Source organism: Equus caballus, chromosome X, assembly GCF_041296265.1.
Source record: "Equus caballus isolate H_3958 breed thoroughbred chromosome X, TB-T2T, whole genome shotgun sequence".
Taxonomy (NCBI): domain Eukaryota; kingdom Metazoa; phylum Chordata; class Mammalia; order Perissodactyla; family Equidae; genus Equus; species Equus caballus.
Window position 1 is genome coordinate 22,026,934 of NC_091715.1, and position 72,089 is coordinate 22,099,022.

General features: G+C 39.1%; 3 protein-coding genes across 4 annotated transcripts; all 3 read left to right on the forward strand.

The window, feature by feature from the left end:
* Nucleotides 1-15,537: 15,537 nt before the first annotated feature.
* Nucleotides 15,538-19,462, forward strand: LOC100062040 (melanoma-associated antigen B10-like). 2 transcript variants are annotated; one of them, XM_070257340.1, is made up of 2 exons: nt 15,538-15,755; nt 17,825-19,462. In XM_070257340.1, exons 1-2 carry the CDS (start codon nt 15,646-15,648, stop codon nt 18,930-18,932), a joined length of 1,218 nt encoding a protein of 405 aa, XP_070113441.1. In that variant the 5' UTR covers nt 15,538-15,645; the 3' UTR covers nt 18,933-19,462. The 2 variants fall into 2 exon arrangements, with proteins under 2 accessions (XP_070113441.1, XP_014584357.3); XM_014728871.3 differs by having other exon boundaries at nt 15,611-15,750.
* A 6,072-nt stretch (nt 19,463-25,534) lies between these two features.
* On the forward strand, nt 25,535-29,218 carry LOC111771567 (melanoma-associated antigen B10-like). Its single transcript, XM_023633903.2, has 3 exons — nt 25,535-25,578; nt 27,468-27,591; nt 27,706-29,218. The coding sequence occupies exons 2-3, from the start codon at nt 27,517-27,519 to the stop codon at nt 28,576-28,578; spliced, it is 948 nt and encodes a 315-aa protein (XP_023489671.2). The 5' UTR covers nt 25,535-25,578; nt 27,468-27,516; the 3' UTR covers nt 28,579-29,218.
* Nucleotides 29,219-44,573: 15,355 nt separating this feature from the next.
* On the forward strand, nt 44,574-46,579 carry LOC100062107 (melanoma-associated antigen B10). The gene is made up of 2 exons (XM_023633975.2): nt 44,574-44,711; nt 45,427-46,579. The coding sequence occupies exon 2, from the start codon at nt 45,477-45,479 to the stop codon at nt 46,554-46,556; it is 1,080 nt and encodes a 359-aa protein (XP_023489743.1). The 5' UTR covers nt 44,574-44,711; nt 45,427-45,476; the 3' UTR covers nt 46,557-46,579.
* The last annotated feature ends 25,510 nt before the right edge of the window (nt 46,580-72,089 follow it).

The window sequence follows — 72,089 nt, forward strand, 5'->3', positions numbered from 1 at the left end:
TATTTGACAAAAGTTAACAGTCATTATTGATAAAAACTACCAATCTAGAAAAGGAAGAAATTTCCTGAATCAAATAAAGAGGATCCAAATTCCTAGAGCAAACTATCTAGTTAGTAGTGAAATACTGAAGGTTTTCCCCTTGAGATCAGAAACAAGACAAATATGCCTATTAATAACACTGTCATCACTTCTAATTAACATTTTAAAGGCCATCTCAGGTAAGAATACATATATATACATACATTAAGACATAAGGATTTAAAAGAAAGAATTAAATGGTTATTAATTACCATTAATAACCATATAAAGTTTTATATACAATTTTAAAAGAATCTACAGACAAAATATTTAGAATTAATAAGTAAAATTATCAACATTGTGGGATACGAGCTGAATATAGACAAATTAGTTGTATCTCCATATTATCATTTAAGTAAATAAAAATGAGATTAATAAAAGCATTTACAAAGTCATCTAATACACATAAAATACCCAGAAATAAATTTGAGAAATATGTACTTAATGTCCTTACAAAATACAGCTGAGAGAAATTAAAGAACTAAATAATCACTAACTGATTGGAGAACGGAATATTTTAAAGATGTCAAGTCTCCTCCAACTGGATATGAGATTCACTTCACTCTCAATCAATATTTCTGCAGTTTTTTAAAATGGAAATTGACAAGCTGATTCTAAATATGTATAGAAACACGAAGGGCCAAGTATAGCAAAGGCAGTCTTGAAGAACAGCAAAACTTGGTCACTTACACTACCAGATATCAAAAATGGTTACAAAACTACAGTAATTAAGACAACACGGTATTTGCAAAAGAATAGTAAAACAGGTCAACAGAAAAGAACAGACTTCTGAAATAGACCCACATATATACAGTCACTTGATTTATGACAACTGAATGCAGTAGGGAAAGAAGTGTCTATTTGTAAAAGGCCCTAAATCAAATTGATATTTATGAGGGAAAAAAATAAAACACGATTTCTAACTCACATAATAAAAAAACCAGTTTTAAATGAATTGCATATCTGTGTAGTTAAAACAATATAGTGTCTAGAAGAAAATGTGGTAGAATATCTTCATAACCATGAAAAGGCAACAATTTCTTAAACAGGACATAAAAAACAATAATCAAAAATGAGAAAAACTGATAAAAGAGAGTACATTAAGATTGATACGCTTTTGGTATCAATACAAACTATTAAGAGAATGAAAAAGCAAGCCACGAAGTGGGAAAAGACAAGCTCAGCACAAACTTCCAACAAAGTTCTTATGTCCAAAATATGTAGAGAACTTATATGAAATGAGAAAAAGGGAGACAATCCAATAGAAAAATAGACAAAAACTTGAATAAGCACTTTACAAAAGACGATATCCAAATGGTCAATAATCATATGAAAAGCAGTCATTTTCATTGCATCAATTTATATAAAGTTTAAAAACTAGCAAATTTAGCTCTCAGAATTTTTAAAAGTTAGGATAATAGCTACTTTGGAAGGCGTTGTAACTGAAACGAGGTATGTTGGGGGCTTCTGAGTTTGAGAAACAGACGGCATGTCTGCACCATTTTTTTTCACAGCACTGTCTCTGCTGTGGTTCTTTTTCTTGATCTGGATGACAGTTACATGGATTTGTTCAGTTTGTGAAAACACACTGAGCTGTATCTATGATTAGTTCACTTTTTTGTTTTTATGTACGTTATACTTCAATAATAAGCTTATAAACACACACACACTAACAAACTAAAGCAACAACGAGAAACACTTCACCGTGTGAATAAGAAAATAATTCCAGGCAAAATTCAAACTATAGACCAGCTGTTTATGATTTTGCTTGGTTAATTTTACCATAAATTTAAGGGTTAAAAAAATTGGAAGAATATTAAACATCAAAGAACAATCTATATACTATGACTCCAAATTCAGAAATCATACATAAATGACAAATATGATAGACAACTACAAAAAATTAAAAATCCGTATGTAAAATAAAAATAAAGTAAAAATATTGATGAGGAAAGTGGCTGCAATAAATATTATAAAAAATTTTAAATACTGCAAATAAACTTTAAAAAACATATCTACATAGGCTATCTCTTGATAGGAAATTGTGGGTGAATTTTATTTCTTCCTTAGATAATCCCTTACTTTAAAAAATAAGCATGCTCAGTTTTAACATCTAAATAACATATAATGAATATTTTAAAAGTATAAATATCCATAAATCAAGAAATCTCAGCTCCCCCTCAAATGTATTCTTATTTCCTAATGCCAGTTGATTTTTATTTCACAAATTAGCATTTTAGTTCATCAATTATCATCACCCATTACTGTACGTTACCCAGACTCATTCTGGGTGAGCATCTCTCTCAATATTCATACTGTTGCTTTCTCAAATACTGTGCGTACCCTTAAAATCTTAAACACATATGCATCTAACATTTTACTAAAAATACTACTTCTCATAGTCAACAAATGAGCAGTAGACTTTCTTGCTGTAAAAAGCATGTTTTACTTTATTTTTTTAAAGATTGGCACCTGAGCTAACATCCGTTGCCAATCCTTTTTTTCCCATCTTTTCCTTAAAGCCCCCCAGTGCATAGCTGTATATTCTAGTTGTAGGTCTTTCCGGCGTTGCTATGTGGGATGCTAGGTCCGCGCCGAGGATCTGAACCAGGGAAAACCTGGGCCGCGGAAGCGGAGCACACGAACTTAACCACTCGGCCACAGGGCTGGTTCCAAAAAACATATTTTAAAGTGATAAAAATCAGTTACTTTAATCACATGCCATAGTAAACAATAAAAAAGGTGTGCACCTCTGGAAAATTGTCTTTTTTGATTGATTTTATGAAATATGTGAAACAAATTAAACTAAAAAACGTTTAATCTTTCTTAAACATTAATATCATAGAGGGATAATAAATGTTATATCTTAGAGTCTCTTCCAATCTTGTGAGCTTTGCTCCACTGTAACTGTCATTGACTGAAGTATTGACACTTCTGATTCCAGTATTTAATTGTCCCATCATTCAAATACTAAGCCATGAGCTCTCACTATCTGTGTCTATATCAACTTAAAGATTTTGTTTCCTCGAATATCGTTCAAGTTACTTTCATAATATACCTTTATTGACTATGATTGTTATATTCCATGAACCAACACCAGCTATGTATTCATACCAGAGTTTGTAGGCTTCTTCCAATGTCTCTTGAGACATAATCACCTACACACCAATTGTGTTTACCATTTTTAAATAAGGAAATCATTACCAATCTGAAATTCTTTAATGTGGAGTTCTAAGTCTCTGAAATAAAAAATTAACATCTTTGTCTTGGAATTGATATGGAGGGGAACCAGATAGATCACCAGTTTAAACTAGGCATTCATATATCAAATGAACCATGAAAAGCACGGAGGATAAGCATTTTAGAAATAGATGGTATGTCTGCAACATTTTTCTTACGGAACTGTATCTGCTGTAGTTTCTTTCTCAGTTATTAATGTCACCATGACACTCAGCTGACATTTTAAAGTTATTAATGACAGAGCCACATGTCCATGAACGTCTTTCTGTCAGGGTATCAACCAAAACATACAAATGTGAATGACTGGATTCAAACCTGGCTTTTTTCGTCTCCATTTTGGTTTCCACCTTTTCCAGGATCTTAAAATTAAGTACTCTGATTTGCTGAATGAGAGCTAGGCCATTCAGTTTTGTCTTTCAGTTGACTCTAGTCCCCAATATACAAACAACTCAAAAAGGAAAATTAACATGAGAGTAAAATATTGGAATTTCATAAGCTAATAAACATCATTCAAGTATGCAGTCTACGTAATGGATGAGGATTATTCCCCAATGTATTCCAGAAGTTTGAAATAAAGACTCAAGGGTCTGCCAGTGGCATTTATAATTCACTTTTTTCTAAGAGTGTTCTATTCAGAAAATATTTACTACATGCTTACTATGTGCAAGACACAGAGTTAGATATTGCAAAGAATATAAAGGTGAGTCAAGTACAATTCTTGCACTCTAAGAATGCAAGTGTGCATATTGATTTGATTCTTACATGAAGTATCTCTTCTAATTATTTTCTTCTTCTAAATTAATGGTGAAGTGCCTTCAACGTATTCATATTTTTGGAACCTCTAGTTGAAATGAGAACCAGCTCCCTTATCACATTCCTATCATCCAATTAATGTATTATTTAAACAATATCTTTAATTAACGAATGAATATTGTGTATGTCCACATTACATCAAATATTTTGTCATTTCCAAAATTTTAATTCTTAATCAGTGAGTTGTTAACTTGTTTCCAAACTACAAGCTGTTAAGAAATGTAAGTACTTAGAGGATAAAAGGACAGATTATTAATGTAATGTTCCTGCAATAGTTGACACCCTACTTAGCATGACCATTATGTACTACAGCCTACAAAATTATTCTTCATGCTCCCACAGCAGAGCTAGAGTGCCATATGGCCATGCTTGTTTTTCGTCAAATAATTTTTACATAAACAGCTGGTGAACTGTTTTTATTGTAACAGTGCACACATTTTTTGAGATAGTTGGGAAGGATTGATGCAACTCTAGTCACTGCCTGTTTTTATGTCAGTGTTAAAAAGAAATTCAAATTCATATTTTTAAAATGTGGACTTTTGTATTCTCGTCACCATGGTCAGTTTAGAGGAAAGATTTTTTAATGTAGCGCAGGAATTATTGGCATGTTTATAAACTTGTAGCAAGAAATAGAAATTAATCATAAGGAATCTTCAACTTAACATGGCATATTCAGTGTTTTTATTTTTACACTCTCATGAAATTTTAGAGGCAGAGCTGACATGTTTTGGACTATTTTATAGGCAGTTTTAATATGACTATATTTGGTTTTGAAACATAGCTTCAACACATTCTGATAAGTGATATAATAACCAGAAGATTTTTAGCAGTTTTGCGTGTATCTGTGATTTGAGTTGATTTAAAGACTATTTGATCCAAGAGCACCCCCTCATCCTCCTTGACAAGAAATTTCATCTGTTAAAACACCACTAGTTTTAAAAGTGCCAGTAGAGACATTTTCTTTTGGATTCTAAGGTAATGATGACCACTCTTGAGGTTTTTGTAAGTAGATTACCACCACTGCTTAGAATGTTAAATGTTAAATCTTTAAATCTAATTTGATATTTCATACTTTAAAAATCTCCCTGTAACCAGCAGCTACTCCCATTAGAACACTGGTGAGGATTCATGTATTATTATATCCTTATTCACAGGATATTAGAGACTATAAAATATGTTTCATTAGAGAAGGGAAGGGCTGCTTATTATTGTGTCATTGAAAAGCTTACGACCTTGGGGTCAGATCAAGAACATCTACCTGTCTCATAGTAATGGTAAGTGTGTGTGAAATGTAAGAGGAAGATTTCTCCCAATCCTACAGCTTTTGTCATATTCACCTATCTGTACTTTATATCTTCAATTAATCCCATTTAAGGGCACAGAGACATAGTCACAGAATATTTTATTTTGATATACAAAATGGAAAAACAAAAGATCTTTTTTCACTTTGCTTAAGCTTTAATTTCCTATTGAAGAAACTCATCTGGAATAAGCTTTACAATAGTGAGTAAATTGCCACTTAAACATATAATATCTGAAACCAATTTGATTATGTGGATTTTAATTTATGTCCTACTATTTATTTTCTCCCAATAAAATATACATCAGATGGATGTTAAGAAAATGGATTGAGTGAGACAACATATTTCTGTGAAGGTGTTTTTTTCCCCAAGAAAATCCATTCATATTACTTCACCAAAGTTTAGGGCTAAGAAGGAGAATATCAACTATACAAATGATTTGAACTATTAAATAGAATATGTAATGGTTAAGGGACAATTCTCCATGGGTCTCTTGCATTTCTGTATATCTGTGAGGCACTGGTTGCCCTTTGCTCCAAACGATCTTTTCAAGAAAGTCTGTGCAGCAAACAGCCTTGCAAGATACATATAACGTCTCCAGAGCAGGGGCAAGGCATGTCTACCGCCGATTATACAAGGTTCGAGTTTCCTAAGCACAGGGTTCCTCTCCTGCAATGCAACTCACTGCATGTTCAGGTGTCACCTGGCCCTCTTCATGTCACTCTGTGGTTACTGGGGCTTCCATAACCAGTGTAAGAAAATGCAAATACTCTAGCTACTACCATTGCTATGAGTAGTAAAGTTCTTTGTCTCTTACCCAAGAGCCTCGTGTCTTCAGTCAGCATCCATGAAAGTGTGACAGTCTAACTTGTTAGCTTGCAAGAAGGATAAAAATCTTAACCTTTTCACAGTTCTTGACAGCAACCACCATTTTTCCTATTTGCAAACAAAAAGCAAACAAAATTAGCCTTTAAAAGGTATAAAAGTGGAGAGCATTTAAATTTTTCATTTTGTTATTTTGTTTTATAATAAATTTCAATATGTATCACCAGTTTGAACTTCTTCAAATTATTTAACTAGCTTCAGATATATTATTAAAACGTGAGAGATGTAATATGGTAAGGAGTGCAAGTATATCAAGGAATATACTTTTGATGTTAGTTATTTATCAAAGTGACTCTACAACCATTTTAACTTTACTTGTAGCACTGCATTCATTTTTTAACAGAACATCAAACTCACTGAGGTTGTGTAATGATAAAAGTAAACTCTATGTTGTTATATTTACATTATTTTTACTTGTTTAGGTTCATAGTTTTCACTTTAACTGTTGTCAGAGCTGTAAGAATAACATATGTGTATATATTTTTATATAATTTATATATAAATATAAATTTGCATAAGTTTCAATATTATTTATGTTATATACAAATTTATATATATTTTATTCACATATATTTGAGGAATACATGTGAATATTTAAGCCACATAAATATAAGTTCCTTTGCTAATTACTTATCCGAATTTCTTCTGTGTTTAAGCAGTATGAACAACTTAAAAATATAGGAAATAAACTCATTATATTCATAATTTGCATTGATTATCTTATATAATTATCTACAATAGTTGCACACAATGTTTTTATGGGATTTTGTGTGAGAATATAGGAGGAAACAAAGGTATTTAACTACTGAAAATTTTCATGAGTTTCTGCCATAGGCTCTTGTTCTATCCCCACCCTGACGTCTTTTTTTCTTTTTAATTTTAGGTACTACACAATTTAAAACATGTACTCCTATGGAGGAGGGGCATGCAGTTTTACACCCAGTTGTCATGCTGAAATTGTCACTGAGTTCTGCATACACGTGGGCAGCAGTATTACTAATTTCACATCATAGTTATCTATAGTACTACAGTGTTGCTAGAGGAGGGAATATCTTCTTCCTGGATTTTCTCAGCATCAGGATTAATTTGCTGGCCCCAGTGTTGACCAAAATACTGGTGCTGGTGGGGTTAGAGCTCTGGACAACATTACGAAGTTATTTTTATCACCAAAGAACAAGGACTAGCCTGAAGAATAGGCAGAGTTTCAGTCAATCATTTCTTTGCAGTTGCACTTGATGTCATTACGGGAAACTCGGAAGCTAGAACTGGAGTCCAGTTTTGATCCTTGAAGAAACTTTAAATGTCCTTTAGATATAATGTCTGCATGACTCCATGCTTAGGATTGGGCCCTAAAAACCAAGATATAAGTAGACATAACATAGAGATTTTGGACATTCACCACGGTACTATAATTAGTTTGAGGATGTCTGAAGTCTGTGCTTCCTCTTCTATTATTCCTGTTTTTGGATCTAGAAACTGGAAAAAGGCAAAGCTAATTGCCCCTAATTGCTACACAGTATGCTAAAAAATAGAGAAAAGTAAAAAAATTAAAGTAAAAATGTTTGCTATATTTAAGTTATATGATGATTTGCTATATTTAAGTTATATGATGATAAAGTATTTACTCGTTCCTTAAAACTAATCCTATATTGCCAAAAATCTCAACTCATCCTTGAGCCTAATCGTTGGAGACAGATACGGAAACAGAGTCAGTAATTGGTTAAGGCTTAAAGAATGGGGTGAAGATTAAGGAAGTGGTGAATATTAGTGCATGAGATATTGTCAGTGAAGTAGTAACCATAAGGCGTTGGGTTGTGGCTGATGAGTGGAGGATCACTGATTCAATATGGAGTTTAGGGATGACAGAGGTAGTAGAGATGGAGTAAGGATGACTGCTGCATGAATTACTTGCTGAAATAATAAGTTAGATCTCAACAGTTGGTTTTTGGTTAAAAAAAACAATGTGAATATCAAAAAATGATCTGCATGAGAATGACCATATCAAATGCATAGGTAAAGCACAGAGACCAACATGGTGACCAATCTCAAAGAGGAGTAGCCTATTTTAAGCAAAGTACCATCTACCTGCGAGATGAAAAGTCAAAAAGCTTATCCTTTGAAACAGGGTCTAGGCAATATACAAATTTCTCACACACTAGATCTTATGCTCTTCTTTGGGGCTTTTGCTTTTGGGTCACACAAATAGATGGTAAGCTAGTTTATTATTCCCTTTTGTTTAAAATAACTTATTGCAGGGCCAGCCCGGTGGCATGGTGGTTAGGTTCACGTGCTCTGCTTTGGCAGCCCGGGATTTGTGGGTTTGGATCCCGGGTCTGGACCTACATACCTCTTATCAAGCCATGCTGTGGCAGCATCCTGCATACAAAAAAAGGAGGAAGATGGGCACAGATGTTAGCTCAGGGTCAATCTTCCTCACAAAAAAAATAAATAAATAAAAAATAAAATAACACTGAATATTTCCTGTATTTTATGGTAATGATACTGTAATGTGCTTCCATTATGGTAATAATGAATGTTTATTAGCAACACCGTACATGTTTAAACTACCTACATGTTTTTTTTTTCAATAGTTCTGGCTTCAAAAATTACTCATCTAGAACTTATTTATCCTTAATTACAAAGTACTCTTACCTTGTTCTTTTTGTTATTATGATATTTGGGATTGAGTTAATTATGACCAACAAATATTAGGAATTGATTCTAGATAAAGGAGTAAGATGAGCCCTAAAATGTCAAACACACAGAAAGAACAGTTGAAGAATATATATACAATGCCATAACAGCCATGTGAAAAGTGAAAATACATGTAAAATTACTCAAATATTTGCTGCAAATGAAACTAAGAAGGATTGAGTAATATTTGACTTATGTTTTATCAATGGATTAAATAAAGTGGATAATTTAGCACTATAAATAAAAATTGGGTGTTCATGTTTCCTTAAAGCTCATTTTGTTCTATTCTGAATCATATTTGTATTCTTCTTCTATAATATTCATAGAGCATATTTAAAAACCTAAGTGTATGAATGCATACACATGTGTAACCCATCCCTTATCAAGATATAGTATTATTCCACCACCTCACAAAGATCAGTTGTGCCTTTCCCAGCCAATTCCAATAGACCACCTCCACATCACTCCTCTTCCACAGTCCTGATTTTAACCATAGATTAGATTCGCTTCTAGAATTTTTAACAGCTTTATTAAGGTGTACCTGACATAGAATAAACTGCATATATATATACTTTTTTTTTGGGGGGGGGGAGATTAGCCCTGAGCTAACATCTGCCACCAATCCTCCTCTTTTTGCTGAGGAAGACTGGCCCTGAGCTAACATCCGTGCCCATCTTCCTCTACTTTATATGTGGGACGCCTGCCACAGCATGGCTTGTCAAGCGGTGCCATGTCCACAGCCGGGATCCGAACCGGCAGACCCTGGGCCACTGAAGTGGCACGTGCACATTTAACCGATACGCCACCAGGCTGGCCCCTGCATATATTTAAAGCTCACAATTTGATAAGTTTTGGCATATGTATACATTCACGTAACCACCATGACAATCATCATTATGAATATATCTATCACCTCTAAAAGGTTCCTCAGGCTCCTTTGTAACTTCTTTCACATCCCTCCCACAGGCAACCAGTGAATGATATCCTTTATGTCACTATACATTAGTTTTCATTTCCTGGAATTTTATATAAGTGGAGTCATACAGTGTGTGTTATTTTGTCTGGCTGCTTTCATGCAAAATAATTATTTAGAGATTCATGCATGTTACAGCATGTATCAATAGTTCAGTCTTTTTACTGCTGAATAATAGTCCATTGCATGTATATACCACAGTTTATTCACGTGTTGGCAGACATTTGAGTTATTTCCAGTTTTTCACTACTACAAATAAAGATGCTATGAACCTTCATCTATACATCTTTGCAAGAGTATAAGCTTTCATTTCTCTCAGGTAAATATCTGGTAGTATAATAGCTAGGCCATATTGCAGATGTATAGTTAACTTTTTAAGAAACTGCCAAACTGTTTTCTAAAGTGGATGTACCAGTTTACATCCCCACCAGCAATGCATGAAAGTTCCTTCACACTCTTGGCAATACTTGGTATGACCAGTCTTTTGAGGAACAGGTATTTTTAATTTTAGTGAAATCCAACTTATCAATTTATTCTTTTATGAATTGTCCTTTTGGAGTTGTAGCTAAGAAATCTTTGCCTAGCCCAAGAACCCAAATTTTTCTCCTATGTTTCCTTCTAGCAGTTTTACAGTTTTGGATTTTACAATTACATCTGTGAGCCATTTTATGTGAATTTTCTATACATTGAAAGGAATGGATCAAAGTGTGTGTGTGTGTGTGTGTGTGTACGTATGTACGTGTATTTCCCAATTGTTCAAGTATTATTTTTTGAAAAGACTATCTTTTCTTCACTGAACTACCTTTGCACCACTGTTGACAATCAGTTGCCCATACGTATTCGGGTCTATTGCTGGTCTTTCTATTCTGTTCCATTGATCTATTTGCCCATCTTAACAAAAATAGCACACTGTCTTCATTATTGTAGTTTATAATAAGTCTTGAAATCAGGTAGTGTTAGTCCTCCAAATTCCCTTTTTCTTTTTCAAAGTTATTTTGACTTCTCTTGGTCCCTTGTATTGACATATAAATTTTACAGTGTATCAGTTTATTTTTTAAAAAGGCTGCTAAGATTTTCAAGAAGATTTTGTTGAACTTAGATATCATTTTATGGAGAATTGACAACTAAAGCATCTTATTTTCCAATCCTTAACTCTTTTATTTCATTTGTTTCCTTTTACTGTGCTGGCAGGTACCTTTATTACAATGTGGAATAAAAATAAAAATCTCTTTTTATCATGAGTTAATATTGATTTTTTATAAAACACTTTTATTTATCAACTTAGATATTTTTCTCATTTAATCTGTCAATGTAGTATGCCAGTTCAATACTTATTTGCCCTCAGATCCATTCCTTACTTTCCTTGCTCTGCTCGCTAGTATTCAGGAGATTACTCCTGCAGTCTGCATTTCCTAGGTTCTACAATATATGGCTGCTATCATGGTTCAGGCAGCAAGAACGCCAGCAGATTATAGCCCAGGAGGACAGAAACAGCCAGAAATTTTCTCCTTCTCTATCTCTCCATCAGGTGGCTGCTCTTTCAATGGCTAAATCTTCTCCAAGGCTTTAGCCTCCGACATATTGGTTAACCATGGTTTTAGATCTTTTGACCCCCAACTCGCAGTCTCCAGTAACATTACCTCTTCTCTTTGTCCCTCTACCCTAGAGATGGGAGTGATTTCCTTAAGTTGCTAAGTATTGGTTTGCCTGACTCTACCCTGTTTGGCTTCTCCATCACTTGGGTAACTAATTTCTTGCATTAAATTCTGAGTTATACATTTACAATAATTTCTATTTTCCTGAATAATCTGTGACAGTTGCATTTAGCTAATTATATTATTTGATTTTCTAATGTGAAACCCTCTTTTAATTCCTAGGAAAAATTCAACTCAGTCACAAGCAGTTAAATGTGGTCAAGTCTCTTATATCAAATATAACCCAAACAAAACAAAGCAAAACACCCCGGTACCCTAAAACCTCCTGTAAATAATTCTCTCCTTTTCACATCCTCCCACAAATAATTTTCTGCACTCACTAGTTTTTGTGTATGTGTGTATATATGTGTGTGTGTGTGTGTGTGTATTCAAAACATTCTAAGAGCATAAGGAATACATAAACATATTCAGCTTGTAAAAAACTCCAGCACTGCACATAAAGCTCTACAGTGTTACTTGTGGGAAATAGCCCAAGTGGTACTCAGAGGGATATTTATAGCCTTAAATAGATTTACTTAAAAACTAGTGCAACCATTATGAAAAGCAGTATAGGGTTCCTCAAAAAATTAAAAATAGAACTACCATAGGATGCAGCAATTCCACTGCTGGGTAGCTGGAAGAAAATTAAAACACTAACTTGAAAAGATATATGCACCATCCTGTTCACTGCAGCATTATTTACAATAGCCAAGATATGTAAACAACCTAAGTGTCCTTTGATGGGTGAATGGATAAAGAAAATGTGGTGTGTATATTTACAATATTATTCAGCTGTAAAAAAGAATGAAATCTTGCCATTTGTGACAACATGGATGGGCCTTGAGGACATTATGCTAAGTGAAATAAGTCAGACAGAGACAGACAATACTGTATGATCTCACTTATATGTGGAATCTAAAAAAAGAACTCATAGATATAGAAAACTGATTGGTGGTTGCCAGAAGCAGGTGGTGGATGGTGGGTGAAGTTTGTCAAAAGGTATACAAAATTCCAGTTATAAAATAAATAAGTCCTGGGGATATAATATACAGCATGGTGACTATAGTTAAAAGTACTATTTTGTAAATTTGAAAGTTGCTAAGAGGATAGATCTTAAAAGTTCTCATCACAAGAAAAAAAATTGTAACTATATGTGGTGATAGATGTTAACTAGATTTATCATGGTGATCATTTCACAATATATACATATATAAGATTATTATGTTGTACATCTGAAACTAACATGTTACATGTCAATTACACCTCAATAAAAAAAATCTATTAAAGAGAAAAGAAAGCATAGAGATGAGAAGAATGAGAAATTGGGAAAAAGAACAGGCTAATTTGAAAAAGAACTGAAACAATATCTAGAAATAAAAATATAGTTATTGAAATTAAAATCCCAATGGACAAAAAAATAGAAATATTTAAAGTATGGAAACATTTCAAGAAACTAGAGAAAGAATACCATATTAAACCCAAGGAAATAGAACATAGGAAATAATGAAGAAAAATTCAGAAATGATGGATTAGAAAGTAATGGAGCCAACTAACAAAAGGCTGTTCTTTGAAAAGATTGATTTAATTGACAGTTTTATAGGTATCATCAATTACCAAAAAAAACAGAAGTAAGTGATATTAGTTAATATTGTACAAAATATAGATTCAGAAGAAATTTAAATATTATGAGAGAATACTATAAATATCATTAGCAAATGGTGGACAAGGATAGGTTTCTACATAAAGATATATTTCATCTAATAAACTCAGAGGGAATGATAGAAATAGAAAATTAACATTGTGTAACCCTTAATTAATTAATGGATAAATATGCTAATCTTCAAAGACTGCAAATATCAACATGAAGGGAGACAGACATTAGGTTCCTCATAATGAAAGTTCACAGGATCACCTATGGAGTGGTCTTTTCAAACAAAAAATGAGACAGAAAAAGTTAAATCTTAATCTGATCAAACTTCTACTGATTAAAGAAATATAGGGGGAGAAGGACACCAGCATTGCAATCAGCAAAATCCTGGCCATATGAAACTGGACAGAACATAAGATGTGCTTTTTTTCCGACAAAAAAATGACAGGGAAAAAGAGGTAACGTGTGGTGGTGGGGGGAGGAGGATAGATAATGAAAATAAAAAGCAATGACAATGAATAGATTTTATTTGATCCTAATTCAAGGAAAAAACATTAAAAAATATGTCAGTCAGGTAAATGTGAAAAATAATTGGACATTAATGATATTAAGAAGTAATTTTTTAAGATAGGATATGCGTAATTGGTTTATGCTTCATAAAGGATACCTATCTTTTAGAAACAGATACTGAAATATTTAAAGAGGAGATGGTATGATATCTAAAATTTGTTTCTCATTATTTCTGTGGCAGAGATGGGTGTAGGTATGGGTATAAATGGAACCGGATTAGCCATGTATTGACGATTGTTGCTTCTGGTGTCAGGTATATTGGTTTTATAATACTATTGTCTCTACTGTTGTTTATGCTTGAGAATTGCTACAATAAATAGAATATAGACGTAGCCATTCAGTTTGAAACCCCAACTGAACTAGACTTTACTTAGAAAAATCTTAGTTGTTACTCAACTGGTCCAAACAGAAATAGAAAACTGTAATTGAGAAATACAAACTGAAACAGTCCTTGAAGCTCTAGCGACCTTCAAATGTTCCAGGACAAGGCAGCTGGAGGCCAGCTCTACCAAATAATAAGCAAAAAATTAACCACAGTCTTGTCTAAACGCATCTAAAGCATACAAAAAGATGGGAAATTTTTCAACTCATTTTCCCAGGCTAGCTCTCCTTGATAAGAAAACCAGCTGAGGACACTCTGAAGCGAGAACACCTGAGCCAAGGTCACCCACATACAGGCAAAGATCATAAATAAATTCTTGGAAGGTTCAATATAGCATTGAATTAAATAGGAAAAAAAAGGCTGAATCCAAGAAATGTAAAGATGATATAACATTAGAAAGAAAACTGCCTAAAATATTACCACATTAACAGACAAGATTAAAATAGGCATTTGATCAGCTTTTGAAAAAAAATTCAAGACCAATACATAATAGCATTTAGCAAACAAACATTAGAAGAATTCCATTTCCTAAAATCTATAGCAAACAAACTTAAATGTAAAATGTGAAATGTTAATAGCATTCCCATTAATGTAAGGAACAAGACATAGCAGTAGGTTATCATCTCTGTTGTTCAAAAGTGGACCAGAATGCATATCCAGAGGATAAGAATACAAAAACAAATAAAGGTTAGGAATATTAAAAAGAAATAGAAATTATTTGTTGTAAATGTGATCATCATTTTAGAAAATTCAAAGGAAAAGGCCATGGATTATCCAAATAACTAAGTGACTTCATAAAGCTGGTGTATAGAGAACTATAGTACAATCAAGAGCTTTACTATCCAAAGCAGTAATTATTAGAACATGTATATAATATATTTGTTGTAAATGAGAGTCAAAATTAAAAAGAATTTCACTACACTGTGCAGTATTAGATAAGATCAAAAGACCTGGGTCTCACAAAATTATGCAGATCTGCCTCTTCCTTGTAGAAAGTAGATCTTCTCAAACAGAAAGTTCCCCAAAGTTGAAGTTTGACTAGTGGAGAGATCCCATCATCACCATGCATTTTCTCTGACAGCTCAGAACCTGTCCTGGCCCCGATACCTTGTGCTGCAGCTTCTGGATCTCACATCACGCCCGGGATGCGGATCCATTGTTCGCCAGGGTTTAAGCTGAGAAACCACCCGGAAGTTACAGGGAGGTGACAGTCCTCAAAGAGCCTTTAATCAATGAACCAGGAGCCAAAATGAGGACCCACCTCCAAGGACAGGACTTTAAATACCACTCACACTACGACAGAGTCACGACCTTTGTCGTCCCACCCCTGCTGTCAGCCCTGGGAGGCCCCAGGCAGAGGTAGCTGGATGTGTCGCACACTGACTTCCGTCTTTGGAGTCTGTAGGAGATGCGACTGTCGTGAGAGGGTCGGCATTCGGCGAGCAGAGGGAGGAATCCAGGCTCTGCCAGAGGTGAGGTAAGGATATTGAGTAAGGTTAGGATATTGAGTAAGGTTTGAGAGAATCCCCTATCCCAAAAGACAGAAGGCCTCACAGTCCTGCCCCTGCCGTTAACCAAAGAAGGTTCTAGGCAGGTGTCGCGGAATGTATTGTCCTCCGAATTCTCCTTCTGGGAACTCAGAGAAGTAATAGCCTTAGACCAGGGTATTGGCATAAAGCCAGCAGAGGGAGGAATCCAGGCCCTGTCAGGAGTAAATGAAGGATCCTATGTGAGTTCGGTGGAACATCCCCTCCCCCATAACAGAGGAGTCACAGAGTCCGGCCCCTGCTATCAGCCCAGGGAGACCCCAAGCAGGGGTGGCTGGAAGTGGCTTACCTGACTTCCGTGTCTGGCCGCTCCAGAAGGTGAGGATATTTGACCAGGGTGTCTGCCTCAGGCCAGCAGAGGAAGGAGTCCCAGGGTCTGCGGGGAGTTAATGGATGCCCCTATTTGCATTCTGGGGGAAACTGCCTCCCCCGAACATTGGAGGCCTACAGAGCCCCACCCCTGGCATTGCCGTAAGGCCCAGGTGCCCCCTCACTTTACCTTATGGTGGTCGTGGGGGGGAGAGGTGCATAAGAGCCTTTGTCTAAGATTAGGCGATTCAAATTAGCAGAAGGAAGAGTCCTAGGGCTGGCTTGGAGTTAGGTTCAGAACCTTGAGCAAAAAACCAAGGGGAATTCCTCAGGACAAGAGGGGCCCACAGAGCACTACCCATACTATAAGCCCTCAGCCGGGCTGTCGGGCTAAGAGTTCCCTCACTTTATCCTCAGTGGTCAGAGGGAAATGTGGGCCCTATTAGAAGGAGGTGACTTAGGCCCTTCTAGAAGTCAAAGGAGGACTGAGGGGGATACACAGAATCAGGTTCTTCCTCTGTGGTCAGCCTTGGGCAGCCCTGGGGAGATCTGTCATTATGAGTGTCCCCCAAATCTCCCTGCATATTCCAGGATATCAGGTGGAGGAGAGCCTTGGTCTCATTGTTGTAGGCCTCAACTCTGCAGAAGGGAGGATACCAGGCAAAGGGAGGAGCCATGATAAGGAACCTAAGTATTGAGGGAACCCTCATCACAGAACAGAGGGTGTTTCTTTTTTTTTTTTTTTGAGGAAGATTAGCCCTGAGCTAACTGCTGCCAATCCTCCTCTTTTTACTGAGGAAGACTGGCCCTGAGCTAACATCCATGCCCATCTTCCTCTATTTTATATGTGGGACGCCTACCACAGCCTGGCTTTTGCCAAGCAGTGCCATGTCCACACCCGGGATTCGAAACGGTGAACCCTGGGCAGCCGAGAAGCAGAACGTGTAAACTTAACTGCTGTGCCACCAGCTGGCCCCCAGAGGGTGTTTCACAGAGCCCTACATGTGATGTCATCCCTGGCAGGGGTCCCCGGAAAAGATGTTAGACTGAGACCTCCCTAAACTCCTCCTTAGGACTTTCAGGGATGTGAGGGCCCCGCTTCAAGGCGATACGTCTAAGCTCAGCTGAGGGAGGAGTCCCAGGCCTTGCAAGAAGCCAAGGTGAAGACTCTGAGTGAGGAGTGAGAACCCTAATTATCCCAGGATGGAGAGGGTCCCACATAGCTCTGCCATTGTTGTCATCCCAGGGTGTCCCTGCGCAGGCGTGTTCAGATAAGATTCCTCTTCAGTTCCTCCTCCAGTATGTCAGAGAGGTGGGGGCTTTGGAATGAGAGGTCGGCATCAGAGCACCTGAGCAGAGGACCTCAGGTCCTGCCAGAAGTCAAGGTAATGGTCCTGAATGTGAACTCAAAGACCTGCTATTCCAGAACTGGGGAGGCTCCACAGGGCCTGGACTTGCCAGACCTGTACCAGTTCCAGTAAGACCCAGGTAGGGTTGAAGAGCTGTAGCCTAAGGCAAACTCTAGTTACTTCCACAAAGTCCTCAGGGGACAGGCTGATCAGAGAAGAGAAGCCGTGTGGGTTCCTAGAGCAGTGCCCTCAAGGAAACCTGCAGAGATGGCTGTCGATAAAGCCCAAGGTGGTATCTCCCTGCTAAAGGGTATCACGCCATTTCATCCTCTTTCCTACAGGTCACCAAATCATCTACCCTCTTTCCCACACCCCTGCCTGCTGTCCCTGATCACAGTCATCATGCCTCGGGGCCAGAAGAGTAAGCTTCGTGCCCGTGAGAAACGCCGCCAGGCTCGAGAAGAGCTCAAGGAGCTGGCAGGTGCTCAGGCCACTGCACCAGAAGAAGAAGAGTCCCCTTCTTCGCCATCTCCTAGTTTCAAAGATGTTCCCCAGAGCTCATCTGCCACTGAAACACCCAGCAATCCTCAAGTGCCTGAGAGAGTCCGCTCCACCACTACTACTGCTGCAGCTGTTTCAAACACAAGATTTGATGAAGGTGCCAACAATCAAGTGGAGGAAAGACCAAATGCATCACAGGCCCAGGATACCCCTAAGAACTGGCACAAAAGCCATATAGAAGAGAAAGTTACTATGTTGGTGCATTACCTTCTGCACAAGTATCAAATGAAAGAGCCCATTACAAAGGCAGACATGCTGAAAAATGTAATCCAAGTATATAAGAATCACTTCCATGAGATCCTCAAGAAAGCCTCCGATCACATAGAGCTGGTCTTTGGCCTTGATGTGAAGGAAGTGGATCCCAACAGGAACATCTACGTTCTTGTCAACAAACTGGAGCTAGATTACGATTCAAGAGTGAATGATAACAGAGGCATGCCCAAGACTGGCCTGCTGATGACTGTCCTGGGTGTGATCTTCACGAAGGGCAACCGTGCCGCTGAAGAGGAAGTTTGGAAAGTGCTGAATATGATGGGGATATATGCTGGGGAGAACAACTTCATCTACGGGGAGCCCAGGAAGCTCATCACCCAAGATTTGGTGAAAGAAAATTACCTGGAGTACCGGCAGGTGCCCAATAGTGATCCTCCACGATATGAATTCCTCCGGGGTCCAAGAGCCCATGCTGAAACCAGCAAGATGAAAATCCTAGAGTTTGTGGCCAAGATCCATGATACCGTGTTCAGTGCCTTCCCAACCTGGTATGAAGAGGCTTTGCGAGATGAGGAAGAGAGAGCCCTAGCCCGAGCTGCAGCCAGGGCTGCCACTACTGCCAAGGCCAGTGTGCAATCCAGGGCCATGGCCAGTAGCTCTTCCCGCCCCAAGTGAAGGCTGAGGAAGATTATTTCCTATGTGTTTGAAGAGAACAGCTAATGTTCTCATCAGTGGAAGATAAGGGTGGGGCTGAAGAAAACGTAGTATAGAACATGTTTGTGTTGCTGTTCTATGTAGTAACTTGGATATTTGTTTAAATGTTGCTCCTTTTAATAGAAGGTTTAACTAGCTTCAGAATATGAGTTTATGAATGATATAAGTCACACATTTATCTATGTTTATGAGATTTAAGAGTAAGAGTTCTACTATTTTATAGAAGAAATTGAGAAATGTCCCATCTTATTTTGTTATTTGGAACAAGATAGCATAGTAGTGGATTAGGCATTTCCTTGAAAATGTGAAAGAACTCAGCAGTAAAATAGTTAGGGTCAAGAAATAGAGACATAACGTAAAAGATGATAAATTTTTGCATTTCCTTTTCACATTTAGTCTGTTCTGTAAAATTAAGATATATATACTTGAATGTGCTTAGTTTATTCAAGAATGTAGAATTAACTACATCATAATAAATTAGACATCTTGCACATTGTCTCATTTATTTCTCAAACATTATTTGAGCATCTGCTCTTTGGGAGGCTCTGTGCTAGCACTGGGAACGTCAGGATAAAGACCCACCATGCTGGTAGAATTTTAGAGTCTAGGAGCAGCTGTCAAGTAAAGAAGATGGTGAGATACACCCTAAGACCTAAGGACAAGTCAAAAGAAGGAGAGAATATGGGAGGATCCAGATGTGAGCAGTCAGGTGTAAATGCCCTGAGGAAGTGGGTTTGGGGCCTTGGGAAACTGCATGTTCTTCAGTGTAAGTCAATTTTATGTTAAGCTGGGTGGTGGTTCAGATGAGGCTGTGGGAATGGTGGGCAGGGGCCAGACCCTTGGAAGGTGCGTCCAGAGTTGAGAGATTGAAGCCTGGAATGAAAAAACTACTGCTACCAGTTACTTTTGAGTCATGGATAAACCAGAGAGAATTCTCCACCTGGGACAAGAATGGAAGGTGTCCTGTATCCTTTCCCAGTGTCCTTTTCCCACTGCAGCTGAGCATAGCACAAGAACTATGTGTTTTATGTATATTATCCCCAGGGAGTTTCTGAGAAATAGGGGTGATACTCACATGATGGATATGCCAGGAAGCCACTGTCTTAGCAACCTTTGCTCTGGCCTAGGAAAGACAGAGCCTACTGCATTAAAAGTTCATTTTATTAGGTTGTCTTATATGTAATTTGGCAAAGTCCAAGTGAGGGCTATATTGGTAATGTGACTGAAATAAATGAAAATAGAGGTAGTTTGGATGGAAGGAGTTGGTTCTTGACACAAATTCTAGGATCCTTAAGTTTCATCCAACTGGAGAAGACTCCTCCACACCTACAATAAATAACATCCTCAAATACTGATATCGTAAGTAATTTAGTTTTACTTGCTAATTACCATGTTAGCTGATTTGTTGTGCTGTATCATAGAGTGCTATATATTCTCTGCTGTCTCTTGGATTAAAAAAAATCACAGAGCAGATTCTGGTAGTGTCTGGGGTCAAAATAATGATAGTAATAACTGCAAACTTTTAAAGACTCAACACAGGCCAGACACTGTGCCAGGTGCTTTCATACATTACATCCGTCCCAAGACTCCTTCACAGCTGGGCTTATCAGGCTCACTTCACAGAAAAGCCTCATAGAGCTATGCAAGTTTCCTGGCTTCGCATGGCTCATAAGTGTCAGAACTGGGGCTAAACCTCTGGTTTCAGTTCGTTTAGGCCCCTCACTAATCCACTCCTTCTGGAATAAAGCAGATGTTCTGTCTCTTAATTCATTTCTACTCTCACTGCGTCACAATATCCCTCAGGCAATACAATGAAGGACCTTGTTGCCGATGTACTAACCCCAGGTGTAATAAATAAAGATAAAAATGAGAATTAAAAACAACCTCAGGATAGTCTGTGGGTTTCAGTTACCTACAATCCTCCTGCCTTTAGCCCCAGAGTTCCTTGAGAGCTGACTCTGCCCTGGTCCCAGCACTTGGGACTAGTTCCAGCACTTTCCGAATTACATCCCTCTTGCCCTGAGTCTTCCTCCGTGTGCCCTCCTGTCCAAATCAGGATCCTGACCTGCCTTCCAGCTCCCCCCTGCTTTCTTTCATAAGGCTGCACTTTGCTCCCAGTGGAACAGAAAGTTCAGAATCACCTGTCCTTCCCCTGGGCAGAGTCTGATTTGGCACGGGATCTACTGGTTCTTGAAAGATAACCCTGAAGTTAGGGAAGTGGTTTTAGAAAGCAGATGAGATTAGTAAGAAAGGAGATAAGTGAGCTTAAATTAAGTGGAGGAGAACCAAAGACTCCCTCCTAAGTGGTAGATGAGGAAGGACTGAGGAAACCACTGTGTAGCAACCATCTGCAGAGGCTGGATTCCTAAAAGCTTGGGTGTCATTCCAGGCAGATGTAGTATTTGTCTATTGCTGACAAACAAATTGCCATAAATTAAGAGACTTAACACCTCACATGTATTATCTCACATTTCTGTAGATGAGAAATATGGGTTGGCTGTGCTTTTTTCTTTGTTCAGAGTTACACAAGGCCCAAATCAAGCTGTTCAGAGTCTGGGTTCTTATTGGGAGGTGCTGAGAAGAATCACGTTCCATACTTTTTTAGGTTGCTCTCAGAATTCAGTTCTATGAGGAATTCAGTTATTTGTGGTTAAAACACCGACTGTCAACTGAAGCTGACATAGTTCCTCAAGATCTCTCTCCAGTTCTTGCATGATGTAGGCCCCTACTTCAGAAAGAGCACATTGAACCTGTCTCATGTGGAAACTCTCCTACTTTCTCCTCTGTTGCATATCTCTTCTGCCTCCAGCCAGAGAAAGTTCTCTGCTTGTTAGGGCTCATGTCATTAGATTGCACCCACCCAGATACTCCAGTATAATCTCTGTATTTTAAGGTCCTTTCCATAATTTTAATTACATATGCAAAGTGCCTTTGGCTAGGTAATATAACATATTCACAAGTTTCAGGGATAAGAGTATGGGCATTTTTGCGGAACAATTATTCAGTCTACCATTGAAGTAGAAAATATCTCCCTGACAGACATGCCAGCTTTGATAAGAAAAGAAAAAATAATTCACCATTATTCTCCTGACTCTTGTCTGTATCTGCCCCAGGGGAAAATCCTGGTTTTTCAGTGTGCCTAAAGACACCAGCACAAGTGTTCAGGCGTGTTCTTCAGGCGGTAGGTAGCAGAGACTCACAAGTTATGGTTTTTCCATGCAGCAACGGAAGAAGAAAATTCTCAGCATACTGAGATTATAGAGGTTATTGAAAAAGTGCAGAAAGGTGCTATAGTGTGAAGAAGAGTGGACCCTCCCTGCTGAGATTTACATGATCGTTTTGAAAGTTGGTATGATCCTCTATTTGAAAACACCAGTCACGTATAGGCACTAGAAAAAAGTTCTTGAATTGCAAGGAAATTGATCTCAAAACAATCCTCCAGGAAGGAAGAGGGCTGACGTTGTAACAAATTATAACAGTTGCTCCTTTTTCAACATCTACTATGTAACAGTTAATGGGAAAATCTGTAAGTGTTCATCCACTTTACATATTGCTCTCCTTGCTTGGTTCATATGGAGACTACTTGCCAGTCCACTTGTAGTTAGGAAGGGTCGTGTGACTATCCTTGACACTGAATTATGAGCAGAAGCATGCTTGTCGCCTCCAGACCAAGGTACTTGAGAACCAGCGTGCCACCTCCATGCTTTTTGTTTCATTTGGCAGCAAACATGGAGAGCCTGTGTTGAGATGTGAATGTTCAGGATGGAAGCAGCTGGACCACCAAGTCACCTGACTATGGAGACCCCTTGCATAAGAAATAAAACTTTGTTATGTTAAGCCATCAGAAATCAGACCTTTCTCATTACATCTCATAATACTTTATCTGAATAACACACAGCTACTTTTCTGTCCTTAGTCTTATTTAAATATTTTAATTACAAAGGAAATAGGGCACATATTCTTGCTGCCAAAAATTCTAACAATAGGGATAAATTACCATTCTGTTTCCTTACTACGTTCCTCCAGAATTCATCCCTCCCCCGAGGTAATTGCGTTAAAAATCTCGTGTGTAGTATTTTAAAATCTATCTCAGGCCTATTCTTGCATACATGTGCTAGAAAAATACACTGTGAGTTTTTAAAAAACATGTATAACAATGTATATATTGTTCTGCCTCTTGCCCTTCTCATTAAACAAAATAAATGCCAGATCTTTCTGTGAGAGAACATATAGATCCATCTCCCTTTTTAAACTACTCCCTAGAATTCTAAAGTGTGTGTGTGCCATAATTTAACCATTCTCCTCCTGATGGACACACAAGTTGTTTCCCATTTGTTGCTATGATTAATAGAACTGATATCAACATCACTGAACATCAATTCTCAGGCAAATGTGCTTGTTTTATTATAGGAGAGATGTAGAAAAGTGCAATTAGATTAAAGTGGAAAGAGAATGATGAAAGTAAATTTTTACGAATATTGCTGATATTCTGTTCCAATAATGCTATGCCAAATTATCTTCTCACATATTTATGCATGTGAATAAATTAAGCTCTCATTGGCATTTTATTTTATCAATCTTTTAAATTTTGGCCAAACTTTTGATTGAAAATATATTGTCTCACTCTTATTTTAATTTGTGTTTCCCTATCTTCCAAATAGATTGAGCAGAAGATTAATTTAATCCTTCACCTATGTAAAGCAACATTTCTGCAGTGATATCTTAAGTATCAGGATTCCTCTGGTTGCATACTTTAGAATAACAAGGTGCCAGGAAATGGGCCTGGACAGGAAAACATTAATAAGTGAGGAATACCAGGAGGACCTGGGTGGTGGGGGGAGGAGTAGAGCAATTTCCAGAATCCATGAGAGAGATCACATATTAAAACAAGTCCAGAGGAGCCAGCCCAGTGGCATAGCGGTTAAGTTGGTTGCATTCCACTTCAGCAGCCCAGGGTTTGCCAGTTCGGATCCTGGGTGTGGACCTACGCACTGCTTACCAAGCCATGTTGTGTCCCACATATAGCGTCCCACATATAAAATAGAGGGAGATGGACACAGATGTTAGCTCAGGGCCAACTTTCCTCAGGAAAAAGAAGAGGATTGGCAGCAGATGTTAGCTCAGGGTTAACTTTCCTGGAAAAAGAAAAAAAGTCCAGAAAGACCAGGGCACCTGAAGTCAGGGGCCTGCGTGCAGACATTGGCAAAAGGTAAAATAGGTACCAGAAGGAGAGAAGGTGGAGAATCTGGTGGAGGGTATTAGAAAACTTATATAAATAGGGCTAGGGAATCTCTGAATCATCATTACCAGCCTGAAGTTGTACAGTGATCTGAGTGGGCAGATCTATTGGATGAAAGGACCAGAGGCATGCCTGATAACCCACCCTCCCTTAGAATACCCGCTGCCCACTGTCATGCAGAGTATAGCTGGCTCCCCTCTGTTACCCACCAAGTGATTTTATTGATGGAATCTGAGAGAGCTACATCTCTTTACTACTATGGTGGTTCCTTGCATCCTTGCCAGTGTACCAGAGCTGTGAGCTGTCAGGATGCCTGATGGAGAAGGCTATTTCTTCCTGTGTGTATGAGGCTCTCCTCCCGCTAAGGTTGAGGCTGTACAAGTGGATGGGCTTGGTTGGTGATTCAGGACAGTTAAAAGAGGGAAAGTATTACCAATGAATAGTGGAAGGGGGTGTGTTGCTGCAAGGAGGGGGAAATTGGAGGGGGAATTCACTGAGGCTAATTATCTCAGTGATTCTGGGAATTAAGGGCTGAGTGTGGACATTGTCCTGAAAAACAACCCAGATGTTTTTCCCTAGCTTAGATTGCCTGCCATGGTTCCCGATTTCTTTGCACACCAGAGGGTTGGTTTTCTATGCCTGTGTCTGGTGGCCTTTGTTATCACCAGATACTGTAGTAGGGAGTCAGCGTAGGATGAAAAAATTTATAGGGTGGATGGATAACTACCGGGGATGGTGCACTTCCTTGTTAAATTGGGAATTACGGGTATACGTGGAGTCCAAAACTCTATTATGACTCTAACCCTGACTTGATTAAATTGAAATTAAACAAAAAAAGATTCTGTACTAGACATTCGCAAAGTTATTACATGATCTATATTAAATTTTTTATCACCGTTCTCAGGCCAGCAGAGGAAGGGGTCTCAAACCCTAAAATGTAAAAGTAAGGACCCTGAGGAAGGGCTGAGGGAACCACTCCACCCATAACAGAGTGGACCCGCAGACTCATCCCTGCTATCACCACCTCTAAGTCCATGCCTGGATGCTAGGTCCTAGTACTCCTTCACTTCACCCTCTGGGACTGGGGATGGGAGACTGGAGCGGGGTATGCTTGAGAGCAAAGTCCTTCACTTAAGGCTGGCTGACTCAGATCAAGAGACGGATGAGTCCCAGGCCTCCCAGGAGTCAATGAAAGACTCATATGTGAGTTCTACCACAGTCCTCCACCCCCACAAAAGAGTTCATTCCTCATCTCCAAGAACCACACCCCTCTCTCCTCGCCGTGTGGGAGTGGCCGGAAGTGGCTTATCTAACTTCCGTCTCTGACTTCTCGGAGAAGGGAAGGCATTGGTCGACTGGTTACGTGAGGTAAACGGACAAAAGAATTCTCTGGGAGAGTTCCGGGTCCTGTTAGGAATTAGGGTCAAGATCCTGAGAGAAACTTGAGAGCAAGCCCCACACACACCACAAGAGGTGGGGGGCGGTAGAATCCTGCCGCTTATGTAAGCTTTGGGAGGCGCTGGACAGGGATCACCGGATGCAGTGCCCTTTGAATTCCCCGTCTATGGACTCAGGCAGGTTACTGTATTGGACCAGGGTTTGGCATCTAGCCTTCCAGCGGGGAAGTTGAGGCCCCTGAATAAGGTCTGAGGGAACCAACTGGGACAGACAAGAAAGGCCCCTCAGAACCCGGGCCCCTGCTGTCAGGCCTGGGAGGCCCCTGAAGGAAGTGGTGGGATATAACATACTCTGAGTTCCGCCTCTGGCGTCTCAGGGAAGTGAAAGAATTGGTGCGAAGGGGTCGGTGTAAAGTTAGCAGAGGGAGGAGGCCTATGCCTGGCCAGGAAGAAAAGTAAGAACCCTTTGTGAGGTATGACTGTACCCACTATCCAGTGAGAGGGAGCCCCACAGAGTCCAACCCTGCAATCAGCAATAGCAGGCCTTAGGCAAGGAACATCTGATATAGCACTCCCTAAATTCTTTGGAGATTCAAGGAGGGGATGGCATTGGACCAGGGTTTATGGCCTCAGGCCAGCAGGTGGTAGAGTCCGAGGTCCTAAAAGAAGTAAAAGTAAGGACCGGGAGTGAGATCTGAGGGACCTCCCGCCCCAAAAGAGAGGGGTTCGGACAGAATGCTGACGCTGCTGTCAGCCAAGGGAGGGCCGAGGTGAGAGTGGCTGAATGCAAAACATCCTGAATTCCAAATCTGGCTTTTTAAAAAAAATGAAAGGCTTCCTGTGAGAGGGTATGCTTTAGGTAATCAGAGGAATTACTTCCAGGTCCTGCCAGGAGGTAACGTAAGGGCTGTGAGTGAAGTTTGAGGGGGCCCCCTACCCCAAAAGACAGAGGGTCCCACAGATTCCTGGCAGGCTCTGGGCAAGAATTATCTGATGAAGCATCCACTGAATTCTCCTTGTGAGAACTCAGGTGAAGGCACTGGACCAGAGTGTCAGCCTCAGGACATCAGAAAGAGGAGTCCCAGGTTCTAACAAAAGTAATGAGAAGGACCTTGACTAAGTTGTGATGGAACCATTGACCCCATATCAAAGAGGGCCTGCACAGAGTCCCAACCATGGTGTAAGCCCTGCAGGGTCGTTGGGCAGATATGTTAGGCTAAGGGCTCCCTAACTTCCTCCTCAGGGATCTCAGAGATATAAGGGCCTTTTCTGAGGGGATAGGACTCAAGTCAGCAGAGGGAGAAGTTCCAGGCCCTACCAGAAGCCAAAGTGAGGACCCTGAGTAAGGAATGAGGACCCTGATTTCCCCAGGATGGAGAGGGTCCTTCTGATCTCTTCCATTACTGTCATCCTGACTGTCCCTGGTAAAATATGGTCAGATGGGTCTCTCTCTCAGTTTCTCCTCTGGAATCGAAGGGAGATGAGGTCACTGAAATGAGGAGTCAGCATGAAAGCAGTAGAGTAAAGGGATCCCAGAAGCTGCCAGAGGTCAAGATGATGGCCCTGAAAGTGAATTGAGAGAAACACTTCTACTCCAAACACAGGGACTTTCACAGATGTTGAAACTTCCAGGCCTTGCTGTCACCCCAGTAAGCCCCAGGAAGATCTGGCAGGTAGCAGCCTAAGGTGAACTCTAGTTACTTTCACAGGGTTCTCAGGAAACAGGCTGATAAGAAAACAAGAGCCTTGTGGGTTCTTTGACCAGTGCACACAAGAAAACCTGCAGAGATGGCCATCACTAAAGCCAAGGTGGCATCTCTTTGGTGAACGGGTACACACCATCCATCCTCCTTCCTCCAGGTCACTGATTCACCTGCCCACTTCTCTGCTGCATCTGAACATAGTCATCATGCCTCGTGGTCAGAAGAGTAAGCTCCGTGCCCGGGAAAAACGCCGCCAGGCCCTAGAAGAGTCCCAGGATCTGGTACGTGCTCAGGCCACTGAGGGAGTGGGAGAAGAGTTCTGCTCCTCTTCCTTTCCTTGTTGCAAGGTTATTTCCCAGAGCTTACAAGCTCCTGTGTCGTGTTGCAATTCACAGGGTCTTCAGAGAACCACATCCACCACCACTAATGCTGCAACCGTTTCATACACAAGATCAAATGATGGTGCCAGTAATGAAGAAGGTCCAAGATCTTCACAGGACCCAGCAGCCACTGAGCCCCTCCATAGAAGCCCTCTAGATGAGAAGGTGTTTATACTGGTGTATTATCTGCTGTACAAGTATCAAATGAAAGAGCCAATTACCAAGGCAGATATGCTGAGAAATGTAATCCAGAACTATAGGAATCACTTCCATGAGATCCTCAAGAGGGCTTCTGACCATCTGGAGCTGATCTTTGGCCTTGACACAAGGGAATTGGATCCCTACAAGCACATCTATGTCCTCATCAACAAACTGGAACCAAATTGTGATGGGAGGGTGAGCGATGGTAGTAGTCTGCCCAAAAGTGGTTTGCTGATGCTTGTTCTAGGTGTGATCTTCATGAAGGACAATTGTGCCACTGAGGAGCAAATGTGGGAAGTTCTGAATATGATGGGGATATTTGCTGGGAGGAGGCACTACATCTATGGGGAGCCTAGAAAGCTCCTCACCCAAGATTTGGTGAAAGAAAATTACCTAGAGTACCGGCAGGTGCCCAATAGCAATCCTCCACGCTATGAGTTCTTATGGGGTCCAAGAGCCCATGCCGAAACCAGCAAGATGAGAGTCCTTGAGTTTGTGGCCAAGGTCCATAATACGGTCCCCAGTGCTTTTCCAACCTGGTATGAAGAAGCTTTACAAGATGAAGAAGAAAGAGCCCGAGCCAGAGCTGCAGCCAGGGCTCGTACTGCTGCCATGGCCAGTGCACGTTCCAGAGCCATGGCTGGTGTGCGCTCCAGGGCCACGGCCAGCAGCTCCTCTCACCCCTAGTAAAGTCTGAGGCAGATTCTTCACTTTGTTGTTTAAAAAAGTCTATGTTCTCATTAGTGGAAGGTCAGGGTGCGGCTGGAGATGACAGAATGTATAACATGTTTGTGTTCCTATTCTGTGTGTTAACCTAGATAATTTTTAAATAGTTTTTCCTTTTGATAGAGGTTTATTAGCTTCAAAATCCAAGTTTGTGAATGATATTGCTCAAATTTGTGCCATGTATGAGATTTAAGAGTAATAGATTATTTATTTTTTATTTACTTTTATTTTTAAGATTGGCACCTGGGCTAACAACTGTTGCCAATCTTTTTTTTTCTGCTTTATCTCCCCCAACCCACCCTGTACATAGTTGTATATCTTAGTTGCAGGTCCTTGTAGCTGTGGATATTTTTTAAATGAAATGGGGAAACTCTCCATCTTACTTGGTGATTTGTAACACGACAACATGTCAGTGGATTAGGCATTTCCCTGGAAATGTAAAAGAATTCAGCAGTAAAATACTTGAGGTTAAGAAATAGAGAAAAAAAGTTGGCCAAATATTGCATTCTCTGTTCACTTTTAGTCTGTTGTTTAAGTGATATATGCTTGGATATATGTATATTATTCAAAAATGTAGAATCAATTATATCACAATAAGTTAGACCTCTTGCACACTGTCTCATTTATTTCTCAAACATTCTATGAGCATCTGTTCTTTGTGAGGCTCCGTGCTAGTACTGGGAATGTCAGAATAAGCAAGACCCACCATGCCGGTAGAATTTTAGAGTCTAGGAGCAGCCGTCAAGTAAGGAAGATGGTGAGATACACCCTAAGACTTAAGGACAAGTCAAAAGATGGAGGATCCAGATGTGAGCAGCCAGCTGTAAATGCCATGAGGCAAGTGGGTTTGGGGCCTTGGGAAACTGCAGGTCCTTCAGTGTGAGTCAGTTTTATGTTAAGCTGGGTGGTGGTTCAGAAGAGGCTGTGGGAGTGGTGGGCAGGGGCCAGACCCTCAGAAAGTGCATCCAGAGTTGAGAGATTGAAGCCTGGAATGGAAAACTACTGCTACCAGTTACTTTAACATCATGAATTAACCAGAAAGAAATCTCCACCCGAGGCAGAGATGGAAGATGTTCTGTGCTCTTGTCCCAGTGCAGGTGAACACAGTCCACAAACTAGGTATTTTATATACATTGTCTCCAGGGAATCTCTGAGAAATAAGGGTGATACTGGCTTAACCTGTGATGCCCAGAAGCTATCACGCTGGCAGTCTTGGCCTTGGGCTGGCAAAGACAGAGCTCGCTCTGTTAATAGTTAATAAATTCAGTTATCTTGATTGTAATTTGGCAAACTCAAAGCGGGGGATAGATGTTTTGAGGGGAGGGAACCAGGCAGTCCTTGACACATTTTCTAGGAGCCTTATACACATCCAGCTGGGGAAGATTTTGCCAACTCACAATAAGATCCCTCAAAACGTTCCTTAGCAGGTAACTTACTTTTACTTAGTAAGAAAGATATTAGCTGATTTGGTGTGCTGTGTCCTAGAAGACTGGATATTCTCTGACATCTCCAGGATTAAAATACATTTAAAAATTCAAAGGTGGAAGGTTGGTAGTGTTTGAAGTCAAAATTATAATAGTAACAACTGCTAATTATCAAAGATCCAATATATGCCAGGTACTGTACCAGGTGCCTTACATAAATTAACTTATATTCCAACAGTCCGACTTCACAAGGTATACATGAACTTTGAAGCAAGGATAATCTTGAAGCAAGGGAGCAAGATAACAACATCAAGCTCACTTCACAGATGAAGAACCCGAGGCATACACAGCTTTGCAATTTTCATGACTTCACATGGCTCATAAGAGACAGGCCTGAGAATAAAGCCCTGGTCTGAATTCCTCTAGAGCCCACACTGTTCCACTCCTCCCAGCCAGAGGCTGACCTTGTGTCTATTAATTCATTTCCCTTCTCACTATTCCACGATGCTCTCAGGCGGTAAGAAGGACCCTGTGGCCAGAGTACAAAAAGCAGGCCTAAAGAAGGAAGGTGAAAAGGAGAATCAGGCACAATTTGGGGAGTGTCAGTGGGCTTCCCTTACCTAGGATCCTTCTGCTCCTCGCCCCAGGGTTCCTTGAGAGCTGACTCTGGCCTGGTCCCAGCCCATGTGTCCAGTCCCAGCACTTTTCTGCATTACAGCTCCTCTCCTTGGTCTTCCCCAGTGTGCCCTCCTGTCCAAACTGGAACCTGACCTGCTGACCAGCTCTTCTCTACATCCTCCTCTGGAGGCTGCACTCTGCTCCCGGTGGAACAGTGAGCCCATCTCCCCTGCCCTCCCCTGACTTAGAGTATTGCAACTCCCTGCAGGTCCCATCCCTCACTGGGGACCCCTCTGATAGCAACAGCCCCTTCCGCGTAATTGTTCGCTTCCAGCAGTGAAATTTAGATAGCTCTTCACCCCCAGTGAATGCTTCTAATACATCCTGAAAGTTTTTTACCAAGTCTGCTGGTATGTAGACTCTGATCTGACACATAATCTACTGGCTGTAATATACTGAAGCAGAGATATACTCGTGAAATTAGAGAGGAGGCTTTAGGAAGCAGATGAAGTTATTAAAAAAGGTGAATTTAATCTGATGAATTATTTGAGACTGTCCACTGAATCCATACACTGATGAGCGAGCTTAACCAAGTGGTCAAGACCAAAACTTCCCTCCTAGGTGGAAGATAAGGAATGACTGAGGAAATCACTGTGTAGCAACCATCTGCAGAGGCTGGATCCTAACAGACACTGTCGTCTTTCCAGGAGGTTACAGTAGTTTTCTACGGCTGCTGTAACAAATTCAGTGGTTTACAACAGCAAATGTTTATTATCTCTGTAGGTATTATTATCTACATTTCCGTAGGTGTGATGGCCAGGATGGCTCTGCTAGATTCTGTGCTTGGATATTCACAGGTTCAAGTTAAGCTTTGACCCGGCAGGCCTCTCCTCCTGAGCTCTGGGAAGAACATCCTTCCAACATCATTCAGGTTGTTGGCAGAATCCAGTTCTTTATGGTAATAAGACTGAGGCCCTGTTTCCTTGCTGACTATCAGCTGGAGCTCACATAGCTTCTCCAGGCCTCTCTCCAGTCCTTGCATGTGGGCCCATGTATTTTGAGTCAGTAATTAAACACTGAATCTTTCTCACCCTTGGCATCTCTCTAACATCCCCCCCTGCTGCATCTCTCTTCTGCATCCAGCCAGAGAAAGTTCTCTGCTTGTAAGGACTCATGTCATTAGATTGGGCCCATTCTGATAATCCAATATAATACCTTTATTTTAAAGTTGGTTTCATAACCTTACTACATCTGCAAAGTACCTTTGGCCATGCAACATATTCATAGGTCTCAGGAATAGGGTATGGGTATCTTCGTGGAGCAATTAATTATTCATTCTTCCGCCAATGTGGAAAATGTCTCCCTGGCAGACATGCCAGCTTTGATAAGAAAAAAAAATAACCCACCATCATTCTCCTGATTCTTGTCTCTCTCTGCCCCAGGGGAAAATCCTGGTTATTCAGCATGTCTATGGACACCTGCACAAGTGTTCAGGCATGCTCTTCAGGTGGTGGGTAGCAGAGACTCACAAGTTGTGATTTTGACCATGCAGCAAAGGGAGAAGAAAATTCTCAGTGTATTAAGACTATTGTACAGGTAAGTGCAGAAAGGTACTATTCAGTGACAAAGGTGACCCCTCCCTGCTGAGATCTAGTGTCCTCCAGAAAATTGGTGTGACCTTTATTTGAAAACACCTGTCACATAGTAGGCACTAGAAAAATTTAGAGTATCGCAAAGAAATTTTGTCCCTCTCAGAAACTTCTCAGAGAACAAAGAGGGCTCTTTTATAAAAATTGCAACACTTACAGACTGTTTTTGGAGAGACTGCAAGTGGTGATCTACATAGTGTCTTGCTCTCCTTCCTGGGCACATGGGGAGACTCTATTGTCCAGTCCACTTATATCAGGAGGGGATTTGTGAGTACTCTTGCCACTGAAATATGAACAGAACTAATATTTGTCATTTCCAGACCAAGGAATTCGAGAGTCAGTATGCCGTTTCTATGCTTTCCATCCCATTCAGCGGAATCATGGAGATCCTGTGTTGAGATGTGGAGTCACATGGTGGAAGCGGCCTGTATCCCTGGGCCATCCGACAGCAGAGACTCCCACCAACCCATGTCAGACCTTACGTGTAGGAAGGAGGAATAGACACTTGTAGTGTTAAGTCTTCAGATTTCAGGCTTCTTCCGTTACATCCACTAGCAGTTACTTTATCTGAACAACACATAGCCACTATTTCTGGTCTTAGTCTTACTTAAATATACTAATTACAAAAGAAATAGTGCATATATTCTTGATGCTAAAAAACTCTAAAAATACAGATAAATCACCATTCTGCCTCCTTACAATGGTTCTGTACAATTCAGTCCCTACTAGAAGGAACCACAAATAAAAACCATGTGCGTATAACTTTTAAGTTTATTCTAGACTTTTTTTTTATTGTGGTAACAATAGATAAAGATAAGCCCTAAGTTTGGTATATATTTTCTATATATAATTTGGTTTATATTTGGTTTATAGCATTATATAAATTTCAGGTGTATATCATTATATGCCAATTTCTGTGTAGATTACATCATGTTCACCACCCAGAGACTAATTACAATCCATCACCATACACCTGTGCCTAATCACCCCTTTTCACCCTTCTCCTTCCCCCCTTCCCCTCTGATATCCATCAATCCAATCCCTGTCTCTATATTTTTGTTGCTGTTTTTACCTTCTATTTATGAGTGAGATCACACAGTATTTTACTTTCTCCCTCTGACTTATTTCATTTAGCATAATCCCCTCAAGGTCCATCATACTGTCACAAATGGCTAGATTTGATGTTTTTTTATGGCTGAGTAGTATTCCATCGTGTATATATGCCACATCATCTTTATCCATTGATCCCTTGATGGGCACCTAGGTTGCTTTCAACTCTTGGCTATTGTGAATAATGCTGCCACGAACATAGGGGTGCATGTACCTTTACGCATTTGTATTTTCATGTTCTTTGGATAAACACTCAGCAGTGGAATAGCTGGATTGTATGGTAGTTCTATTCTTAACTTTTTGAGGAATCTCTATACTGTTTTCCATGGTGGCTGCACCAGTTTGCAGTCCCACCAGCAGTGTATGAGAGTTCCCTTTTCTCCACATCCTCTCCAACACTTGTTATTTCCCGTCTTGTTAATTATAGCCTTTCCGACAGGCATGAGGTGATATGCCATTGTAGTTTTGATTTGCGTTTCCCTGATAGTGATATTGAACATCTTTTTATGTACCTGTTGGTCATCAGTATATCTTCTTTGGAGAAATGTCTGTTCAGATCTTTTGCCCATTTTTTAATTGGGTTGTTAGTTTTTTGTTGTTGAGATGTATGAGTTCTTTATATATTTTGGATATTAACCCTTTATCAGATATATAGTTGGCAAATATCTTCTCCCAATTGTTAGGTTGTCTTTTTGTTTTGGTGATGGTTTCCTTTGCTGTGTAGAAGCTTTTTAGTTTGATGTGTCCCACTTGTTTAGTTTTTCTTTTGTCTCTCTTGCCCAGTAAGACATCATACTTGAAAATATCCTGCTAAGACTGATATCAAAGGGTGTACTGCCTATATTTTCTTGTGGAAGTTTCAGGGTTTCAGGTCTTACACTCAAGTTTTTAATCCATTTTGAGTTAATTTTTGTTTATGGTGAAAGATAATGGTCTACTTTCATTCTTTTGCATGTGGCTGTCCAGTTTTTCCAACATCCTTTATTGAAGAGACTTTCTTTTCTCCATTGTAGGTTCTTAGTTCTTTTCTCAAAAATTAGCTGCCCATTGATGTGTGGGTTTATTTCTGGGCTCTCGATTCTGTTCCATTGATCTGTGTTTCTGTTTTTGTGTCACTACCATGCTGTTTTGGTTACTATAGCTTTGTAGTATATTTTGAAATCAGGGAGTGTGATACCCCCAGCTTTCCTCTTTTTTCTCAGGATTCCTTTTGCTATTTGGGTCCGTTTATTGTTCCATATAAATTTTAGGATTCTTTCTTTTATTTCTATGAAAAACGTTGTTGGAACTTTGATGAGGATTGTGTTGAATCTGTAGATTGCTTTAGGAAGTATGGACATTTTAACTATGTTAATTCTTCCAATCCAAGAGCATGGAATATCTTTCCATTTCTTTGTGCCTTCGTCAATTTCTTTCAACAATGTTTTATAATATTCAGTGTACAGATCTTTCACCACTTTGGTTAAGTATATTCCTAGGTATTTTATTCTTTTTCTTGCAATTGTAAATGGGATTGTATTATTAATTTCTCTTTCTGCTTCTTCATTGTTAGTGTAAGGAAACACAATAGATGTTTATATGTTGATTTTGTATCCTGCAACTTTACTGTATTCATTTATTACATCTAAAAGTTTTTTGGGTTCTTTAGGGTTTTCTATATATAAAATCATGTCATCTGCAAATAGTGACATTTTCACTTCTTCCATTCCAATTTGGATCCATTTTATTTCTTTTTCTTGCTTGATTGCTCTGGCTAGGACTTCCAATACTATGTTAAGTAAGAGTGGTGAAAATCGGCATCCTTGCCTGTTTCCTGTTCTTAGAGGGATAGAGGATTGAGAATGATACTAGCTGTGGACTTGTCATATATGGCCTTTATTATGTTGAGATACTTTCCTTCTATGCCCATTTTATTCAGAGTTTTTATCATAAATGGATGCTCTATTTTGTCAAATGCTTTATCTGCATCTATTGAGATGATCATGTAATTTTCATTCTTCATTTTGTTAATGTGGTCTATCACATGGATTGATTTGCAGTTGTTGAACCATCCCTGCATCCCTGGAATAAATCCCACTTGATCATGGTATATGATCTTTTTAACATAATGTATTCAATTTGCTGGCATTTTGTTGAGGATTTTTGCATTGATGTTGATCATTGATATTGGCCTGTAATTTTATGTTTTTGTGTTGTCCTCGTCTGGTTTTGGTATCAGGGTAATGTTGGCTTTGTAGAATGAGTTAAGAAGCTTCCCTTCCTTTTCAATTTTTTGAAAGAGTTTGAGAAGGGTAGGTATTAAGTTTTCTTTGAATGTTTGGTAGAATTCACCAGGGAAGCTTACTGGTCCTAGACTTTTAATTTTGGAAGTTTTTTTTTTTTTTTTTAAGGAAGATTAGCCCTAAGTTAACATCTGCTGCCAATCCTCCTCTTTTTGCTGAGGAAGACTGGCCCTGAGCTAACATCCGTGCCCATCTTCCTCTACTTTATATGTGGGACGCCTGCCACAGCATGGCTTGCCAAGCAGTGCCATGTCCACGCCCGGGGTTATGAATCGGCACACCCCAGGCCGCTGAAGCCGAATGTGTGAACTTAACTACTGCACCACTGGGCCGGCCCCTGGAAGGTGTTTGATTTCCGTTTTGATCTACTTATTGGTGATTGTTCTATTCAAATTCTCTATTTCTTCTTGCTTCAGTTTTGGAAGGTTGTATGATTCCAAGACTTTATCCATTTCTTCTAGATTACCCAATTTGTTGGCGTGTAGCTTTTTGTAGCATTCTCTTACAATCTTTTGTATTTCTGGGGTGTCCGTTGTAATGTCTCCTCTTTCATTTCTGATTTTATTTGAGCCTTCTCTCTTTTTTTCATGGTGAATCTAGCTAAAAGTTTGTCAATTTTGTTTATCTTTTCAAAGAACCAGCTCCTAGTTTCATTGATTTTTTCTATTTTTTTTTAGTCTCTATTTCATTTATTTCTTTTCTTGTTTTTATTATTTCCTTCTTTCTACTGATTTTGGGCTTTGTTTGTTCTTTTCCAGTTCCTTTAGGTACACTGTTAGATTGCTTATTTGAGATTTTTCTTCTTTGTTGAGGTAGGCCTGTACTGCTATAAACTTCCCTCTTAAAACCACTTTTGCTGTATCTCATAGATTTTGGCATGTCGTATTTTCATTTTCATTTGTCTCCAGGTATTTTTTTTATTTCTCCTTTGATTTCTTCATTCACCCAATCATTGTTCAGTAGCATTTTGTTTAATCTCCACAGATTTCTGGCTTTTCTGATTTTCTTCCTGTAGTTGATTTCTAGTTTTATACCATCGTGGTCAGAAAAGATGCTTGGTATTATTTTGATCCTCTTAAGTTTATTGAGACTTGTTCTGTGGCCTAATACGTGATCTATCCTGGAGAATGTTCCATGTGCATTTGAAAAGAATGTGTATTCTGTGGTTTTTGGATGGAATTTTCTGTATATATCTACTCAGTCCATATGGATTAATGTGTCATTTAAGGCCAATGTTTCCTTTGAACTTCTGTTTGGATGATCTGTCTATTGTTGTAAGTGAAGTGTTAAAGTCCCCTACTATTATTGTGTTGCTCATCTATTTCTCCTATTATGTCTGTTAATAATTGCTTTATATATTTAGGTGCTCCTATATTGGGTGCATAAATATTTACAAATATTATATCCTCTTGTTGGATTGTTCCCTTTACCATTATGTAGTGCCCTACTCTGTCTCTTGTTACAGATTTCATTTTACAGTATTTTGTCTGATATGAGTATTGCTACTCCAGCTTTCTTTTCATCACCATTTGCATGGAGTATCTTTTTCCATCCCTTCACTTTCAGTTTGTGAGTGTCTTTAGATCTGAAATGTGTCTTCTGTATGCAGCATATATATGAGTCTTGTTTTTTTATCCAGTCAGCCACCCTGTACCTTTTGATTGGAGCATTTAGTCCATTGACATTTAAAGTAGCTATTGATAAGCATGTAGTTATTGTCATTTTGTTCCTTTTTTTCTGGGGGTTTTAGTAGTTCTTTTCTGTTCCTTTCTTCTCCTCTTGCTCTCTTCCCTTGTGATTTGTTGGTTTTCTTTACTATTATGTTTGGGTTCCTTTCTCTTATTTTTTTGTGTACCTACTATAGGTTTCTGGTTTGTGATTACCATGAGGTCCATATATAATAACTCACATATACAGAAACCTATATTAAGTTGATGGTCTCTTTAGTTTGACATCTTTCTAAAAGCTCTACTCTTTTACACCCTTCCTCCCACATTTTATGTTTTTGATATCATATTTAACCTTTTGTGTGTGTGTGTGTGAATCCGTTACCCTCTTATCATGGAAACAGATAATTTTAGTACTTTTGTCTTTTGACCTTCATATTAGCTGCATAGGTGGTTGATCTGTGACTTTTACTGTATATTTGCCTTTACCAGTAATTTCATTGCTTTTTCGGGGGATAATTTTCTTATTCCTATTTCTGGTCTTTTCTTTCCCTCTTAGATAAGTCTTTAGCATTTCTTGTAGGGCTGCTTTCTTGGTGATAAATTCCTTTGGTTTTTGCTTGTCTGGGAAACTCTTTATCTCTCCTTCCATTCAGAATGATAATCTTGCCAGGTAAAACATTCTTGGCTGTAGGTTTTTTCCTTTCAGTACTTTAAATATATCATGCCACTCCCTTCTAGCCTGTAAGGTTTCTGCTGAGAAGTCAGCTCATAGCCTTATGGGCTTTGCTATGTATGTAACTTGTTGCCTTTCTCTTGCTGCCTTTACAATTCTCTCTTTGTCTTTAATTCTTGACATTTTAACTATAATGTGTCTTGGTGTGGGCCTCCTCAGGTTTGTCTTGTTTGGTGCTCTCTGTGCCTCCTGTACCTGGATGTTTGTTTCCTTCCTTAGGTTAGGAAAGTTTTCAGCTATTATTTCTTCAAAGAGAGTCTCTGCCCCTTTGTCTCTCCCTCTCCTTTTGGGACACCTAGAATATGGATATTAGTGCATTTGATGTTGTCCCAGAGGCCCCTTAGAGTGTCTTTGTTATTTTAAATTATTTTTTCTTTTATCTCTTCAGCTTGGGTTACTTCCTTTAGTCTTTCATCAAGCTTGCTGATCCAGTCTTCTCTACCATCTACTCTGTTATTGACTCTCTCTAGTGAATTTTTCATTTTCAGTATTGTATTCTTCATTTCTGACTGGTTCTTTTTTATATATTTTCCAATTCTTTGTTGAAGTTCTGACTGAGTTCATCTATTCTTCTCCCAAGATCAGTGAGCATCATTATAACTTTTTGTTTGAACTCTTTGTCAGGTAGATTGTTTATTTCTCTTTCATTTAGTTCTTTTTCTGGGGCTTTGTCCTGATCCCTTACTTGGAACGTATTCCTTTGTCTCCTCATTTTGCCTCTTTCTCTGTGTTTATTTCTATGTATTAGTTAGGTCAGCTGTGTGTCCTGATCTTGGAGAGGCGGACTTATGTAAGAGGTGCCTTATGAGGCCCAGCAGTGTGCTTCTCTCTCATCACCAGTTCCAAATGTTCCAGGAGTATCCATTGTGTAGGCAACATATGTCCTTCTGTTATGGCAGGGTTGCTCTTGCTGCAGGTTCCCAGGGAGCCTGGCCTGCTCCCCTGGCTGGCTGGTTGTAATGCTCAGCTGCATCTTGCTGCTATGGACCCTTCAGTCACTTTATTGGGCATGAGGAGCTCCAGCACAGTTGGCTACAAGGTCTAATAGCACATTCCTTTTGCAGCTTTTTTGTTAAGTGAGTAGGCCCCCAGAGTGGCTGGTTGCTTGGCTCAGGGGCTTATAATTGCTATAGGCCTCCAGCCTGCAAGGCTGTTGTCAGCTCTCTCAGGATTGCAGTTGATTGGGGCTGACCCCAGGCCTGGGAGCACCCAATTTTTTCAGCCTTTGGAAAGTGAAGCTGATCCCCTATGTGGCTGTTTGAGAAGCACAAGTCTTCTGCAACTGACAAGCCCTACCACCCACAGGGCCACACACCCCATCAACACACTCCTGCCCGAAGTGCACCCCAACACACTGAAACAGACCCAGTTGCCACACTGCAGAGGCCCCACACACAACACCAATGTCCCACACATTCCACCCAATCCTCGTGAACGCCCTGCCCTGCAGAGGTGGACCCACTTGCCCATCTGTAGAGATTCCACCTACCCTGTCTTTGCAGGTCCATAAGTTGCCTGAGGACTTGCTGTTGGGTGGAGCCAGTACCTAGGACAGGCTGCTTGCCCTGGCTAAGCTGGATTAAATTGGTGCTCTAATGGGTGGGGCAGACCCCTAGCCTAAGAGGCCAGAGGAAGAACTCCAATGGCGTCTGCCAGCATCTGTGTCAGCACACTTGTACTAGGTCACAGTAATGGCTTCCACTAATGTCTCAGTCCCTGGAGAGGTCTCACCTCTCACTGAGAGACACTCAGAGCCTTCAGGTAAGTCTCTTTTCTCCAAAGGACTGTGCACCTTTCTTTCTGGTGATTTTAGGTTGCTTTCTGAAATGGGTGAATTGGTGTGTGGGCCCTTTAAGAGAAGGTTTTTCTTTTCTTTTTATTTTTTTAGGACGATCAGCCCTGAGCTAACATCTGCTGCCAATCCTCCTCTTTTTGCTGAGGAAGACTGGTCCTGAGCTAACATCCATGCCCATCTTCCTCTACTTTATATGTGGGACTCCTGCCACAGCATGACTTTCTGAGTGGTGCCATGTCTGTATCTGGGATCTGAACTGGCGAACCCCAGGCCACCGAAGCAGAACATGCAAACTTAACCACTGCACCACCAGGCTGGCCCCCAAGAGCAGGCTTTTCTTTACCTTATGTCTGAGAGCTTTTCTGGGGGTATTCCCCATTGTAGTTAATAGCCAACAAAGCCAGATATTATGACACTTGTCTCAATTGTGCTGAGTCCAAAAACTGCTTTTAGTGGTAACACTACCCCTGACTCCTCATATCCCCCACTCCTCCAGGGAAGGCTTGTACCTTAGGATTGCTCCCAGCCTGCTGTGAGGCACCACGGCTCACAAAGGTGGCATTTTTTTCTCTCCAGAAAGGAATTTCTGCCTGTTCCACCTCTGTCATCACTGTCCCCTGTTGTGGGAGTTCTTTTTATTCAGTTTTCAGTTCTCTCTCAGGGGTAACTGTTCCAAAAGTAGTTGTAAATTTGTTGTGTCCATGGGAGGTGACTTCAGAATCTGCCTACACTGCCATCTTGACACCATCCTCTAGACTTTTTCCAACATATATGTGCTAGAAAAATACACTGTTGGCAACTCCCTTTTAAGATGTCTCCAGTGAGCACTGAGACAAACTCCCAAGAGATCACAGAAGGTTGGAAACTGCATTCTCACTCTGGATTACCATAAATTTCTATCTGTGTTAATTCCACACTGTACCTCACTTGAAAATAATAGGTTTTATCACTCTTGCCAGATCAGAAGTTCTTAAGAGGTCATCTTTGCATCTCTCTCCTCCTCTCCATCTCCACTCCCAAACATAACAGGCTTTCAATGGACATGGACTGAGGTGACGGTAAAGGAGAAAGGTATGGGGCTCAGAAGGCAGAGAAGGAATGTTCAGTTGAAAGGAAAATACAAAGCATCTCCAACAGGAGAATGTGAACCACCAGCTCACAATGGGGGACCAGGAGTTGTGAGATCCATAGCATGAACATGGACAACTTCCTAGAATATATTCATTGAAAAAAAATCATATAACAGTTATTGAGTGCTTACTAGATGCCAGAGCCTTTTCTCTAACCTATCTTTTCTAATCATTTTCTGATGTATTACTAAGTAAGGACAGTCATTATCCCCATTTTTCTGATGATGAAATATAGATACAGGGAACTTGTCCAAACTAGAAGGGTAGAATAAAGAAAAGGGAAAAAAAGAAAAATACACTGTGAGTTTTTACAATACATATCTAACAATGTACATATTGTTCTGCCTCTTGCCCTTCTCATTGAATAAAATGAATGCAGGATCTCTCTGTGAGAGCACATATAGATCCACCTCACACCACCCTTTTAACTATTCTCTAGAATTCTAAAGTGTATGTGCATGTGTGTGTGTGTGCCATAATTAATTTAACCACTTTCCTCCTGATGGAAACATAAGTTGTTTCCTATTTGTTACTATGATTAATGGAATTGAAATAAACAACATTGAACATGGTTCTGGGACAAATGTGGATGTTTTCTTATATGAAAGAGGTATGAATGTGCAAATTGAATTAAAGTGCAAAGAGTTTGATGATTGTAAAGTTTTTGAATATTTCTGAAATTGTATTCCAATAATACTGCACCAACTCATATTCTCACAAATTAATTTATGTAAATACCTTATACTCTCACAGGCACTTACTTTTATCAATTTTAATTTTGGGGCAACATTTTTGGTGCAATTATATTGTCTCAATTTTATTTCAATTTGTATTTCTCTGTTTCATACTTAATTTGAGCAGAAAATTAACATAATCTTTCATTGATATGAAGCAGGATTTCTGCAGTGATGCCTTGATTACCAGGGTACCTCTGGATGCATGCTTTAAGAATTCTAATATGTCCATAAGAGTTTTCCCTTTACTTTGATAAGCAAGGATTTGTCAGAGCGACCAGGTGCCAAGAAATGGGCTTGGACAGGAGAACATCAGTAAAAGGTAAAAAAGGTACCAGAAGGAGAGAAGGCTTAGAATCTGGTGGAGGGTACTAGACAACTTTCATAAACAGGCTAGGGAATCTCTGAATCATCATTACCAGCCTGAAATTGTAGTGATTTGAGTGGGCAGATCTATTGGGTGAAAGGACCAGAGGCATGCCTGATAACCCACCAGCCCTTACAATACTCACTGCCCACTGTCAGGCAGAGTATAGCTGGCTCCCCTCTGTGACCCACCAAGTGATGCTATTGATGGAATCTGAGAGAGCTTTATCTCTTCACTACTCTGGTGGTTCCGTGCATCTGTGCCAGTGTACCAGAGCTGGAGCTGTCTGGATGCCTGATGGAGAAGGCTATTTCTTCTTCTGTGTATGAGGCTCTCCTTATGCTAAGATTGAGGCTGCACAACTGGGTGGGATGGGTTGGTGATTCAGGACAGTTAAAAGAGGGCAAGTATTACCAATGAGTAGTGGAAGGGGGCGTCTAGCTGCAAGGAGGGGTAATTGGAGGGGGAATTCACTGAGGCTAATTATCTCAGTGACTCTGTGAATAAAGGGTTGAGTTTAGACATGTCTTGAAAAACAATTCAAGTGTTATCCTTAGCTCAGATTGCTTCCTGTGGTTCTTGACTTCTTTGCACACCAGAGAGTAGATGTACTTTGGCTGTGTTTGGTGGTCTGTGTTGCTACCAGATACTGACTCGAGTAGGGGGTGGCCCACAATGCAAACATTTACAGGGTGGATGGAGAACAATTGTAGATGGTGTAGTTCCTTGTTAAATTAATTGGGTGTGACATATATATGTGGTATCCAAAGTTATATCTTTTATATTGTAATAACTCCAACTTGGTTGAATTAAAATAAAAAAATAGATTCTGTGCTAGCCATTCCCCAAATCATCACATGATCTATAGTAAATATAGCAAAATCTAAAACTTAGAGGTGAAGTCAGTGGACCAGCCTGTCAGACTCAGGCCAGCAGATGGAGGAATCCCAGGCCCTAACAGAAGTAAAATGAGGACTGAGTGCGGTCAGAAGGAAACAGTCATCTCAGAACAGAAGCTGCCACCACACAGAGCCCCATCCCTGTTGTCAACCTTGGGAATCTCCAGAAAGAGGTAGCTGGAAAAGGCTTCCCCTGAATTCTTTCTCTGCTGTCTCAGGGAACTGAACACCTTGATCTGAGGTGGGCAGCATCAGGTCAGCAGAGTGAAGAGTTCCAGTCTCTGCCTAGAATTTAGGTAAGGTCCCTGACTGAATTTGAGCGCAGTCTCACTCCAGAAGAGAGTGGACCGCACAGAGTCTCGCCCCTGCTTTCAGTCCTGGCAGGCTCTGTGTAGGGATTACCCCGAGTACTGCCCTCTAAATTTCCCCTCTGAGGACTCAGGAAGTTGAGGGCATTGGACCCGGGTTGTTGGCCTCAGAGCCACAGAGAGTGTGGTCCCCTGCACTAACAGAAGTAAAAGTGAGGACTCTGTCTGATTTCTGAAAGAATCACCCAGCCCAAAACAGGTGGCCTGCTCCTGCTGTCAGCTCTGGGTGGCCCCCATATGGTTGTGAGGTTCAGAAGACTCTTTACTTCACCCTCTGGAAACTGGAGAGTGACGTGGGGAGGGCTTTGGTTTAAGGCTAGTTAACCAGAGGGAGGATACCCAGGACCAGCCTGGAGTCAAAAAAAAAAAAAAAAAACACCACAACAACAAACAAACAACAACAAACAAACCCTACGTGAGTTTCAGAGGAATCCCCCACGACCAGAACAAAGTCAACCTCACAGAACCCCGCCCCTGTGTCAGCCCTGGGAGACCCCAGGCAAATTTAGAAGAAAGTAGCGCACTCTGATATCTGCCTTGGGGTCTCAGGGAAGGGAAGGCATTGGTCTGAGGGGAATGGTTTCACCTACACTGACGGAAGAGCTCTGGGCTCCGCCTGGAATTAAGGTAAAGACACTGAGTTAGGTGTGAGAGGACCGGTCACTCCAGACTTAGAGGGGTTCCCAGCGAGTTCCGCCCCTGCTATCGGCCCTGATAGAACCCAAACAGGAATCAGCTGATGTAGCGACCTCCAAGTACCTTCTAATTTTCCTGAGCGGACTGAGGTGGATAAGGGCATTGGAACAGCGTGTAAGCTTCAGACCAGCAGAGGGACGGGTTCCAGGCCCTAATGGGAGTAAAGGCAAAGACCCTGAATGAGGTCTGAGGGAGCCACCCACCCCAGAACATAGAGGGCCTCATAGAGCCCCGCCCAAACTTTCGTTCCAAGAGGCTGCAGGTTAGGTTGGATTGATGTAAGTCACCCTGACTTCTATCTCTAGTGTCTCAGGGGATAGGAATACCTTAGAACGAGAGGAAGACAGCTTCGGGTCAGGAGAGGGAGGAGCTCCCAGGCTCTGTCACGTGCTGCAGTGAGGACACTGAGTGATGTCTCAGGGAAACACCCACTCCCAACAAAGGGAACCTCACAAAGCCCCACCACTGCTGTCAGTCCTGGGGGGCCTCGGGTAAGGGTGTGAGGCTGAGACACTCTCTCACATTGACCTTGGGCAGTCTCAGGAAAATGAAATCTGGTCTGAGAAGGCAGCCTCATTGTCACTAAAAGGAGGGAATCCAAGCTTTTCCAGCAGTTAATGTAAGCACACTGCGTAAGGACTGAGGGGACCACCTACCTTAGAACAGTGGGGGTCACAGAGAGTCCTAGCCATGCTGTCAGCCCCAAGGGTACCTGGGCAGATGTGTTAGACTGAGGCTTCCCTAAATTCCTCCTCAGGACTTTCAGAAATTTGAGGGCCTTGTTCTGAGGATATAGGTCTTGGGTCAGTAAAGGGAGGAGTACCCGGCTCTACCAGAAGTGAAAGTGAGGGCACTGAGACCCTGAATTACCCTAGGAAAGAGAAGGTCCCACACTCTGCCTGTGCTTTCTTCCCTGTGCATCCCTGGGAAGGTGTGATAAGGTGAATTTTCCCTCACTTCCTCTTCTAGGGTCTCAGAGTGATGAGGGCTTTGAAATGAGGGGTCAGTGTCAGAACAGTAAAGAGGGCCTCCAAGTACTGCCACAAGTGAAGTGATGACCCTTAATGTGAACTGAAATACTCCCTAGCTCAGAACAGAGTCATTGCTCTAAGACCCAGTGAGCCCCAGGAAGACCTGGGGCCTTACCTCCAGGAGCTAAGGCACACCTTAATTATTTCCACAGGGTCCTCAGGACAGAGGCAAATCAGAGAATAGGAGCCTTGTGGGTTCCTAGAGCAGTGCCCTCAAAGAAACCTGCAGAATCGGCCTTCGATAAAGCCAAGGTTGTATCTTCCTGTTCAAGTGGCCCAACTATCTCATTCTCTCCCATTCAGGTCACTGAGTCACCTGCCCTTTGCCTGCTGCCTTTGTCGAAGAAGTCATCATGCCTCGGGGTAAGAAGAGTAAGCTCCGTGCCCATGAGAAACGCCATCAGGCCCGAGAAGAGCCTGAGAATCTGGTGGGTGTTCAAGCCACTGAGGGAGTGAGAGAAGAGTTCCGCTCTTCTTCCTCTCTTCCTCTTAAGAGCTTGCCTGCTGCTGGGTCATATAGCAATCCCCAGGGCCCTCAGAGAGCCACATCGACTGCCACTACCACTGCAGCTGTTTCATACACAAGATCGAATGAAGGTGCCAAAGACCAGGTGGAGGAAAGGCCAAGATCCTCGCAGGCCCAGCCCATCACTGAGCCCTTCCACAGAGGCCCACTAGATGAGAAAGTGGTTACATTGGTGCATTACCTTCTATACAAGTATAAAATGAAAGAGCCCATTACCAAGGCAGATATGCTGAGAAAAGTAATCCAAACGCACAGGAATCACTTCCATCAGCTCCTCAAGAGAGCCTCGGAGCACCTGGAGCTGGTCTTTGGCCTTGACATGAAGGAAGTGGATCCCAACCGGCACATCTATATCCTCGTGAACAAACTGGAAGGAAGCTATGATGGGAGGCTAAGTGATGACAGAGGAGTTCCCAAAACTGGCCTGTTGATGACTGTGCTGGGTGTGATTTTCACGAAGGGCAATTGTGCCACTGAGGAGCAAGTCTGGCAAACGTTGAATGTGATAGGGTTATATGAGGGGAGGAAGCACTTCATTTTTGGGGAGCCCAGGAAGCTCATCACTAAGGATTTGGTGAAAGAAAATTACCTGGAGTACCGGCAGGTGCCCAACAGTGATCCTGCATGCTATGAATTTCTGTGGGGTCCAAGAGCCCATGCTGAAACCAGCAAGATGAAAGTCCTGGAATTTTTGGCGAAGGTCCATAATACCGTACCTAGTGCCTTCCCATTCTGGTATGAAGAGGCTTTGCGAGATGAGGAAGAGAGAGCCCGAGCCCGAGCTGCAGCTACGGCTCATACTGCTGCCACGGCCAGTGCGCACTCGAGTGCCATGGCCAGGGCACGTTCCAGGGCCATGGATGGTACATGTTCCAGGGCCATGGCCAGCAGCTCCTCCCACCTTTAATAAAGCCTGAGGCAGATTCTTCATTTTGTTGTTAAAAAGAGAAGTGCACATTCTAAGTAGGAAAAGGTGGGGGTGGGGCTGTAGACAATAGTGTATAACACATTTGTGTTTCTGTTCTACGTGGTAACTTGGATAATTTTTTAAAATATTGTGCCTTTTAATAGAAGATTTAAGTAGCTTCATAATCCAAATTTATGAATGATATTGCTTGAACATTTATTTCCGTGAATGATATTTAAGAGGAAGAGTTGTGTTATTTTGTAAAACAAATCCAGAAATGTGAAAAAACTCAGCAGTATAACAGTTGGAGTAAAGAAATGGATAAATAAATATGATAATTTTAACATTATATATATACCTGGATATATTTAGCTTATTCAAGAATGTAGGAGAAATTATTTTGTAATAAATTAGGCGTCTTTCTCAGTGACCCACATTTTTTTCTCCAACAATAATTGAGCATCTAACTCTTTGCAAAGTTCTGTGTTAGTACTGGAAATACTAAGATGAACAAGAATCATCTCTGCTCATAGAATTTTAACGTCTTGGAGCAGCAATGATGTAAGGAATATTATGAGAACACTCCCTATGACCAAAAGGACAAGTTAAAAGATGGTGTGAGGACTCGGGGATTTTAGCTGTGAGCAGTCAAGTGTAAATGCCCTGTGGCACGGGGGTTTGAGAACTTGGGAAACTGAAAGTCCTTCAGTGTGAAGTAATTTTAATTAAGGTGGGTAGTGGGTCAGACGAGTTTGAGTTGGGAGAAGGGACCAAAACCTCAGAAGATGTGCCTCAGATTGAGACCAATGCCTGGAATGGAAAACTGCTTTTAGCACTTACTTTAAGATCACAGTTAAAGCAAAGAGAAATCTTCACCGGGGACAGGAATGGAAGAGGTTCTGTGCTTTTGCCCCAGTGCACGCCACAGTCCACAAACTAGATGATTTGTGCGCATCATAACAAGAGAATGTCTCAGAAATGAGGGTAATACTCACAGGAGACGAGACGCTCAGAAGCTCTGTGCTGGCAATCTTTGCCCTGGGCTGGGAGAGGCATACCCCATCCATTAAATGGGCATTTTCATTAGGTTATCTGGAGGATAACTTGGTAAACTCTACGCTAGAACTAGATTTGTGATGGAGGTGAAATGGTTTCAAATACAAGTGTTTTGGATGGAAAGGCAGATGTAAGGGAGGGATGGAAATAGACTTGGACACAAATCCCAGGTGTTCTGAGCTGCATCAGACTGGGAAAGATTCTCCCACCCCAACAATAAATAACATATCCTCAAAAAAGCTATGTAGCAAGTAGCTTAGTTTAACTTGCTAAGCAACCTATTGGATGATTTCGTGTGCCACATCCTAGAGAGCTACAAATTCTCTGACATTTGCTGGATTAAAAAAAAAAATCCCAGAGGGGATGTTGGTAGGTTTTAGGGTGAAAATAATGATATTAGTAATTAAAATTTATCAAAACCCAATACACACGAGACCCTGTGCCAGTGTCTTGCATTAAGTTAGACACATTCCAACATTCCTACTTACAAGATATACGCGACCCAAGAGCAAGAGGACTACTTATCAAACCCATTTCATAGATAAAGAATCTGAGACTCACCGAACTTTGTGATTTTCCTGAATTCACCTAGCCTGTAAATGACACGGCTGGGACTAGAGCCCTGGTCTGAATTCCTCTAGAGCCCACACTGCTCCACTCCCCCCAGCCGGAGGCTGACCTTCTGTCTCTTAATGCATTTCTTTTCTCAGTACTTCACAGCGTCTCTCCAGAAATAAAAGGAAGGAACCTGCAGCCAATGTACTAAACCCAGGTGTATTAATAAGGTGAAAATGAGAATCAAACAGTACGTGGTGACTGTTTATAGGCCGTATTTGCCTAAGGGCCACTTGCCCCTATCCCGCAGCGTTCTTTGAGCGCTGATTCTGCCCAGTGCTGATACATGAGACTAGTTCCATCACTTTGCGAAATACATTGCTCTTGCTCTGGGGCTTTCCCACGGTGCCTTCTTGTCCAAATCTGGATCCTGACCTGCTGTCCAGCTCTCCCCTGCTTCCTTTCATAATGCTGCACTCTGCTCCCAGTGGAACAGAAAGCTCAGAATCACTCGCCTTTCCCCCTGACTTAGGGCATTCCACCTCCCTGCAGACGGCCCTTGTCTGTCCATCCCTGACCACGGAACCCCTCTGATAACAACAGCCCTGTCCACGTGGCTGTTTACTTTGGCAGTGAAGTTTGGATGTCTGTTCATCGGCTCTGGGCACCTCCACCACACTCAAAGTTTTTTCCAAATTGGCTTGTGAATAGAATCTGATTTGGCACAGGATCTACTGGTTCTTGAAAGATAACCTGAAGTTAGACAGGAGGTCTTAGAAAGCAGATGAGCTTAGAAAGAAAAGAGAATTTAATGTGATGACTTATTTGAGACTGGCCAGTGAATCCATACACTGATGAGTGAGCTTAACTAAGTGGCCAAGAACCAAAGCCTCCCTCCTAGGTGGCAGATGAGGAAAGACTGGGGAAATCACTGTGTAGCAACCATTTGCAGAGGCTGGAATCTAACAGACCCTGTAGTCCTTCCAGGAGGTTGTACTACTAGTATTCTACAGTTGCCATAACAAATTACCACAAATTTAGCAGTTTAGAATAACACACATTTATTATCTCACATGTCTTTAGGTGAGAAATCCAAGTTGCTTCTGCTGATTTCTCTGTTCTGGGTTTCACAAGGCCGAAATCAAGCTTTGAGCTGGCAGGCCTCTCCTCCTGAGCTCTGGGAAGAACATCCTTCCAACATCATTCAGGTTGTTGGCAGAATCCAGTTCTTTGTGGTAATAAGACTGGGGCCCTCTTTCCTTGCTGTCTGTCAGCTGGAGCTCACATAGTTTCTCCAGGCCTCTCTCCAGTCTTCGCATGTGGGCCCATATATTTTGAGTCAGCAATTAAACACTGAATCCTTCTCGTGCTTTGTCTCTCTCTAACATCCTCCTCTGCTGCACCTCTCTTCTGCATCCAGCCAGAGAAAGTTCTCAGCTTGTAAGGGCTCACGTTGTTAGGTTGGGCCCACTCTGATAATCCATTATAATACCTTTATTTTAAAGTTGGTTTCATAACCTTACTACATCTGCAAAGTACCTTTGGCCATATAACATAACATATTCCTAGGTTTCAGGAATAGGGTATGGGTATCTTCGTGGAGCAATTAATTACTCAATTATTCAGTCTTCCGCCAATGTAGAAAATGTCTCCCTGGCAGACATGCCAGCTTTGGTAAGAAAAAAAAATAAGCCACCATCATTCTCCTGATTCTTGTCTCTCTCTGCCCCAGGGGAAAATCCTGGTTTTTCAGCATGTCTATAGACACCTGCACAAGTGTTCAGGCATGCTCTTCAGGTGGTGGGTAGCAGAGACTCACAAGTTGTGATTTTGACCATGCAGCAAAAGAAGAAGAAAATTCTCAGTGTATTAAGACTATTGTACAGGTAATTGCAGAAAGGTAATATTCAGTGACAAAGGTGACCCCTCCCTGCTGAGATCTAGTGTCCTTCAGAAAACTGGTGTGACCTTTATTTGAAAAGACCTATCACATAGTAGGCACTAGAAAAATTTGGAGTGTTGCAAAGCAAGTTTGGCCTTCTCAGAGAATGAGGAGGGCTTTTGTATACAAATTGTAAGTGTTTACACTTTGCTGATTACCTACTCTGTAACTGTTGTGGAGACACTGCAAGTGTTCATCCACATGGTGTCTTGCTCTCATTCCTGGGCACATGGGCAGATTCTATTGTGCAGTCCCCTTGTATTAGGAAGGGTCATGTGACAAACCTTGCCACTGAAATATGAACAAAAACAATATCTGTCATTTCCAGACTAAGGCATTTGTGAGTCAGTATGCTATCTCCTATCTTTCTGTTAAATTCAGCAACAAAAATGCAGAGCCTGTGTTGAGATGTGTTGAGCAGCCTGGATCCCTAGGTCACTTGACAGCAGAGATGCCATCTACCTGTGTCAGATTTTATGTGCATGAGAAAGAATCTTTTGTAGTGGTAAGTCATTCAGATTTCAGCCTTCTTCCATTACATCCATTAGAAGTTACTCTATCTGAATAATACATAGCTACTATTTCTGATGTTAGCCTTATTTAAATATACTAATTACAAAAGAAATAGTGTATATATTCTTTTTAATTTTCAACACCATCATTTATTTATTCATTGAATCATTCATTGATTCCCTTATTCACTCAGCAATATTTGAATTTTCTACCCTAAGTGAAACAGTATTCTTTGGATGATCATAACAGAATATTAGCTCAACAAAAAGTTCCCCACAGAAGATAACACAGATGTTTTTTAACAAAATTGTCTGCCTACCCACCATGTCCCAGAAGTGACCAAAGGTCTGTAAATTCATGACCCATCTTCACTAAATACAGAATTAAACCTCACCCAGTGTTTTTACCTCTTTACTTCTATTACTCTGTAACATGGAGTATCTTTTACACTGAAAAACAAGAGGATAAATTACAGAAGCACCTAGAAATGCTTTGAGTCAAACTCTGGAGTTTGTCCAATGTGGTTTCGATCCCACAGGGTGTAAGATATTCCCAAAATACGATACCTTTAATACCTTCTGATTCTTTTTTTTTAATTGATGTCACATTTTGGTTTATAACAGTATATAAATTTCATGGGTACATCATTATATTTCGACTTCTGTATAGACTATATTGTGTTCACCACCAAAAGGCTAGTTTCCATCCATCACCATACAAATGTCCCCCTTCACCTCTTTTGCCCTCTCCCCACCCTCCTTCCCTTCTGGTAACTACCAGTCTTTCCTCTGTATCTGTTTGTTTGTTATTTTTTTATCTTCCACACATGAGTAAAATCATATAGTATTTGTCTTTCTCCATCTGACTTATTTTGCTTAGCATAATACCCTCCATGTCCATCTATGTTATTGCAAATGGCAAGATTTCATCTTTTTATTTAATGGCTGAGTAGTATTCCATTGTATATGTATTCCATATCTTCTCTATCCATTCATCTGTTGATGGGCGCTTAGGTTGTTTCCAAATCTTTACTATTGTGAATAATGCGGCAATGAACATAGGAGTGCATGTATCTTTTCGAATTAGTATTTTTGTGTTCTTTGGATAAACACTCAGAATTAGAATAGCTGGATCATAGGGTAGTTCTACTTTCAATTTTTTCAGAAATCTCCAGACTGTTTTCCACAGTGGCTGCACCAATTTACATTACCCTTAGTAGTGTATGAGAGTTCCCTTTTTCCCACATCCTCTCCAACATTTATTTCTTCTCTTTTTAATAATAGTCATGCTGATGGGCATGGTTTTAATTTGCATTTCCCTGATAATTAGCGATGTTGAACATCTTCTCATATTCCTGTAGGCCATCTGTATATCTTCTTTGGAAAAGTCTCTGTTCGGATCATCTGCCCATTTTTTGATTGGGTTGTTTGATTTTTTTTGTTGAGTTGTATGAGTTCTTTATATATTTTGGATATTAACCCATTATCAGATATATGGTTTGCAAATATCTTCTCCCAATTGTTAGGTTGTCTTTGTGTTTTGTTTATGGTTTCCTTTGCCATGCAGAAGCTTTTTTGTTTGATATAGTCCCACTTGTTTGTTTTTTCATTTCCCTTGCCTGAGGAGACACATCCAAAAAAAAATTGCTAAAACTGATGTGAAAGAACGTGCTTCCCTATGTTTTCTTCTAGGAGTTGTACAGTTTCAGGTCTTACATTCTAGTCTTTAATCCCTTTTGAGTTAATTTTTGTGCATGATGTAAGATAGTGGTTTAGTTTCATTTTGCATGTGGCTGTCCAGTTTTCCCAGCACCATTTATTGAAGAAACTTTCCTTTCTCCACTGTATGTTCTTGGCTCCTTTGTTGAAAATCAGCTGTCCATAGATGTGTGGGTTTATGTCTGGGTTCTCAATTCTGTTTCATTGATCTGTGTGTCTGTTATTTTGACAGTACCATGCTGTTTTGATTACCATAGCTTTGTTGTATCCTTTGAAATTAGGAAGTGTGATACCCCTAGCTTTGTCCTTTTTTTTCAGGATTCCTTTGGCTATTTGGGGTCTTGTGTTGTTTCATAAAAATTTTAGGATTCTTTGTCATATTTCCATGAAAAATTTCATTGGGATTTTGATAGGGAACGCATTGAATCTGTAGATTGCTTTAGGTAATATGTACATTTTAAGCATGTTAATTCTTCCAATCCATGAGCATGGAATAACTTTACATTTCTTTGTGTCTTCTTCAATTTCTTTCAACAATATCTTACAGTTTTCAGTATACAGGTCTCTCACCTCCTTGGTTTAATTTATTCCCAGGTATTTTATTCTTTTTGTTGCAATTGTAAATGGGATTGTATTCTTGATTTTTCTTTCTGCTAGTTCATTGTTAGTGTATAGAAATGCAAATGATTTTTGTATGTTGATTTTGTATCCCGCAACTTTACTGTATTCATTTATTGTTTCTAATAGGTTTTGGTGGATTCTTTAGGGTTTTCTATGTATAAAATCATGTCATCCACAAATAGTGCCAGTTTTACTTCTGCCTTTTCTATTTGGATCCCTTTTATTTCTTTTTCTTGCCTAATTGCTCTGGCTAGGACATCCAATACTATGTTGAATAACAGTGACAAGAATGGGCATCCTTGTTTTGTTCCTGTTCTTAGGGGGATAGCTTTCAGTTTTTCACCACTGAGTATAACGTTAGCTGTGGGATTGTCATATATGGCCTTTAATAAGTAGAGGAATTTTCTTTCTATATCAATTTTATTGAGAGTTTTTTTTATCATAAATGGATGCTGAGTCTTTTCAAATGCTTTCTCTGCATCTATTGAGATGATCATGTGATTTTTATTCTTCATTTTGTTAATGTGGTGTATCGCACTGATTGACTGGCTGATGTTGAACCATCCTTGCATCCCTGGAATAAATCCCGCTTGATCATGGGGTATGATCCTTTTAATGTATTGTTGTATTTGACTTGCTAATATTTTGTTGAGGAGTTTTGCATCTATGTTCAACAGCAGTATTGGCTTATAATTTTCTTTTTTTGTCTTGTCCTTGTCTGGTTTTGGTATCAGGGTAATGCTGCCCTGATAAAATGAGTTAGGAAGCATCTCAGCCTCTTCAATTTTTTGGAAGAGTTTGAGAAGGATAGGTATTAAACTTTATGTGAATGTTCGGTAGAATTCACCAGAGAAGTCAACTGGTCCTGGACTTCTGTTTTCTGGGAGGTTTTTGATTACTATTTCAATATCCTTACTCCTGATCTGTCTATTCAGATTCTCTATTTTTTCTTGATTCAGTTTTGGAGGGTTATATGATTCTAAGAATTTATCCATTTCTTCTAGGTTATTCAATTTGTTGGCATATAGCTTTTCATAGTATTCTCTTATAGTCTTTTGTGTTTTTATCACGTGTTGTAATTTCTCCTGTTTCATGTCTGATTTTATTTGAGCCTTCTCTCTTTTTTCTTAGTGAGTCTAGCTAAAGGTTTGTCAATTTTGTTTATCTGTTCAAAGAGCAGTTCTTAGTTTCATTGATCTTTTCTATGTCTTTTTAGTCTCTATTTCATTTATTTCTGCTCTGCTTTTTATTATTTCCTTCCTTGTTCACTTTAAATAATGCATATATTCTTGATGCAAAAAAATTCTAAAAATACAGATAAATCACAAATCCCATTCCTTACCTTATCCTTCAAAATTCAGCCCTCCTCAGAAGTAATCACAACTTTAAAATGTTGTATATATTATATTAAAATATATTCTGGGCTTTTTCTTACATAGATGTAATAGAAAAAAACAATGTGAGTTTTTTTCACATATATGGATAATGATGTACATATATTTTTTTGCCTCTTGCTCTTATACCTTAATGAAATGAATACAGAATCTTTTTGTGACAGCACATAAAGATCCGCCTCACTCTTTTAACTACTCCCAAGAATTCTAAAGTGTGTATGTGCCAAAATTAATTTAACTCTTCTCCTGATGGACATATAAGTTGTTTTATATTTGTTTCTATAACTGATAGAACTGATATCAACATCATTAAATATAAATTATTGGGCTAATGTGGGTGTTTTCTTATAGGAAAGACAAAGAAGTGAACATTGGGTTAAAGTGGAAATAGTGTGATGACTGTAAATTTTTATGAATATTGCTAGTATTCTGTTACAATAATGCTGTACTAATTTATATTCTCACATATTAATGTATGTGAATATCTTAAACTCTCACAGGCATTTAATTTGATCAATTTTAAATGTTGATCAATCTTTCATGTGAAAACATATTCTATTTTTTTGTTTTTCCATGTGTTATAATTATGTTATTAAAAAATTAATTCCTCATCCATATAAAGTAGGAGTTTTGCAGGATGTCTTGAGTAATGGGATATCTCTGGGTATGTGTTTTAAAATTCTATGTCAATGCTATATTTTCCATTTACTTTAAGAAGCAAGGATTTGGTCAGAATGATTAGGTCTCAGGGAATAGTCTAGATAGGATACCCTCAGCAAGTGAGGAGCATCATGAAGCCTGGCGGGGGGGGTAAAGAAATTTCCAGAATCCATGAGAGAGACTGCATACTAAACCAAGTCCTGATAGTCCAGGGTAGGCTGGCAGTTATGGTCCTGAATCCAGAGCACAGCGTATAGTGGAAAAGGGACCAGAGGGAGAGAACATATGGAATCTTGGAGGGTCTTGGACAACTTCCATGAAAAGGCTTGGAGAATCTATGAATTTTATGTTTACCAGCCTGAAGTTTCAGAGCAATCTGAGTGGGCAAATCTATTGGATGAAAGGACAAGAGGCATGCCTGATACCCCCCCACACCTTAGAATCCACCCTGCCCACTGTCAGGCAGAGTATAGTTAGCTCCTCTGCATCACCCAGTGATAATGTTAATGAATTCTGGGAAACCTACATTTCTTCATTACTCTGATGATTCTGTGCATCCTTGCCAGTGTGCCAAGGCTGAGAGTTGTCTTGATGCCTGATGGAAAAGGCTATTCCTTCTCCTGTATACAGTGCCCTTCCAGCACTGAAGTTGGGGCTAGATCATTAAAAAAATGTTCTAGATGCTATTCCCACCTTAGACTGCCTCTCTTGGTTCCTCAGTTCTTTGCAGCCATAGGACAGATGTCCTGTCGCTCTGTTTGGTCGTCTATGTTGTCAGACACTGTCTGGAGTAGAGGGCTGGTCCCAGGTGTGTAAACGTTTTACAGAATGGGTGGAGAGAATCATTGCAGATGGTGCAGTTCTTTGTTAAGTTGACTAGAGTTGATGGTGATGTGTGGTGTCCAAAGATCTTTATTATTGTAATAATTCCAGCTTGATAGAACTAAAAAAAAATTAAATTCAGTATCAGCTATTCTCAACATTTTCATATCATCTGTAGTAAATTTTACTACTCTGCAATAAAAGATGATGCCATTGGACCAGAGTGTCAATCCCAGGTAGGAGAGGGAAGGATCCCAAGCCCTAACAGAAGTAAAGGTGAGGAGCAGGAGGAAAGTCTGGGAGAAATTAGGAGAAATCCCCACTCCAGAACAGATTGCCATGCACAGAGCCCTGCTCCTGGTATCAGCCTTGGGAGAGCTGTGCATGGTTGTTGAGCACAGGCACGCCTTCACTCCACCCTTTTGAGACTGGGGTGGGAGGTGGCAATACGGGTGGTAGGAAGGTAGACTTGGTCTAAGGCTGGCCGGCTCAGTTCATCAGAGGGAGGAGTCCCAGGACCGTCTATGAGTCAAGTTTAGAAACCTGAGTGAGGACTGAGGATATTTCCTGCTCTAAAACAGAGGGGCCAGGTCAGAGTTCTGCCCCTGCTGTCAGCCCTGGGGTGCCCCAGGCAGGGGTGGCTGAATGGGAGAATTGGAGATTGGTGAACACTAGTTAGGTGTACCACAAGGTCCAGTATTTACATTTACTTAAAATCCTTTATTTTAAAATAAAACTTATAAATTTATTTTACAAGTTTATTTGACATAAACTTATAATTTTATATTTACAGAAAAGTTGCAAAGATACTACAGAGGGTTCCCTTATACCCAACACTCATTCTGCCCTATTGTTGATATTTTCCATTAATATGATACATTTGTCACAACTAATGAACCAATATCGATACATTACTATTAACTAAAGTCCATACTTCAATCAGATTTCCCTCATTTTTTTCCTAATGTCCTTTTTCTGGTCCAGAATCCCATCCTTGATACCACATTGCATTTAGTTATCATTTCTCCTAGGCTCCTCTAGACTGTGACAGCTTCTGAGACCTTCCTTATATTTGATGACCCTGACAGTTTGAGGGAGTATTGGTTAGGTATTTTGTAGAATGTACCTCAACTGGGATGTGTGTGATGTTTTTCTCATGATTAGACTGGCACTTTGGGTTCTCGGGATGAAGACCTCAGGAGTAAAGTGCCATTTTCATCACATTATATCAATGGCACATTCTATCAACATGGCATCAACTGATGATATCGCCTACCTAAGGTAGTGTTTGTCAAGTTTCTCCACTGCAAAGTTACTCTGTCCTCCTCCTTTCCATACAGTACTCTTTGTAAAGAAGTGACTATGCTCAGCCCACATTTAAAGGGTGAGGAGTTATACTTAGACCCCCTTGAGGATGGAGTAGATACATAAATTATTTGGAATTGTCTGTACATAAGATTTATCTATTCTCCCTCATTTATTTATTCATTTAGTCATTTATTTATAGCAGTATGGACTCATGGACATTTATTTTTTACCTTGGGTAATAATCGAATATTAGGTTATTTATTTTCCTGCCCAAATTGTCCCATTGCTACTAGAGTCTTGTTGCTTCTAAGCCCTCTCAGAAGATAGAGCTTGGAAAATATCTGTATACTAGCCCATGCATGTACATATACCTATAATTATTTCTTTATTTGTCCATCTCTACCTATATTAAGCTAAACATGAGTCATACTGGTGTCTCCAACTCTAAGCTAGTATCTCATGATTCATTCTAGCCTTCCCTCTTTGCTTACGTCTGTGAGAAAATTGGCTCAAACTATCCACCATCCATATACTTATTTATTCAATACCAGTATGTATGTATATTGAGTTCAGATGATTAGCCCATACCCTTCTGAGAAGCAACTTTACCAACTAGGATATAGTATCTGTATACAGCTCCTTTTTTCTTTAGTCTTAGAGTATCCACTCACTTCCATAGTTACTTAGGTCAGCACCATTTTTTCCCCATCTTCTTCAGTGATGTTATTTCACACATTTATAATACAGCTAGATTTTTTGGTCACAGTCTGCACTCCATCCTGGGATACGTAGATTTCTGAATTGAGATTTTTTTTTAAGAAGATTGGCCCTGAGCTACCATGTGTTGCCAGTCTTCCTTTATTTTTTCTCCCCAAAGCCCCAGCACGTAGTTGTGTATCCTAGCTGTAAGTCATTCTAGTTCTTCTACGTGGGATGATACCGTAGCATGGCTTGATGAGCAGTGTGTAGGTCCATTGCAAGGATCCAAACCAGCTCCGCCAAAGCAGAACACACACAAACTTAACCACTCGGCCATGGGGTCAGCCCCTGAATTGATTTTTTATTTGTATACATTAAGGTTCTCTCTTTGTGTTCTCATGTTCTATGGGATTTGAAAAATGCATAGTGTCTCACATCCACCATTATAGTATCATACAGGATAGTTTCACCATCCTAAGAAATCCCCTGTGCTTCATTTTTTCAACCACTCCTCCTCCAAAAACAAACAAAAACACAAAAGTCCTAGAAACTACTGATCTTTTTTTGCGTGTGAGGAATATTGGCCCTGAACTAACATCTGTTGCCAATCTTCCTCTTTTTGCTTGAGGAAGATTATCACTGAGCTAACATCTGTGTCAATCTTCCTCTATTTTATGTGGGATCCCAACACAGCATGGCTTGATGAGTGGTGCTAGGTCTGCACTTGGGATCTGAACCCACGAATCCTGGGCCGTGGAAGCAAAGTGTGCAAACTTAACCTTTACACCACCAGGCTGGCCCCATACTGATCTGTTTTTTGTCTCTGTAGTTGTATCTTTTCCAGAATGTCATATAAATGGAACCATACAGTATGTAGCATTTTCAGTCTGGCTTCTTTTGCTTAGTAACATGTATTAAGATTCATCTATGTTTCTCATAAGTTCATAGTTTATTACTTTTTATTGCTTAATAGCATTCTATTGTATATATGTATCACAGATTATTTATTCACTCACCTATCAAAGACATCTTGGTTTCTGGTGATTATGAATAATGCTGCTATAAGCATTTATGTGTAGTCATTTGTGTTGACATAAGTTTTCAAATCAGTTGGATAAATATCTAGGAGGACAACTTCTGGATTGTATGATAAGACTGTGTTTAGCTTCTAAGAAACTGCCAAACTGTTTCCAAAATGACTGCAACATTTTGCATTTTCAACATCAATGCTTGAGAGATCCAGTTGCATCCTCGCTAGCAACTGGTATTTTAGCCTTTCTAATAGGTACCTAGTGGTAACTAATTGTTGTTTTAACTTGCATTTTCTTAATGCAAAATTATGTTGTGCATCCTTTCATATGCCTATTTGCTATCTGTATATCTTCTTTTGTGAGATATTTGTTCCGATCTTTTGCTCATTTTAAAAATAGGGTTTCATATTATTTTCCCAGGGCACCTGTAATAAACACAAACTGGGTGACTTACAACAAAAGAAATTTATTCTCTCACAGCTATGGAGGCCAGAAGTCCGAAATCAAGCTGTCAGAAGGGTTGGTTCCTTCTGGAGGCTCTGAGGAAGAATCCATTCCATGCCTTTCTTCTACCTTCTGGTAGCTACCCAGCAATTGTTTGTGTCCCTTGGCTTGTAAATGCATCGCTCCAATCTCTGCCTCCACCTCCATCTTCACGTGGCCTTCTTCTCTGTATGTCTGTGTCTCACTTCTCCTTTTGTCATTCTCTTATGAGACCTGTCTTTGGATAGAGGCTCACCCTGAATCCAGGATGATCACATCTTGAGATCCTTAACTTAATTACATCTGCAAAGACTTTTTCCAAATCAGGTCACATTCACAAGTTCCAGGGGTTAGGAAATGGACATATCTTTTTAGATACATCATTCAAACCACTACTGGTTGCCTGTTTTATTATTGTTGTGTTTTCAGAGTTCTTTGTACTTTCAGATACAAGTCATTTATCAGATATGTGATTTACAAATATTTTCTCTTAAGTTATAGCCTGTTTTTTCATTCTCTTAACTGTCTTTCATAGAGCAAACCTTTTTAATTTTAATAAAGGCCAACTTATCAGTTTTTTCTTTTATAGATTGTGCTTTCGGTATTGTATCTAAAACTCATCACCACACCCAAAGTCACAGATTTTCTCCTCATTTTCTTCTAGAAATTATATAGTTTTGCATTTTACATTTAGATCTATAATCTATTTTGAGTTAATTTTTATGTAAGGTATGAGGTTTTTGTCTAAGTTCATTTTTTTTCATATGGACGTCCAAATGTTCTAGCACAATTTGGTGAAAAAAAATTAGTCCTTTTTATTTATTTGCATTTGCACCTTTGTCAAAAGTTAGTTGACTATATTTGTGTGAGTCTACTCCTGTGCTCTTGATTCTCTGTTCCAATGATCTGTTTGTCTGTTCTGTCACCAACACTATGCTGTCTTGATTACTATAGCTTTAAATTAAGCCTTGAGATAAGGTAATCTGTTCCTCTTTTTCGGTATTGTGTTGACTATTCTATGATGTTTGCCACTCCATATAGATGTTAGAATCACTTTGTTGATATCTACAAAAAACTTGTTGGGATTTTGATTGGGATTATATTAAATCTGTAGGTCAATTTAGAAATAATTGACATCTTAATACTAGTGAGTCTACCAATTCATGAACAGGGAATATTTCTCCATTTATTTAGATCCTCCTCGATAAGTGTTTTGTAGATTTCCACAAATAGATCTGGTATATATTTTGTTAGATTTATATCTAAGTGTTTCATTTTTGTGTGTGATTGTAAATGTTTTTGCTTTTCTAACTTTCTAATTCCAATTCTTTATTGCTGGCATATAGTAAAGCAATTATATTTGGTTATTAGTTCCAGGGGCTTTTCTTTGTAGATTCTTTGAAGTTTTCTACAGAGACAATAATTTCCTCTGCAAAAAATACAATTTTTATTTATCCCTTTCCTATCTGCATACCTTTTATTTGTTTGTTATTGCTCGTCTTGCACTAGATAGAACTTCCATTATGATATTGAATAAGAGTAATGACCCAGGGTTCGCTGGTTCAGATCCCGGGTGAGGATATGGCACTGCTTGGCAAAAGCCATGCTGCGGTAGGCGTCCCACATATAGAGTAGGGGAAGATGGGCATGGATGTTAGTTCAGGGCCAGTCTTCCTCAGCAAAAAAAAAAAAACAAAAGAGGAAGATCGGCAGTAGTTAGCTCAGGTCTGATCTTCCTCAAAAGAAAAAAAGAGTAATGAGAGGACATCCTTGTTTCATTTCCAATCTGGGGGGATTGGAAGCATTCACTGTCTCATCATTAACTATATTGTTAGCTACAGACTTTCTTATCTACCCTTTATCAGGTTAAGGAAGTTCCCTTCTAATCCTAATTTTTATCATAAATGGATATTAAAATTCTCAAATTATTTTTCTACATCTATTCATACAATCACATTTATTTTCTTATTCAACCTGTTATATGATGAAAAACACTAATTGGTTTACAAATGTTGAATTAGGCTTGAATTCTGGAAACGAGCTGCACTTGGTAATGATATATTATTCTTTTTACATATTGCTGGATTCTACTTACTATTATTTTGTTAAGGATTTTTTAAAATCTATGTTCATGAGACATATTTGTCTGTAGTTTTCTTTTCTGGTAATGTATTTATCTGGCTTTGGGCTTAGGGTGTTGCTGGCTTTGTAAAAAGAATTGGGAATGCTTTTGTCTTATTTTCTGAAAAACACTGCAGATTATTTGTTTTACTTTATGCTTAAATGTTTGATGGAATTCACTAATGAAACTGGGCCTAGTGATTCTTTTAGAAGGTTTTAAACTATTAATTAAATGTCTTTAATAGATACAAGGCTATTTAGATTAACAATTTCAACTTGAATGAGTTTAGGTAGTTTGTACCTTTCAAAGAATGGATCCATTTTATCTGTTGTTCAAATTTGTAGACACAGAGTTGTTCATAGTATTCCATTTTTATCCTTCAAATGTCTCTAGAATCTGTACTGGTGATCCCTCTTTCCTTCCCGATACTGGTAGTGTATATCGTCTCCCTTTCTCTCTTGATTATCCTGGGTAGAGACATCAATTTTATTGATGTCATTAAGGATTTATCGATTTTTGCCTATTGTTTTTCGTTTTAAATTTCATTTATTTATGCTTGATTTGTTATTATTTTCTTTCTGCTGCTCATTGTAGGTTTAATTTGCTCTTCTTCCTCTAGTTTCCTAAGGTGGAAACTTAAGTTATTTACTTCAGATCTTTCTTTTTTTCTAATATATGCATTTAATCCTCTAAATTTCTCTCTAAGCAGCACTAGTTTAGTAGCAACCCACAAATTTTGGTAATTTCTATTTTCATTTACTTAAAATATTTTTAAATTTATCTTGAGATTTCTGCTTTGGCTTATGAGTTACTTAGAAGTGTGCTATATAATTTGCAAATATTTGGGAAGTTTCCATGTCTTTATGTTATCTGTTTCTAATGTAATTCTGTTGTAATATAAGAACATACTTTGTATGATTTGCATTCTTTTAAATTTGTTCATGTGTGTTTAATGGTGTTTTACGGATGAAGTTGTGGATGAAAATGTGGTCTGTCTTGGTGAATGTCATATGTGAGCTTGAGAAGAATGTGTATTCTGCTGTTATTGGATGGAGTACTTTATAATGCCAATTAGGTCAAGATGATTGTTAGTATTGTTCATGTCTTTTCGTATCTTTACTGATTTTCTGACTGCTTCATGTACCAAATACTGACAGAGGAATGTTGATGTCTGCAACTATGACTGTATGTTTCTCCTTTCAGTTCAATCAGTTTTTGCCTCATGTACTGTGATGCTCTGTTGTTAGGTGCATACATGTGTAGGATCCTAATACCTTCTTGGATAATTGATGCTTTTATCATTACATAATGTCTCTCCTCATCCCTGATACTATTCCTTGTTATGAAATCTGCTTTGGCTGAAATTTATATAGCCACTTTAGCTTTTTTTGACTAGTGTTATCATGGTATGTCTGTCTCCATCTCTTAACCTTTTTTTTTTCAACTGATCTATTCTGAAGTGTACTTCATTGAATTCAAAGATGACATTCTGTATGAGATATAAGAAACTAAAATAAAGTTATACAAGCATGGATTATGAGACAAACCAGTGATGAGGTCTGCTCAGGCAAAATCAGAGCAGATGCTAGTTCATACCATAGCCCCATGAATGTATTTCTATTTAGTAGAACCATACATTAACAGCAGCAACACAATGGCCACAGAATGAGACTATAAGTGCACTTGAACTTCTAGTGAGTTCTGGCTAGACTCTGACAAGTCCACCATTCTTTTCTTACCAGTCAAGTAAATAACAGAATTTATTGGTTAATGCCAGAAACTTTCAAGTTTCTTATTCAGCTTGAAATGACTACAATTGAGCATACATTTTCCAGCTCCCTGCTTCCTCAATTCAGATTCACCTAACAGGTTAATTTCAACATAACAGAAGGTGTCATCTGGCTGGCTGCACCATGCACTGGTGAAAGGGACAAGTTTAATGTGTTTTGTGCTCAGGTTGCTAGGATTCCTGGCTGGTCCTGTCCTTCCCTCCCCCTTGGTCCTGAGCATTCTGAGATTCAGCTAAGGATAAAAGAAATCTACCAGACAGTTGAGATGTGTGTCGTTAACAAGGTAAGCCATTGCATCACCTAAGACTCCTTCATTTTCTGCAGCTGACCCTTGCTCAAAGTGAGGAGGCCATCAGATACTTCCCTAAAGGAGACAGAATTGTGGAATACTACTAGATATCCCCCACCATTACCCCCAGTGATTGGCCTGATCTTGGATGTTTCAAGGCAACCCTTGGATGGTGAAAAGGAAGGTGTGGCAGATGGTCTGGAGCTGCTGAGTTGGGTTGTGGCCAACAGCCAGAATATGGGAATCAATGTGCTAAAAATAAGACAAGTTAAACAATTAGCAGCAGATCCGACAGTGCTTTAGTTCAATTACAATACAGATTTAATTCAATTACAGTACGCTGGCTATGTGTCCACCATATATGTGGACTTTCTTTGCTTTTTTAAAAAATTAACAGACTTCAATTTTTGAGCAGGTTTAGGTTTACAGAAAAATTGAGCCAAAAGTACTAATTCCCATATACCTGCACCCTCACACACACACACAGTTTCCCCTATTATTGACATCTTGCATTAGTGTGATACATTTGTTATAATTAATGAACTAGTATTAATACATTATTATTAACTCAAGTCCATAGTTTACATTAAGGTTTCTTCTAATGTAATGTAGGGTTCACCCTCTGTGATGTGCAATGTCATGTATCCACCACTATAGTATCATGCAGAAGAGTTTCACTGTCCTAAAATCCCTCATCCTTTCACTTTTAACCAATCACTCTTGAAACACAAAATGGTTTCTTGTAGACAGCATATAGTTGAGTCTTTTTAAATGCATTTTGATTCAATCTGACAATTTCTGCCTTTTAACTGGTCTATTTAGAGTACTCACATTTAAAGTGATTATTGATACAGTTGGACCAAAATCTACTATTTGTATAGCTGTCTTCTATCTGTCACATTTGTTCTTTTTTATATCCCTTTTTTGTGCTCGCTGGTATTAATTGAGCGTTTTATATGATTCCATTTTATCTCTACTCTTGATATATCATTCATACTTTTTTTTAACCTTTTCAGTGGTTTTCCTAGGGTTTAAAATATCCATTTTTTGAAGTCTAAGTCCACCTTCAAATAATACTATACTGTTTCACATGTAGTGTAGACTCCTTATAACAGAGTATTTCCAAGTCCTTCTTGTCTCTTATGACATTGCTCTTATTCATTTCACTTATCCATGTGCTATAATCACCTAATGCACTCTTACTATTGTTGCTTATCACAAACATTTTCTTAGATTAAGATTGAGAACAATTAAAGATTTTATTTTACCTCCATTTATTCCTTCTCTGATGCTTCCCTTTCTTTATGTTCGTCCAAGTTTCAGACCTGTATCTTTTTTCCTTCTATATAATGAATTTATTTTAACATTTTTTGCAGAGAAGGTCTACTGGAAATAGACTCCTTTTTCGTCTGTTTGAGAAAATTTTTATTTCTCCTTAACCTTTGAAGAATAATTTTGTTGAATATAGAATTCCAGGTTGGTACTTTTCTCTTTCAACACTTTAAGGATTTCAACTCACTCTCTTCTTGCTTGCATGTTTTCTGAAGAGAAGTTTGCTGTAATTTTTATTTTTCTTCTGCAGGAAAGGAGTTTCTCCCCCGGTCTAGCTTTCTTCAAGATTTTCTCTTTGTCTTTGGTTTTCTGCAGTCTGAACATGATATGCCTCGGTGTAGTTTGTTTGTTTGTTTTGGTATGTATCTTGGTCTTCTCTGAGCTGCCTAGATCCATGATTTGGTGTTTGTCCCTAATGTTAGAAAGTCCTTGGCCTATTGCTTCAAATATATTTTCTACCCTCATTCTTTCTTCTCCTTATTACACCTTTTGATATTGTTCCGTGTTTCTTGGGTGTTCTGTTAAGTGTTTTGGTTTTTGTTTATCTTTTTGATTCAGTTGGGAAGGCTGCTATCCACCTAGCTTCAGGTTTCCTTCTTGTTTTCTCAAATGTGTCACATCTAATAATGAACCTGTTAATGGCATTTTTCATTTATCTTACTCTATTTTTGATTTCTAGCATTTAGTTTTGATTCTTTCTTATCGTTTCCATCTCTCTGATGACATTACCTATTTGGTCTTGCATGTTGTCTACTTTTACAATTAAAGCCTTTAAATTGTAATCATATTTAAACTCCTTGTTTGGCAATTTCAAAATCTGTATCATGTCTGAGCCTGGTTTTGATGCTGTCTTTGTATGTTCAGACTGTGTTCTTTCTTGCTTTATGGTATGCCTTGCAATTTTTTTGAAAGCTAGACATGTAGTGCTATTAGGTACTGTGGCAAATGTGCTTTTAGTGTGAGAATTTCCATTAACATGGCTAGGAGTTGGCCTGTGTTTAAGGATTGTTGTGACTATAAGTATCAGAGGCTTCCGATTCCTCTAGTGTCTTTGTTTTTCGTCTCCTATCTTTGCTTTAGGGCTTCTCTTTCTATTGGTCCTCAGGAAGCATCTGTATTTTGCATCTCTTTCAGCTATAATCCACTGTTATTATACTGGAAGTGTGTTGCTGTGGTGGTACTGTGGGGGAGGAGGGAATTGTTCTATAATCTTCTGATTAAATCTCAGTATTAGTGGGCCTGCTTCTAGGGAATGTCGCCATCACAAATATTTCTGTCCCTCTTGCAGGAGTATAGCTCCCTGCCTACCTACCCCAGCCCTCTACTTCTTTACCTGGCTGCATCATCCCCAGTCTATTTCCTTGGAGACCTATCTCTTGATGACTAGGTTTTTTTTCTTAGGTAAGACAGGAAGGCTGGAGGAGGCGGGAGTGGGGTGGAAAGTCCTTCCCCTAAATGGGATAAGGTTTCTGTTCTACCCTGGAGAGTAGGCCTCTGTTATGTGGAAGGATCTTGGAAGATAACACAATGGCTATTTTCTCAGTGGATTTTTCTCAGATCCTCATTGCACAAACCTGGTGCAGTACCTGGAAGGAAATTCTGCAAAAGTTTGGAGTCCCCTCTGTAATAGCAGTCCCTAGGAGTTTTGCAATCTCACACTAGTGAGCATTCAGCCTACAGCAATTTGTCAGCATTGCTAGCGAAGCAATTGGTTCTATCTTTATGGCTTCCAGCAGCTTCTGTTCTAGGTTAGCTGATCAAGCAGCTCCATCCAAGTTGTGGCTTGTATCAGTAATCTGTTCCTTTTTATTGCTGAGTTGTATTCCATTGTATGGTTGTACCATGCTCTGTTTATCCCTTCACCTGCTGAAGAATATCTGGGTTGTTTTCAGTTTTTTGCCTATTACAAATAAAATGTCTATGAACAATTTTCATTTCTCCAGGGTAAATACTCAGGAGGGGCCCACTGGATTATATGCTAAGTGTATGCTTAATTTTTTTTTTGCAGGGAAAGTTTTGCCCTGAGCTAACATCCGTTGCCAATCTTCCATTTATTTTTTTCTCCCCAAGCCCCAGTGCATGATTGTATATCCCAGTTGCAAGTCCTCCTAGTTTTTCTATCTGAGACACCACCCACAGCATGGCACTTGGCAGACAGGTGGTGTGGTTCTCTGACCAGGAAACAATCCCAGGCTGCTGAAGCACAGTGTGCTGAATTTTAACCACTAGACCATCAGGGTTTGTCTAAGTGTATGTTTAATTTCATAGGAACTTGCTAGATTGTTTTCCAGAGAACCTGGAACATTTTACATTCCCACTAATTTACATTTCCCTAAAGAATGACGTTGAACATCTTTTCATTTACTTACTTGTCACATATTATATCCTCTTTGGCAACATGTGTGTTCAAATTCTATGCCTCTTCAAATATTTGATTTATTTTCTTTTTTGCCTAATGTTGAGTTTAAAGAGTTTTCGGCTGTGCAAGTCCTTTGTTGGATAGTGATTTGCAAATATTTTCTCCCAGACTATGGCTTGTCTTTTTATTCTCTTAACAATCTCATTCACTGACCAAACTTTTTAATTTTGATAAGGTTCAATTTATTCATTATTGCTTTATGTATCCTGGTTTGGGATACAGTTCTAAAAACTTTTCATTGACTTCTTGGTTACCAAGGTTTTCTCCTATGTTCTTTTTATGAAAGTTTTATATTTAGAACTATGATCCATTTTAAATAATTTTTGTATAAGGTATGAGGTTTAGGCCAAAGTTCACTTTTTTTTTTCTGGTGAGGAAGATTCACCCCGACTTAACATCCTTTGCCAATCTTCTTCTTCTTTTGCTTGAGGATGATTAGCCCTGAGCTAACATCTGGGCCAATCTTCCTCTATTTTGGATGTGGGATGCCACCACAGCATGGCTGATGAGCAGAGTAGGTCCGCACCCAGAATCTGAATCCATGAACCCAGGCCGCTGAAGCAGAGCACCTGGAACTTTAACCACTCACCCATGGGACTGGCCCCAAAAAGTCACTTTTTTATTCTATAGAAGTTCAATTGTTCCAACATCATTTATTGAAAAGACAACCATTTCTCTATGGAATCGCTTTTGCTATGTTGTCAAAAATCAGTTGGTAGTATTGGTATGGTTCTATTTCTAGACTCTATTTTGTTCAAATGATCTGTGTATCTATCCTTCTATCAACACTACACTCTCGATTAATGTAGTTATGTAGTTAGTCTTACCATCGGGTAGTATAATTCCTCCAACTCTATTCTTTTAAAAAAATGTTTTAGCTCTTCTAGTTCCTTTGCTTTTCCACATAAATTTTAGGATCAGTTTATGCATATCAATAAAACATCCAGCTGTAATTTGGGTAGTAAACTTGCAGATCAATTTGAAGAGAACTGCCATCTTTACTATGTTGATTCTTTTAATATGTGGATATGCTACTTCTATTCATTTAAATCTTCAATTTCTTCCATTGGAGTTTTATAGTTTTCAGCTTACAGATCCAGTACTTGCTTCATTTTATCTAAACTTAAGTACTTAATCTTTTAGCTATCGTAAATTTATTGTGTATTTTAATTTTGGTTTCCAATTATTTATTGCTAATATGTAAAAATATGATTGTATTCTGTGACCTTGCTTATATCCTGAAACCTTGCTAAAGTAACTTATTAGTTAAAGGATTTGCTGAGGATTATTTGTTTTCTTTTTTTCCCTAGATTCCTTGAGATTTTCTTTTAGACAATGCCATCTGCAAATAGGAACCTTTTTTATTTCATTGTTTCTAATCTGCATGCTTTTATTTCTTTTTCCTATGTTATTGCACTGACTAGGACTTCCAGCAGTATGTCAAATAGGAATGATGAGACTGGACATACTTGCCCTATTCCCAATCTTAATGGGAAAGCATTCACTCTCCTATCATTAAGTGTAATATGAACTGTAAGTTTTTCTTTTAATAGAAACTCTTTATCACCTTGACAAAAGTTCCTTTCTATTCCTAGTATGCTGTAAGGTTTTATAATGAATGAGTGTTGAATTTTATCAAATGCTTTTTCGCTTCAATCGATATGAGCATGCGGTTTTCCTTCTTTCTTCTGTTAATATGGTAGACAGCATTGGTTGATTTTGAATATTTACTCAATCAGACATGAATTTCCTAGAACAAACAGCACTTTTTCATGGTTTATTATTTTTTATATATATTGCTGGATTAAGTTTGCTAATACTTCATTGAAGATTTTGATTCAAGATTGGTATTGTTCTGTAGTTTTCTTTTATTGTACTAACTTTGTCTTGTTTTGGTGTAAAAGTAATATTGGCCTCATTGATGAGTTGGGAAGGGCTCCTCCTTTTCTATTTTCTGGAAGAGACTGTAATGAATTGATGTTATTTCATCTTTAAGTACTTGGGAGAATTTACCAGTGAAAGCATTTCAGTTGGGAGAATTTTTTCTCACAAGGTTTTCGACTATAAATTCCATTTCTTTAATTGTTATAGTATTATTATGTTATCTATTTTAACTTGAATGTGTTTAGGCAGTTTGTTTTCGAAGAATTAGTTCATTTCTTTCTGAGTTGTCAAATTTATGTTCTTAGAGTGGTTCACAATATTTCTTTATAATCCTTTGAATGTCTCTTAGGTCTGTGGTAATATCCCCTCTTTTTTTGATATTGTGTGTTTGTATCCTTTCTGCCTTTTTCTTTGTCAGTCACACTAGACGTTTATCAATTTTATGTTATGAAAGATTTTATGTTTTGAAAGAACCAGTATTTGATTTTAATCATTTCTCTATTGTTTTCAATTTCATTGACTTCTGACTTTGTTTTGACAGGTTTCCTAACATCTGCCTCTTTTTCTAGTTTCCTGAGAGAGAAGCATGTTCACTTGATATATATTTTTTCTTATATAAACATTTAGTGATATGCATTTCCTTTACTTGCACTCCACTGACTTTGACATGCTTTATTATCCTTTTCATTCAATTAAATACATATTTTAAATTTTCAGTGAGAATTCCTCTTGGGCTTACATATGATTAAGAAATATACTGTTTAATTTTGCATTGTTTGGAAATTTTCCTGGCATGTTTTTGGTATTGGTTTCTAAGTGTAATTCCATTGGGGCAGAGAATGTAATTTATATTATTTCAATTATTTTACATTTTAAGGTGTGTTTCATGACCCAGCACATGGTTGTTCTTGGTGAATATTCCATGTGTGCATAAAAAATGTATATTCTGCTCTGGTTGGTTTTTTATAAGTGTTAACTAGATCTTGTTGTTTGATAGTGCTGTTCAGTTCTCTATCTTTGATGATCTCCTTTCTAGTGGTTGTTTTGATGCCTGAGATAGAGGTGTTGAAGACCCCAACTAAAATCATGGCTTTATCTGTTTTTCCTTTCAGTTCTGTCAGTTTTTGTTTTAAATATTTTGAAATTATACTTTGAGGTACATGCGCCTTTGGGATTATTATGCCTTCTTGGTGAATTGGCTCTTTTATCATTATTTAATATCCTCCTGTGTCATTGGTAGTTTCTTTGTTCTCAAATCTCCATTTCTGATATTAATAGAGCCAATCTAGTTGTGGTTTGATTACAGTTTGGATGGTATATCTTTTCTCATCTCTTTAATTTAACCTATGTGTATCATAAAATTTGAAGTGAATTTTTGTAGACAGCACGTGATTAGGTCATATATTTTTATCCATTCTATTAACCACTTTTAGTTGGTGTCATTTGACCATTTAGATTCAATGTAATTATTGATATTTCTGGTATTTTATAATTTGTTTTTTGTTTGTTTTCTCTGTTTTACATTCTTCTATTTCCTCTTTCCTGCCATTCTGTGGGTTACTTGAACTTCGTAATTTAAATAAATATAATGTAGATATTAAAATTAATTTAATTTAAATAAATAGTACTTTAAGTACTTCCTTTAAAGTTTTCAATAGGTGCTAGAAGGATTACAATATTCATATATAACATCTCATTCTTCTAGTATCAAACAAACATTAATCACTTCATTTGGAATGTAAAAACCTTACTATTTATTAGGCCCTTTTATCCTCCCCACTTTATGATACAGTTATCTTAAATATTTCCAATATATACATTGAGAACCACATTAGACACTTTTATAATTTTTTTGGCACTGATCACACTGTATTTTTAATTGAGGTAAAATTCACATCACATGTAGTTAACCATTTAAAAGTAAAATTCAGTGGAATTTAGTATATTCACAATGTTGTGCAACCACCACCTCTTTATAGCTTCAAAGTTTTTCTCACCCCAGTAAAACACTCTGTGCCCATTAAAGTAAGAACTTCCATAATTCCCTCCCTTAATCACTGGTAACTGCTAATCTGCTTTCCGTCTCTATGGATCTGCCTATTCTAGATATATCATATCATAGAATTCATACAGTATGTGACTTTTTGTGTCTGACTTCTTTCACTTGGCATAATATTTTCAAGGTTCATCCACATTGTAGCATGTATCAATACTTTGTTCCTTTTTATGGCTGAATAATATTCCATTGTATGTATACATCACCATTTGTTTATACATTCATCCACAGAAGGACATTTGATTTGTTTCCACCTTTTGGCTACTATGAATAATGCTTTTATCAATATATGTGTACAAGTTTCTGTGTGGACATGTGTCTTCATTTCTCTCACGTATATACGTAAGAGCAGAATTGCTGAGTCATATGGTATTCCTATGTTTAATTTTTTCAGGAACTACCAAACTGTTTTTCACAGCAACTGCACTTTTTAAATTCCCACCAGCAATGTATGAGGATTCTTATTTTTCCACATCCTATCCAATGCTTGTTATTTTCCTTTTTAAAAAATTAAAGCTATTCTAGTGAGTCTGAAGTGGTACTCGTGGTTTTGATTTCTTTAATGACCAATAATGTTGAATACCTCTTCATAGGCTTGTGGCCATTGTATATCTTCTTTGGATAGCTGTCTATTCAAATCCATTGCCCATTTTAAAAATTGGGTTGCTTGTCTTTTTGTTGCTGAGTTGATAGAGTTCTTTATATATTCTGGATAGTAAACCTTTATCAGACATATAATTTACAAACATTTTCTCCTATTCTGTAGGTTGCCTTTTCATATTCTCGATAATGTCCTTTGATGCAGTTTTTAAAAAAAATATATGAATTCTATTTGATAT

Bases quoted from the DNA above. Each gene is read 5' to 3' on its own strand.
- LOC100062040 (XM_070257340.1), top strand. From the start codon at position 15,646: ATGTGTCGCACACTGACTTCCGTCTTTGGAGTCTGTAGGAGATGCGAC. The intron at 15,756-17,824 runs GTAAGGATATTG...TCTTTCCTACAG, and splicing joins CAGGCTCTGCCAGAGGTGAG to GTCACCAAATCATCTACCCT.
- LOC111771567 (XM_023633903.2), top strand. From the start codon at position 27,517: ATGCCTCGTGGTCAGAAGAGTAAGCTCCGTGCCCGGGAAAAACGCCGC. The intron at 27,592-27,705 runs GTACGTGCTCAG...TGCAATTCACAG, and splicing joins TAGAAGAGTCCCAGGATCTG to GGTCTTCAGAGAACCACATC.
- LOC100062107 (XM_023633975.2), top strand. From the start codon at position 45,477: ATGCCTCGGGGTAAGAAGAGTAAGCTCCGTGCCCATGAGAAACGCCAT.